General features: G+C 44.3%; 3 protein-coding genes across 3 annotated transcripts; 1 reads left to right on the top strand and 2 right to left on the bottom strand.

The window, feature by feature from the left end:
• Positions 1-18,317: 18,317 nt before the first annotated feature.
• On the bottom strand, positions 18,318-31,864 carry DDX43 (DEAD-box helicase 43; the record flags this gene model as incomplete). The annotated part of the gene is made up of 16 exons (XM_082669241.1): positions 18,318-18,434; positions 18,962-19,049; positions 20,444-20,582; positions 21,270-21,379; positions 21,580-21,707; positions 22,368-22,455; positions 23,534-23,634; positions 24,182-24,323; positions 24,700-24,801; positions 25,402-25,520; positions 25,751-25,907; positions 26,863-26,944; positions 28,325-28,450; positions 29,258-29,384; positions 29,705-29,760; positions 31,615-31,864. The coding sequence occupies 16 exons, from the start codon at positions 31,862-31,864 to the stop codon at positions 18,318-18,320; spliced, it is 1,932 nt and encodes a 643-aa protein (XP_082525367.1).
• A 27,616-nt stretch (positions 31,865-59,480) lies between these two features.
• Positions 59,481-60,432, top strand: OOEP (oocyte expressed protein; the record flags this gene model as incomplete). Its single annotated transcript, XM_082669397.1, has 3 exons — positions 59,481-59,643; positions 59,838-60,017; positions 60,353-60,432. 3 exons carry the CDS (start codon positions 59,481-59,483, stop codon positions 60,430-60,432), a joined length of 423 nt encoding a protein of 140 aa, XP_082525523.1.
• Positions 60,433-69,410: 8,978 nt separating this feature from the next.
• KHDC3L (KH domain containing 3 like, subcortical maternal complex member) lies at positions 69,411-70,871 on the bottom strand (the record flags this gene model as incomplete). Its single annotated transcript, XM_082669162.1, has 3 exons — positions 69,411-70,102; positions 70,372-70,551; positions 70,703-70,871. The coding sequence occupies 3 exons, from the start codon at positions 70,869-70,871 to the stop codon at positions 69,411-69,413; spliced, it is 1,041 nt and encodes a 346-aa protein (XP_082525288.1).
• Between the last annotated feature and the right edge of the window lie 1,218 nt (positions 70,872-72,089).

Below are 72,089 nucleotides of genomic sequence, written 5' to 3'. Positions count from 1 at the left end.
GCCGCGGAGCACAGGCTCCGGACGCGCAGGCCCAGCGGCCATGGCTCACGGGCCCAGCCGCTCCGCGGCGTGTGGGATCTTCCCGGACCAGGGCACGAACCCGTGTCCCCTGCATCGGCAGGCGGACCCCCAACCACTGCGCCACCGGGGAAGCCCCATAATACTTATTTTTAAGTAAGTTATGCAAATGTTACTGAGTCCAAGCTCGCTCTGCTCCCCACAAGACAGGCCAATAAATCGGGAGACGAGGTGTTGACGCAAGGAACAGAGACTTTATTCTGAAAGCCGGCAGACCGAGAAGATGGTGGACTAGGGTCCCCAAAAAAACATCTTACCGGGGTCTGGATGCCAGTTTCCTGTATAGAACAGAGAGGGGGAGGAGGCGAGGAAGTAAAGTAAAAAGGCCTTTAGTTTTGCCTGGCTTGGCCAGCGTCGGGGAGGGGATGTGTTAATTTCTTCTTTTCTGCAGCCATTCACAGGTGGGCAGGGTCAGATTGTCTCCGGGTGAACTGAACAAAGGCACTTTAGTTTAACATTCACGTAGAGGGGCAGGGTTCCCTGAGGCAGGCCATTGTGTACAATTATAATAACAAAAGCAATGAAAAGCAAAGGTTAAAGTCAAAGAAACAGATCTAATGTGGGGTCAGAGTTGGCTCTTCCCTGTTACACAAACACATGGCAGGAGCAATTCTATTGCCTGACAGTCTTACGGACCAGTGAGGGCAGAACAAAAATTGCTTCTCACACATGAGACACTTACATCTTTGCTATATAGTATTTTAATAACCACTACTTTCAGGAATTTTGAACTTTTAAATAAAAATGCCAGGTCAACATTTAGAATGTTTGTTAAAATGTTTAATGTTTGTTAAAAAGGCTTTTTAAAACTGCCTTTATTGTAGATGTAAGAATGCATGATTCTCAGAATCTTTGAGTAGTTTCTCTCTGTATAGTATAGAAGGCTTGAATTGAATGAAAATGTGTGCCCCTAAATATCTTTGAAAGAACACTAATATTATGTCTTTTTCAACTAGAGTGCTTTACTAAACTAGCTTTTGGAGGAATCATTTTGTCATCTCCTTGCTGCAATAAAACTTCATGCAGTTTCCAAAAACTGAAATTCTGTATCTGTCTACATTCCCTGTGACCAGATATGAACTGATACAAAAATAATAATCATCAATAGCGATTACAAGCTTTGAAGTCACTGCACTAAGTTCCTAGGGCAGGCTGCCCAGCCTCTCTTCATGTGATAGCTCCCAGTCTTGGAAAAGGCCGATGCTAAATAAATTGTTCACTGGTTTGCCCAAAGGCTCACAAAATGCCCTTTGTCCTCAACTATAAAAGTCATGGAAAGAAAATGTGAAGACTCAAGGTCTTCATCTAGTTTCCCCCAAACAACCCATCAAGCACAATCTCCCTTCTCTCGAAACTTCTGTTGCACTTACACTCTGTGTCACTCACTCTCACAGTAAACCATACCGTCTTTCCTTTCTCTGTGTTTGTCTTCCTGCCACAGTCTCCTGTGTTATTGCTAGCGGCAGGGACCATAGACTACACTCTCTTTGCTTTCCTTTTCAACTCTTGGTGCGATGTGAACGGGAGGAACATGAATTCATTCAACAAACATCTGCTGCATATCTACCATGCTCCAGGCACTGTAACTGGAGATACAATGGTAAACGAGTAAAGAGATTGCAGAGAACTGAAATCTCGAGGGAGAGAGACAGGCAAGCAAACAGGCAGGTACCATCAAATGTGATGCGTGGTACTTGAAGCCAGCAGTGGGGACATGAGAGCACATTTGGCGGGATTCGAGCTGGTTGTAAAGAGTCCAGGATGAGCTCTGGACGAAGTGACTTCTAACAACCAATCTGGAGGTGCGTAGGACTCAGCACAGTGAACAAGGGTTGAGGGAGCTGAGGAGTTTTCCGCAGTTTAAATTGCATCCCAGAGGTGAGAAAGAGCAGAGCACATTAAAGGGCAAGAAATGCATCAGTAGACTTGGAGTTTACAGTCGTGGTGAGGATTGGAGATGGAAGATGAAGCTCTAAAAATGAGCCGAGACCAAGAGACACAGGAGGATATTTGGTCTTGCATCTTCAGGGTAACGGAGGTCTGGGGAAGGTGCTGAGCGAGCGTGTGACTGGTGGTGGCTGGTCTTCGGGAAGGTCTTTCTGGCTGCGCTGCGGAGAGATGGCGGGAGGGGGGCTGCGGCGGAGATCCAGGTGAGAGCTGGGCTGTGGCGGATCCGGTGAGGGCGGGGCTGCGGCAGGGATCCGGGCGAGGGCGGGGCTGCGCTGGACCGGGGCGGGGGATGCGGAGGGGTTACACTGGCTTCCGATTTGCAGGTGGAGTAAATGGGAAAGACTAGGTGGTGATTGTTCTGGAGGCTGTGGGAGAAGGAGGAAAGGCAGGAGGATACCCATGTTTCCAGGTTAGTCAGCGGCACGTAGGCTAGTGACTCTAGAGCAGGACAGCGGTCCTCAGGATGTGGGCCAGCAGCGTTCGCACCACCCGAGAACTGATGAAAAATGCAAATTCCCCAGCTCCACCCCGGACCCAGTGAGTGAGAAATCTCCGCGGAGGAGACCGGCGACCTGCGTTTTAACCACCTTCCAGGGATTCTGGAGCGTACTTAAGCTTGTAAACCAATGCTTTAGCTCGTGGGTCGTCCAACTGTTTTGCTCAGGACCCTAAAATATGTTTGAAAAAATATGTACAATTCACACGTTTTAAATTTGACATCCAAACATTTTATTTTTACATATAAACAGTTGCAAAGGATGTAAGTTCTAGCATATTAAAAAATACGGTGCCTTTTAAATACAGTCCATGAAATCAAAATACTCTAGCAATTTGGTACCCACCATTGCACATTGAGAAGATAAACAAGCTCTTTTTTTTTAACAGTTTAGCAATTCCAAAATGTCCCTTCATTCCTTGAACATTCACAATATATCTCCTAATAAGATGAGTAGGGCTTTTAAAATTTAATTCACGTGTCTGTGGATAAATATTACATATTAATAAAATAAGACAAGCTTCAGCATCAGTTCTATTCATATTTTTCTTTTTATAATTCAAATTAAAAAAAAAAACAACCAAACACCCTGCTCATATAATAAGTAGAGGGAATGAAAGTTTTATTATAGCAATTCTACCTAATTCTCTGAACTCCTAGGATATATGCCAAAATATTATAGAATCACCCATCATAAAAATGTTTAGTAATCTAGGGACTTCCCTGGTGGTCCAGTGGTTAAGACTCCACACTTCCAATGCAAGGGACGCGGGTTTGATCCCTGGTCGGGGAACTAAGATCCCACGTGCTGCACGGCCAAAAAAAAAAAAAAAAAAAAAACCAAAAATATTTAGTAATCTAGATTGCCCCTGCTATTCTGTTGAAAGTAAAGAAGTAGAAATTACCCAACTTGCAGTGGAATTTACTGCTCAGTCTTCGGAATTATCAGAATTTTTCATGAGATACTGAATACACAGACAATGGCCAGATCATATTTGACAACAGTCTCTGACCCACAACCTCTGCACAATTGGCCCAGAACAGTCAGGACTCGTCAGTGGTCGGTGACGGCAGCTTCCCTCTTCCTGCTCACCTGTTTTGCCTTTCAACCCAGGACTAGCCAGAGGCAAACACAGGCGTACCCTGGAGATACTGTGGATTCCGTTCCAGACCACATGAATAAAGCAAAAAATAAAGCGAGTCACACAAAGTTTTTGGTTTCCCAGTGCATATAAAAGTTATGTTTAGATTATACTGTAGTCTATTAAATGTGCAATAGTATTATGTCTAAAAAAAAGTACATATCTTAATTTTTTTTTTTTTGCGGTACGCGGGCCTCTCACTGCTGTGGCCTCTCCCGTTGCGGAGCACAGGCTCGGAACGCACAGGCTCAGCGGCCATGGCTCACGGGCGCAGCCGCTCCGCGGTATGTGGGATCTTCCCGGACCGGGGCACGAACCCGCATCCCCTGCATTGGCAGGTGGACTCTCAACCACTGCGCCACCAGGGAAGCCCCATGGTAAACATTTTTTAAGTGTACTTTTAAGTCCTCTAAATTGCAACCTTTGAGCCTCCAAAGATGCTATCCAGAAAATAAAGAGCCCACAGAATGGAAGAAAATGTGTCTACATTTTATACCCGGTAAGAGTCTGTTCTTCAAAATATATCCAGAACTTTTACCGCCTACCGACAAAAAGACAAACAACCCAATTTTTTAAATGGAAAAGACTTGCATGCACACATTCTCCAGACAAGACATACAGGTGGTCAACAAGTACATGAAAAGACATCAAACATCAGTAGTCAAGATGGAAATGCAAATTAAAACTACAATGTGATACCCCTTCATACACACTAGAATGCTTACATGAGAAAAAAACTAAAAATAACAGATGTTGGCAACAATGTAAAGAAATTAGAAACCTTCAACATTACTTGTGTAAATGTAAAATGGTGCAATCTATGTGTACAATACCTTGGCATTTTCTCAAAAATATAAACATGCAATTACCGTATGGTTCAACAACTCCACTCCTAGGTAAATACCCACAAAATGGAAAAAAACAAGTGTTCAAACAAAAACTTGTACACCAATATTCATAGCAGCACTGTTCACAATAGCCCAAGGTAGAAACAATTAAAATGTCCATCAGTGAGATAAGCAAAATAGGGTAGACCCATAAGCTGCATTATTCTGCCACATAAAGGAATAAAGCAAGATGGTGCAGCCACTGTGGAAAACAGTAGGGCAGATCCTCAGAAACTTAAACCTAGAATTAATGAATAATCTGTCAGTTCCTTTCCACAGTCTATATCCAAAATATTTCAAAGCAGGGACTGGAAGAGATATTTGTACACTCGTATTCATAGCAGCATTATTCGCAACAGCCAAAAAGTTGAAGCAACACAAGTGTCCTTTGGCAGATGAATAGATAAACAAAATGTGGTACCTACACAATGGAACATGATTCAGCCTTAAAAACTAAGGAAATTCTGACACTGCTACAAAGTGGGTAAACTTTGAAGTCATTATGCGCAGTGAAACAAGCCAGACACAAGAGGACAAACGTTCTATGAGGTGTCCAGATAAGTCAAATTCAAAGACAAAGTAGAATGATTGCCAGGGGTTGAGGGCCGTTCGTGTTTAATGGTTACAGTCTCACTTGGGGAAAATGAAAAGGGTCTGGAGATGGATGGTGAGGATATCGTTACAACAATGTGAATGTAGTTAATGCCATAGCACTGTGTACTTAAAATGGCTTAAATGGTAAATGTCATCTGTTTCTAATCACCATGAAAAAAATGAACTGTTACATGTTACAACACGGATATACATTGAAAACATCCTAAGTGAAAGAAGCCCTACAGAAAAGACCACCCAGATTGGACTCATGCTGTGTGCTTTAAATCCATGAAGGTTTTGAAAATGAGGGAAAGTCTCGGTAACTGTTCCAAACGAAACCAAAACCAAAAACAAAAAACTGGATCAGGATGGAAAAAGTCATTTCCACACAGCTGAGGCAGCTGGTGAAAGTTGAGGTGGGCCTGTGGATTGGATTATGACGTGGAAACCATAATGATTCCTCATTTTGGGGTTATGTGCTGGTTCCCTGGGAGGGTATCCCAGTTTGGGGTGAAACACGCTGCGGTATTTCGTGTGAATGTGGAAAACTTTGTACTGCTGCTGTTTAAAGTTTTTTATACTTTTGAAATTTACTAGAAAATTATTTTTCAAAACAACCATGTCAGTACCACGCCAGAAAAACAGAAAAGACATCAAAGTTTGTCATAGAGGCCAAGCCCTACCCAGATCCAGTTCACCTACAAGTGATGAGACTAATCGCCCTTGGAGGCATCCACATGTTACTAAGAGCCACTATGCCTGGATGTAGTCGAAACAGTGGGATATCTGAATTCTAGTTTTCCACATCCAACCACCAAAAAACTGTTAGAACTAATAAATGAATTCAGTAAAGCTGCAGGATACAAAAATCAACACACAAAAATCAGTTGTGATTCTATACACTAACGAATCATCAAAGAGAGAAATTAGGAAAACGATCCCATTTCCAATTGCATCCAAAAAAATAACTAGGAATAACTTTAACCTCGGATGTGAAGGACCTGCACACTGCAAACTGTAAGATGCTGATGAAAGAAACTGAACAGACACAAATAAATAGAAAGATACCCTGTGCTCATGGGTGAAAAGAATATTGTTAAAACGTCCATTCTACCCAGAGCAATGTACACATTCATGCAGTCACTACCAAGATTCCAATGACACTTTTCACAGAAACAGAACAATCCTAACACTTGCGTGGAGCCACAAGGTACCCCAAATAGCCAAAGCGACCCTGAGGAAGGAGAACAGGCTGGAGGCATCTCGCTCCCTGATTTCACACTATGTTACGAAGCTACAGTCACCAAAAAAGTGTGAAATTGGCACAAAAACAGGCACACAGACCAGAGGAACAGAGCAGAGAGCTCAGGAATCAACCTACAGGTGTGTGGTCAGTTAACTGACAAGAAAGGAGCCGAGAACATACACCAGGGAAAGGACAGTCCTCTCAATATACGGTGCTGGGAAAACCGGACGCCACACGCCAAAGAACAACACTGCACTCTGTCTGCACCACACACAATAGTGAATAAAACCCCACAACTTTCCATATTAAGCCCTTCCTCTCCTGGGTCCTCTGAAGACAGACACCCTCAGCGGTCAGCCACGCACAGGAACCTTCTCCCCACTCTTCTTCACCTTTTCCCTCAGCGGCATCACTTCCCGGCAGGTCCTGAGGAGACCCGGCTCCTCTCAGCATGAACTGGACCCCACAGTGTCCCAAAGCTGAAGCCCCAGCGGTTCCTGATGAGACCCGGCTTCCGTTAGTGTGGACTCGACCCCGGCTTGTGCCGAAGCCCCGGCATTCAGTATGGACTCAGCCCCGCATGTTCCAGAAGCCAAAGCCCCAGTGGGTTCTGAGGAAACGGGGCTCCCATCAGGGGTGAGTGGAGCCAAGTAGGCGGGCAGAACCCGCGTTCCCGGGGCGGGTCAGGGAGGCGGGCTCACGTTCCCTGCCAGCCAATGGGAACGTGCAGACCAAGCTGCCCTCACAGTTCAGTGGAGGCCCCGCCCCTGAGGGCAGTTCTGCTGAATCCATTAAACTGCAGAAATTCAAATTGAAATAGAGCCAAATATTCCATGACTTCTCCTAAATAGTTAAGGAACAATTCATTGGAAACCATATGGAATTAAAAAAAAAAACACCAAAAGATTTATACAATCTGAAGAGAAACCAGAGTATACCATATGGAATAAAATAAACATAGACTCAAACTTTAAAACTTACACCAGGGGCTTCCCTGGTGGTGCAGTGGTTAAGAATCCGCCTGCTAATGCAGGGAACACAGGTTGGAGCCCTGGTCCAGGAAGATCCCACATGCCGCGGAGCAGCTAAGCCCGTGCGCCACAACTACTGCCTGTGCTCTAGAGCCCGCAAGCCACAACTACTGAGGCCACGTGCCACAACTACCAAAGCCCACGCGCCTAGAGCCCGTGCTCCGCAACAAGAGAAGCCATTGCAATGAGAAGCCCACGCACCACAACGAAGAGTAGCCCCCGCTTGCTGCAACTAGAGAAAGCCCGCGCACAGCAACGAAGACCCAACGCGGCCAAAAAATAATAATAATAAATAAATAAAAAGTACACCAAATTCACTCAAATTTATTAACAAACATTTAAAATGCAAAACTCTCAAAATTATAGAGATAAATAGGGAGGAAAATCTACATGACCTTGGGTTAGGTCTATAGATCATGAGCTTTGAGTTTTAGCACACAGCACACAAAGTCAACCCAGAAAAGAAAAAATGTAGTATTGTAGACTTCATAAAATTAAAGATTTCTACTCTGAAAAATCTTATTCAGAAAACCAAAAGACAAGCCACAAACTGGAGGAAAAATATTTGCAAAACACATATCTGATAAAGGATTTGGACTTAAAATATACTCAATACAAAGAACTATAAAACAACTCCATAAAAAATGGGTAAACATTATATACGACGTTTAATAATATCATATATGCTCAACATCATATATGATCAGGGAATTACAAATTAAAATCATGATAAAGACACAGACCTACTAGAGAATGGACTTGAGGATATGGGGAGGGGGAAGGGTAAGCTGTGACAAAGCGAGAGAGTGGCATGGACATATACGCACTACCAAACTTAAAATAGATAGCTAGTGGGAAGCAGCCACATAGCACAGGGAGATGAGCTCGGTGCTTTGTGACCACCTAGAGGGGTGGGATAGGGAGGGTGGGAGGGAGGGAGACACAAGAGGGAAGAGATATGGGAACATATGTATATGTATAAATGATTCACTTTGTTATAAAGCAGAAACTAGCACACCATTGTAAAGCAATTATACTCCAATAAAGATGTAATAAACTAAAATAAAATCATGAGGTATCACACCACACCTATTAGGACTGCGAAACTCCAAATATATCCATTGCTGGAGAATGAGGAACAACAGGGGCTCGCCCTCATTGCTGGTGGGATGCATCTACAGCCACTTTGTGAGACAGTTTGGCAGTTTTTCCCAAAGCTAAACAGGTCTCACCTTGGGATCCAACAATCGTGCTTCCAGGATTTAGGCAACTGCTTTGAAGATCTATGTCCAAGTGCAAACAAGGATGCAATTATACACAGCAGCGCTGCTCATAATGGCTTAAAACTTGAAAAAAATGAAGATGTCCTTCAACAGATGAATGCATAAGCAAATTGGGGTACATCCTTGTCAAGGGGAGCAGAATATGCCACCCCAAAATATGTCCCTTTGGCATAAGGATTATTTTGGTCTGATTAAAATAAAAAAAGAAAAACTGGGACTTCCCTGGTGGTGCAGCGGTTAAGACCCCGAGTCCCCAGTGCAGGGGGCCTGGGTTCAATCCCTGGTCAGGGAACTAGATCATCCCACATGCATGCCACAACTAAGAGTTCACATGCTGCAACTAAGGAGCCCGCGAGCCACAACTAAGGAGCCCGCCGGCCGCAACCAAGAGCCAGCGCAACAAAATAAATAAATAAAATTTTTAAAAAAAGAAAAGAAAAACTGAGTAGAGGTTTCCCTTTTGTGAAGTACATTTATATTTATTAGGGAAATCTCCATGTGTAAGGGTGTGTCCCTCTTTGTACTGGAAACAGAAGGATGATTAAATCTCAAGAGACTCTTACCAGTGGAGAAGTCTTGACTTAAATCCACATAACAACCATACTCTTGTTTACTGTGCTTTGTGTGATAACCTGCCATCACTGGCTTCTCCCCTCCCCCAAGGTCCTTCATTTGTTTTTAGCCGAAGATGGTATGTAAGGTGATGGCTTTGGCCATTTCAGGGAGTGACTCAGTTTTCCTGGGTATCTCTCATATATTCAGGAGGTACGCATGCTATTAAAATTCTTACAGGGGAATCTCAGTCAAGAGCCTATAAGGGTAGAGGGAAAACTGGTTTTCCTCCGATACACAGGCAATGGAATACTACTCAGCAACAGAAAGAAATGAGCCATCAACCCATGGGAAGACATGGATGAATCTTAGGTGCATATTGCTGAGCAGAAGAGTCCAGTCTGAGGAGGCTGCACACAGTATGACCTCATTTGTATGACATTCTGGAAAAGACAAAACTACCTTTACAGGGCTTCAGTGGTGGCGCAGTGGTTGAGAGTCCGCCTGCCGATGCAGGGGACACGGGTTCATGCCCTGGTCTGGGAAGATCCCACATGCCGCGGAGCGGCTGGGCTGGTGAGCCATGGCCGCTGAGCCTGCGCATCCGGAGCCTGTGCTCCACAACGGGAGAGGGCACAACAGTGAGAGGCCCGCGTACCGCAAAAAAAAACAAACAAAAAAAAAAACAAAAAAAAACCCCCTACATTTAACTATAGATGATAAGCAGATCATGGGGTGGGGCGGGTTTGAAGTATTCCACGTGATATTTTAGGAAGGATACCTGTCACTATGCATTTGTCTAAGCCCACAGATGTGTATAGCCCAAGGGTTCAATCATAATCTACTCAAATTTAGTTATTTAGGATGTAGGAGTGCTGCAGGATGGAATACACAATGCGACAGAATCCAACTATATTAGAAATGTATGGAAGGTGCTGACCTAAGTTAACTTTGGAAATGAATGGAATCCGTAGACTAAAGGCAAAATGGACCATACATAAACAGTGGGCTTTGTTTTATGGAGTTCTTTCCGGGGTGTCGTCGTTAACAATTCTGAAACCTCTGCACATAGATAAATGGCACATGGTGGGCGCCAGGCTCCTGGTTTTGGTGAGGCTGGAGATAGACAGCCTCAGGTTAGGCACTTACAACTGGCCTCCTGTTTACATTTCTTGGAGCAGAAAAAAGTGGGCTTCAGGCCGGACGCTTACCACTAGCCTCCTGTTTGCATTTCCTGAGACAGGAGGTAGGTGGGCTCCAGGTTAGGCATTTACAGTCAGCCTCCTGTTTGCTCTCCAAAACGAAGTAACAACAGACACAGGGTAAATAGTCAAGCTTTGTCTCCTGAGGACATTTTAAGACAGCAGTCATGGCATGTGTCCATCTTGGCTGAGAGATGCCTTCGCACCTAGGGGGCGAAGGAACGTGTAGACATTCCTACCCTAAGAAAAGGTCCCACCTTGCCCCCAGCTGGATTCCATCTCAAAGAACGGGGTCAGGGGCTTCCGTGGTGGCTCAGTGGTTAAGAACCCGCCTGCCAATGCAGGGGACACAAGTTCGAGCCCTGGTCGGGGAAGATCCCACATGCCACGGAGCAACTAAGCCCGTGCGCCACAACTACTGAGCCCGTGAGCCGCAACTACTGAAGCCCACGCACCTAGAGCTCACGCTCCACGACAAGAGAAGCCACCCCAATGAGAAGCCCACGCACCGCAACGAAGAGTAGCCCTCGCTCACCGCAACTAGAGAAAGCCCGCGTGCAGCACCGAAGACCCAACACAGCCAAAAAATAAATTAATAAATTAATTAATTTAAAAAATGGGGTTCACTTTACCCCTCCTAACCATAAACTTGGCAACAGTTTGTAATAAAATGAAAGGAACTCAGAGGCACCCGGGCATGACCTTGAGCTCACCTGTGCTTCAGTTCAGCCACCTCGCTCGTTAACAGGGACAGGGCTGCGAATGGCAGGGCCACAGAGCTGTGTCTGTTCAAGTTAGGGTCACCTGAATGACCCGTGTGGAAGGCTGAAGTCTGACCCACAGACCACAGAGCAAGTGTGTTTCGTGAGCATTTAGATTCTAAGACAACATCACATTTCCCACCAGGACTTTGGAACCTTGGTCTTCAATGATAGGCTCCTTCTGTTCTCCCCTCCCATTCATTTTGCAAAACTCAACTGACTGCCTTCCCAGCCGTTACTTGCAACCTGGAGTCCTGCAGGTTGGGTCTCTGTCCCTGAGAGCCAGGCTGGCCTTGGGAACCTCTGCTCAGGGGCAAGGTCTTGAGGATGTGAGGGCAGCCCCCTGCAGGCTAGGCTCCCGCTCTGCGGAAAGTGAACGGGCACCAGGCGGGTCAGGAGGGCGAGAGGCTGGTCCAGATGATGCCACGGTGCTCGGGCAAGTCTTTCCGAATTTCAGTTTCCCCATCTCTAAAAATCAATGACTGGGCAACGGCAACCTTAAAGGACTTTCCAGCTTGAAAATATGGTCCTTCTCTAACACTGAGACATGTGGTCTCCCCAAGTTCCTAAGCTTTGTTTTCTCCATAAAAACAACGTGTGAAGTACTTGCAGGAACATTAAGGTACGAGCCTTCAGGGGCCACGTAACCTTTAAACTCCACACAGATCATATTTTAAAATCTTCTCGCTAAAGCTTTTCTTATGTGAAGTGAGCCTCAGTTTTTGTGATGCAGGTAGAGCACTGAGGCCTCATCTGTCTTGAGGTCTTTCTTAGCAGCCTGATAGCACTCCCTCCTCCATCAGCTTCAGCAACAGCTAGGGAGTATAACCAGGCTGACGGGGTTTCCTCAACATCTCCAACAAGGAACCAAGTGGACCAATACTCAGGGGGAAGGACAGCCAGGACACCAAAGTGTCTATTTGCTAGCTGCTCCTTCTAAAGACCAACACCATGCCCTGGAGCAGTGCCAGCAATTAACCTGGCCCCCACTGGCCAGAGACTAAGACGGAAATTACAGAGAACATAGAAAAGCCAGAGGTTTACAAAGATAGAACAAGGGACTTCCCTGGTGGTGCAGTGGTTAAGAGTCCACCTGCCAATGCAGGGGACGCGGGTTCGTGCCCTGGTCCGGGAAGATCCCACATGCCGCAGAGCAAGTAAGCCTGTGCTCCACAACTACTGAGCCCACATGCCACAACTACTGAAGCCTGCGCACCTAGAGCCCACGCTCCACAACAAGAGAAGCCACCGCGATGAGAAGCCCCTGCTCGCCGCAACTAGAGAAACCCCACGCGCAGCAACGAAGACCCAACACAGCCAAAAATAAATAAATAACATTCTATTGAAAAAAACCAAAAACAAAGATAGAACAGGCTTCCCTAGGAGGCATGTAAGTTCTCTGTCCTCAGAGGTGTTTAAGCCCAGGCTGCTCAAACCCCGGGTGGCAGGTTGCGGGCAGAATGTCTGGACCAGGTGGCTAAAAGGCCCCTTCTCAACTGTTGCATCTTGTCATTGTAATGCCTGAGAGCCTGCAGGTGATTTCCATGCAGCAACAACTCTGGGATCCACGGTCGGGCCCCTGAGTTAGTTCCCTCCCCTACTTCCTCCTTTCTAACAGGCAGGTGCCCTGCAAGAAAGCAGCAAAAATTCCCACAAAATAAACAGCTGAAATGCCAAGGTTAGATGCAGCGTTCTAACTGCAAACAATTATTAACATCTGCTCCCTGGAAGACTCGCTGTGCCTATTTAGCGGAGTCAGGAACATCTAACAACTTGGCAGCTGTACCACATAAGTGAAATTCCTCTTCCTTTTACACCACTGGTCTTGAATCCCTTGGCTGCAATCTTTCAAGGGGTTCAGCTATGATCTTTCTCACATGCTGTTGCCAACCTAAGAGTTTGTTCATTGAAATAAGAAGTCTGTCCGTTTGTTTTTTAAAAAAACCTTAAAACGAAGCCACACGAATGGCAAGATGTGACACCCTTCAGGGCGAATGAAAGAAACACAGCAGGCCGGAACCGAGGCAGGAGCCGTACTCTCTAAGAAGACAACGCCAGTTCTGGACGGCACATGCCAGTTTTGCCCAGAAGCACCAAGCGGAGAGAAGGCCGTGTTGCAACCTTACAGGTGGAGACAAGCGCAAGTCCTTGACAGGTGGTTTAAAAATGCAGACAGCCACGGTGAGGGCTGCTTTCCCCAAGCACCACTGCTCCCCAAAGCCAGACGGGGTTGCTTTAGAGGGTCGGCCACCTCTAAGAGGCAGAAGCCTCCCGCCCCAGATCCAGCTGTGGGAAACTGCAGAAGAGGCTAAGGCACGTGGCTTAGTGGTCTGATGAAAGAACAGATTTCTGCACCCAAGAAAAACATGAGTTCAGAGAGCTCTGTCTCTCCTCTCACCTGACATGCTTTCAGAGGTTGAAAAGACACACACAACCTCCGCTTTCCAAAGGACCTCTCCTTAGAGGAAAAACAGCATGGGACTGCGTGCGCACAGCATCTGGCTGAGGGTGAAAAGCGTCCCAGGCTTCCCGTGGGAATGAAAGCGCTCTTCCAGACACACCTGAACAGATAGAGCCTAACACCACAGCTTCTTGTCCAGAGTCTCTCAACTGGGAACACAGATCTGCTGTTGAAGAGACGGTGACGTGACCTACACATCCACAACTGTGGCTCAAACATCTGACGGCTACATTTTTTTTTCCCTCAATAGTATGTGGATATTTCCAGGGAGCAGGTTACCAATGCCTTAACCCCATCTGCCCCCAAACTCCAGCCTGATAACAAAACACTCCCCTTGACAAAGGGGGTTCGGTGTTTGATTCCTTCAAACCCTTTCTAAACTCAGCTTCTTAGGAAAAACCTCCATAAGCCACATACTTTAGAGCCTTCTTGGCGCCTCCATATCAACAGCCTTCAGCTGTGGGCAGTGAGACGCTTTCTGAATACGCACCGAACCTGCACGACTGCAAACACAGAGAGCACCCCGACGTGCCAACCACGGTCAGGTGTATGAAAATACGACCCCCTCAGAGTCTAGAGGATGCTCTCTGTACATTCAATTATGCATATTTTAAAAGGCTGCAATCTGCTAGACATGCATCGTGAGCACTGGTGAAAGCGTGGCTGCCACGGACACACCACGTTTTATTTAGTGAGAGTGGCGTCCTTGTCCACGGAAAGCACGCTCCATGGAACCGAGAACTTTGGCCCCTCCGCCTCCCCGCTTGCGGGGGGTCTGTTCTGACTTCTCTGGGTGGCGCTCAGGTGAATCCATCCGTGAGACACTAAAACGCTCCACCAGGCCAGGCTGTCCACTGCTGCTTTTATTCTTTGAGGCTTAAGAAAGAACCCAGAATTAAAACTGAGTAAGAAGGTGATACCTTTGAACACAATATATGTCAAGATGGTCAGAAATTAGAATTCAAGTCCTTTCTTCTCTTTCCTTCCTACTTCCTGTTCACACTCTCTGCTCCCCCAACACACTGACTAGAAAATGTTGCAAAAGCTTGCTTTTGGATATAAAGCTTTATTTTCAAAGGATACTTTGGTTCTGATAGAATTAGATATAGGGATCTGAGTTTTTGAACATAAAGAAAAAATCAGGTTAATTGTTAATAGTTAAAAAAGTTGTGTTAGCAATCGTTCCCCCTGAAAGAGAAGCAAGGTGCTCACAAGAACAAGCATCAGATGGTACCGGCCTGTGTTGCTCAAAGCCGTGCTTCGTTGCCGACCCCCCAGTGCAGAAGGTCAAGGCTGGTCAGAACTTCCACCCCAGGGCTGGACTCGGGGGCAGGAACCACACGGTCCTTGGCGGCTTTCTTGTGGCTCTCAATTAAGGATTAGTACTTCTGAAAACATGAGCCCCAAACCACTACATGCATCCATCTGTCAAAGCATTTCTGGCCCAGGAGAACGGCTGAGGTCGTAACACGTAACTCTGCCCGCAGAATGAAGTGTGGATGGGAGGACCAGGGGCCGCGGCTCCCAGGAGGGGCTCTGCATGTGTGGTTCTGGACCCTCCACAATACGGCTGGGCGCATGGGACTGCCTGAAACCTCGCCTGACCTGAAACCTCCTGTTGGTGCATCAGGGTTTCCTCTGCTACGTGTGCTGAGCAACAGAAACGGCAGGGGTCTCGGCGCCTGGAGCTGGGGACCAGATGTGACAAGTCTGGCACTGTAGTGACAGCTCGATCAGCCAGCAGATGCCGCCTGAGTGCCTACTGTGTGCCAGGCACAGGGCCGGCGAGGAATCCGCGTCAAAGGGACTTGCTGACAAGTGACAAAGCTGGCAGCAAAGCGGGGGTCTGTGTCCCCAGCAGACGGGTCTGCTCACGCTGGTCCGCCTCCAGCCGCAGGCTGCTGGCGCAGGGCTACACCTCGTGTGAGGCAGCGTGGGATCACAGTGACTGCCAAGATTGCTGTCACCCACATTTGCAGGAGAACTGACTTCATGCTTCGCTGATGAGGCCATACATTGTTTTCCTTTCATTCTTTTTCTGATCATGCTTTTTCTTTTTTTTTTTTTTAGTCCAGTAGTTGGCTTAAAAGTCTGCATGTAAACATGCTGCATCAGGAGGATGTAATCCTCCTGACCTAAAAGATTTACCGTATTCATCAAGCTTTTTATTTACAGTAAAACTGAACAGCCTTCACGGGCTTAAATGCAGCCGACATCACTGTGCATTAAGCACTGCACTTACCCATTGAAGACGTGCTCCAGCCTCACTGGAGCCGCTTGCCGCCCCTCATTTCTGGTCCGGTTTGTGCGCTGTGGTCACTCTTCACCGGGTAGAAAAGTAAGGAGGGTCTCGTTTTCACTCACAGGTCTGTGCCTGAAGCGTTGGCTTCTGCTCACTGGGGCTTACTGAAGCCTGGCCTGCTCTGCAGTTTGTAGTGTCCTCCGTAACGTCGGACAGTGTTCATCTGAGGCTCCTGTCCACGTGCAGCTGGACCTTCTTCTGCGAGAATGCTCTTCTGGACCCTCTTGCTGAAAGATGTGATGCCCATGGGCCGGAGCAGCAGCGGGGCGGGCCTTGAACCGGCAGCAACCAGCCCACGGGACCCGGTAGCCCCTGGCTGCATCCCGAGCCCCTCAGCCCCGGGGCTGCCCTCCCCACACTCCCCAGCATGTTCTGATTGTGGTCTTTTATAACCAGATGTCCAGTTTTCCCAGCACCACTTACTGAAGAGACTGTCTTTTGTCCCCACTGTGTATTCTTTTTACGTTTCATTCTGCACTTTTAGGGAAAGATGGGCTCCTAGCTGTTAGCCTAGCCCAGCTTCGCTGAAAACCTGTCAGTAGCCCAAATTAATGTTAGTATTTCACTAATTTTAATGCATTTTCACGTAATGAAACTTATTACAAAAATTTATTCTCATTACATAGACCTTTTGGTGGGTGTTTGTGGTTCTTGTATCATGAACGTATTTCCTCACTACTATTCAACTTCCGACAGATGATAACATGGTATAAGTAGTTATCATGCAGGGAACAGAAAACTACACAAAACTATAAGGGAAAGTAGGGGCCATGATTAGTCAAAGAAGCTTTCGGGGAAATGAATTTACCCAGGATTTACTTGATCCTCGAGCACTAGGCTAAAATTTAACAAACAGCTGTTGCATAGTTTGGCCCCATGAAATCTTTTTACTGTTTCATTTCAAAGTAGATAAAGCAGTAAGAAAAGTACCAGCAAATAAAACACTATGTGGTAAACACAAAATTAAAGGGCTATTGGGAAAGACGGATCAGCTTGTCTTTTTATCACAGAAAATAATTTATTGTGTTAACAGCATTTTCACTGCTATGACAACATCTGAACAAGCTTGAAACCCTTTAAAGATTGACCTTAATACAGCAACATTATAGGAGACAAAATTTACATTTATTTCTTTTTTTAAAATAAAGATAGCAAAAAGTGAAATTTTAATGCTACATTCCTTAATATCAATAAAAAATGTTCAACTCAAGTTTAAATACTTTTGATCTTATTCAAGTATAAAATACTGAATTCTACATTTTAAACACTATTATTTTAAGACTCAGTCATCTCTTCATACTGCCAGCGTGCTTCCAATACTTCCACAGTATCTTAAATAAATATATCTCAAAAAAAATCTTGAATTCTGAAAAATAAGCAGGAAAAACCATCAATTGATGTACTGTGCCGTTCTAACGGGGGTGAGGTGATCTTTGAATCCCCTAGTGATTAGTGGAGCTGAGCATCTTTAACTTGTTGGACACTTATATGTCTTTGGAGAAATGTCTATTCAAGTCCTTTAACCATTTTCTAACCAGGTTGTTTTTGCTCAGTGTTAGGAGTTTCCTATGTCATAGGCATTAGGCCCTTATATGATATGATTTTCTCCATAGTTTATTCATATGGCTCCCTACTGGACATTTATGTCCAGAGGAATTGCTGGATCAAAAGGTATACGTGGGCTTCCCTGGTGGCGCAGTGGTTGAGAGTCTGCCTGCCGATGCAGGGGACACGGGTTCGTGCCCCAGTCCGGGAAGATCCCACATGCCGTGGAGCGGCTGGGCCCGTGAGCCATGGCCGCTGAGCCTGCGCGTCTGGAGCCTGTGCTCCGCAACGAGAGAGGCCACAACAGTGAGAGGCCCGTGTACCGAAAAAAAAAAAAAAAAAAAGGTATATGTATTTACAATTGATACATTACCACCTGATTGCTCAGAAGAGGTTATACCAATTTACACCTACACCAATTCTATTGTATTCCATTATACTCTTACGACTGTACAACTTAAAGTTTTTTTCTCATCTCTGAATTAATACTTCTAAGATATATATATATATATTTTAAACATCTTTATTGGAGTATAATTGCTTTACAATGGTGTGTTCGTTTCTGCTTTATAACAAAGTGAATCAGTTCTAAGATATATTAACTAGAATTTAGGTAACAGATAAAGAATAAGATCTCATTTATTGTGTTAGTGACTCTTAGAGATAATGCTGATTGTAATAAACACACTAACAAAGCCTAGTTAAGGAAACCAGGTGTTTGAAAGTTCATGTGTTATTCAAATTTTACCTCTTTTAAGTAGGCTGGTACCACTTTTCAATATAGACGTTAATAATAAAACATCTTGGGTTTTCCTTGGGGTCTTTCCCATTTATTTTCCATTTCTTTTTTCAGTTTATTTGCTTTATATCTCTCAGCCATCACCACAAGATCCTCTGGGACACTCTGAAGCCATTAAACGTGTTATTAGGATTGAGGTGATTCTCATTATATAACAGCTTTTCTACAATCTTCAGAGAATCTCCACAACTGATTACGTGACATCATCCAAACAGAATGGAATGTGTCCCTCTGCATATGCAACACCGAATCTTCAAGGTATAAAAACCAGCCTAGTCTTAAAAAACCCCGTCAGTAAATACGTGGCCCTCCTGCTAGCGTGGCCTTTCAGTTGCTTCCTGGTGCCTTTGCCTGGTGTCACTTTCTCACCTCGAGGCCTGAGTGTGTCCTCTGCTTCCTCTGTTCTCTGCAACCTCCACCCCACTGGGCTCTTCCTCAGCAGGGTTCAGTGACGCTCACCATTAGATCAGGTTCCCCACTTATATATTATAGTGCTCATCTTTGCCATGCTACAGCCCTCATAACACGCTTAATTGCTTGTTTAATATCTGTATTTCCTGACAGGCAGTAAAGCCCCAGTACTTGGAATAAATGAAATTTGAACCTTAGAAAACAGAGCTGCATATTCTCACCTGATTTGCTCTTTCCAGAATATTAATTAATTCACCAGCAATCTTCCAATCATTTCTAGTGATGAGGGTAACACATACCCCAGTCCTCCTTCAAGGGGGAAAAAAGTCAGTTTAATTTGATTTGTAATTTATATTCATGATTCAGCTAGCAAAATAGAACAAAAACAGCAGCAGCAAAACCTCAACTCTTTCACAAGCCCAACTACGTATGATACGTTACGATTTAGCCATTCAGGGACTTCTCTGGTGGCGCAGTGGTTAAGAATCCACCTGCCAATGCAGGGGACACAGGTTCGAGCCCTGGTCCGGGAAGATCCCACATGCCGCGGAGCAACGAAGCCCATGCGCCACAACTACTAAGCCTGTGCTCTGGAGCCTGCGAGCCACAGCTACTGAGACCGCATGCCACAGCTACTGAGCCTGCGCGCCTAGAGCCTGTGCTCCGCAACAAGAGAAGCCACCGCAATGAGAAGCCCGCGCACCACAACGAAGAGTAGCCCCTGCTCGCCACAACTAGAGAAAGCCTGCACGCAGCAACGAAGACCCAACGCAGCCAAAAAATTAATTAATTAAAAGATTTAGCCATTCATATAAGGAAGATGTGGTACATATACACAATGGAATACTACTCAGCCATAAAAAAGAACAAAATAATGCTGTTTGTAGCAACATGGATGCCACCAGAGATTATCATACTAAGTGAAGTAAGCCAGACAGAGAAAGACAAATATCATATGATACCATTTATATGTGGAATCTAAAATATGACACAAGGGACTTCCCTGGCGGTCCAGTGGTTAAGACTTTGCCTTCCAATACAGGGGGTGAGGGTTCCATCCCTGGTTGGGGAGCTAAGATCCCACATGCCTCATGGCCAAAAAACCAAAACAGAAGCAATACTGTAACAAATTCAATAAAGACTTTAAAAATGGTCCACATCAAAAAAAAAAATCTAAAAAATAAAAAGTAAATAAAATATGACACAAATGAACCTATCTATGGAACAGAAACAGAATCACGGACATAGAGAACAGGCCTGTGGTTGCCAACAGGGAAGGGGTTGGGGAAGGGATGGAGTAGGAAGTTGGGGTGAGCAGATGTAAACTTTTATATATAGAATGGAAAGACAACAAGGTCCTCCTGTATAGCACAAGGAACTATATTCAATACCCTTTGAAAAACCATAATGGGAAAGAATATTAAAAAAATAGAATGTATACATATGTGTGTGTGTGTATATATATATATATATATATATATATATATAACTGAATCACTTTGCTGTACAGCAGTAATTAACACAACACTGTAAATCAACTATACTTCGATTAAAAAAAGAGATTTAGCCATTCAAACAGCAATTTGGAACCTAATCTGCAGTTGTTTAAACAGCATGTTATGGGGATTTTATGATAGTGCTCTCAGAGGGGAAAAAGGTCCTTTTTGTGAGAATGGGGAGCCAGGCTGGATGGACCCACTTACCCTGCTCTCCCGGTGCGCCCTACTCTGTGCACATATTCTTCGATGTTCCGGGGAAAATCGTAATTATAGACGTGTGTGACATCATGGACATCGAGACCACGAGATGCTAAATCGGTAGCAATCAGTATTCGCACTTCCCCTAAAGAGTAAAGCCAAAAGAATACAGACACATGCTGGTACAAATCAACCCAAGACATATCTGTCCCCTAATATCTGATCAGGTGAACTATCCTTGCTTTTAATATTAAAACTCTTTTAAGGACAGTGAAGACGGGAAAGGGTTACTTAGCCTTTTTTAACTGCTGGCAAGTTACAACACAATAGATTCCAAAATTCAAAGGGTCCATGAACCATGGCAGAGATATATGCCTCGCAAGTAAATTAAGATAACACCCTCACTGCAAATTACTGCCTTGATATCCAGGTTTTAAACATTAGCTTGAGATAGTTCTGAGAATCTGATGAATATTTAGAACAAGTATAGTTCTGGGATCTGCAAGCTGAGGGCAGATCTTAGACATGGGTTCCATGAAAAGGTGCCAACACTCAAGTAAGTCCAGGCACTGGACACTTTTTTGTTTTGTTTTGTGGTACGCGGGCCTCTCACTGCTGTGGCCTCTCCCGTTGCGGAGCACAGGCTCCAGACGCACAGGCTCAGCGGCCATGGCTCATGGGCCCAGCCGCTCCGCGGCATGTGGGATCTTCCCGGACCGGGGCACGAACCCGTGTCCCCTGCATCGGCAGGCGGGCTCTCAACCACTGTGCCACCAGGGAAGCCCCAGGCACTAGACGCTTTTAAACTGCAATACTAATTGTATAAATGTACCTGTTCTAAAGTTTTTTAATGCTCTCTCTCGATCACTCTGTTCTCTGTTGCCATGCAGAGACTCTACTGATATATGCCGGATACTCAGGTCACTTGCTAAATGATCAGCCCTGAAGCAAAAGATAAAGTCAGGGGTCTAAGTGCTTATTCTCATACCACCATCAATTCATTACTGTTACTTCCACTGGCAAGAGTCTGAAGTAATGTGCATATTGTAAGACACACACCCCCATATGAAATGCGTATACACATAGAAACAAGGCCACAACAAACCATGACTGATGATTTGAATGTAAAAAAACATACTCACACGGCTTTCCGGCTAACAAATATTATGACTTTGTCTTTGGGAGACAGGCTCTCGATGAAAGTTTGGATATGCGATTGTTTCTCGTCTTCTGTGGTGACAATTATATTTTGTTTCACGGTACTTACAGCCTAAAGGACTCAGAGATCATAGTTCATCAATATTAACGGGCAAACCCCATATATTGGCTCGAAATCCATCTTATTTCTATCATTGGTTAAATGTTCTAATAAACTGCTAGCAGGAAAAATGGCAGGTCCTTGCAAAATCACCGGTTCCTACCCAAGGATTTATGGCTCAGTCTTTCACTTTTTACCAGTGAGTCACCTATGCTAAGCTGGGAACTCTTGAATACGTGGTAGTGTGTTGAAAGCAGCTGGTTACTATTGTTGAAAAAGGAATAACCACAGTTTGAGGCCAAGCTTACAAAACTATCGCCATGAATTTGGATATAGCCTTTGCAATAAAGATGTTCAGCTGATGACACAAAGAGTTTCCGTTCAATAAGTATTTTGACAACACAAAACTTCAAAGTATCGCTGGTACCATTTTATTGACCCAGAGATGAAATAGATTCTGAAGCATTTATCCTGTCTTTCGTGAAATCTCATGAAATGAGCCTAGGGCAATGACCCATTATTAATTACCAGTGATTTAAGTAAAACGTCAATTTTCATTAATGATTAGTTGAAAGGCCAAACTCAATTATGAAGTGAAAGGCCAGAGAGCTTTCAATGGCAAAACATTTCCATAATTAATAAGATATAAATAGTAATTAAAAACAAGCTTACAACTAGATCCAAAGTACCAACATACACAATCATGGGCTCTTTCAAATAAGATTGTGCGAGTCTACGGACAGCACATGGCCACGTTGCACTGGAGATAAAACGTAATACACAAACATTAAACATTTATTATAAAGCAAACATTACTAAATTTCCCTAAGAATGCTATGAACAAAATTACTCATGAAAAACAAACTTAGTACTTTTTAATGAGGCCAATTTCACAGAAAACATTTGCTTCACAATGAATTGCTCAACGAAGCTACTAGATTAAACCTTTAAATAAGTTTAATAGGTTTGTAAGCAAAAGGTGAAGAAGAGCTATACCTTTCGAATCTATGAAAAGGTGTTAGTTTTCTCTCAATGAGTTTCTCTCAATTTCATTTTCTCTCAATTTAGTTTCTCTCAATTCATTTCTCTCAATGAATTCAGGTGTTAGTTTTCTCTCGGCCTTTATAAATAAGGCAAAAAACCCCAGTATTTTTCATGCATTGTTAGCAGGCAAAACCAAATGCTCATGCCAAATAAAAACATTTTAACTGTACCGATGATTGGATATGTAAATTCAGTTGTTTCTTCAACCATATATTATGAAAGTAGCCACCTTCTGTACTTTCACACTAATTACAAAGATGGGAAGTTTAGTAAGAAAACAAAATGAATAAATCTAGTCTACTTCCCCAATCACATACTCTTCCGCTGCCTCAGCTGTATCTTTGCCAGAAAGTATTCTGGACAGGTGATTACTTTTTCCAATCTGAGACCCCTCCCGTGAAACAGTCTCCCCTGCATTTTTTTTATAGAAATCTTATTCTTTTTCAAACATTTATTTATTTACTTAGGCTGTGTCAGGTCTTAGTTGCAGCACGTGGGATCTTCTTTGCGGCATGTGGGATCTAGTTCTCTGACTAAGGATCGAACCCGGGCCCCCTGTATTGGGAATGCGGAGTCTTAACTGCTGTACCACCAGGGAAGTCCCTAGAAATCTTATTTTTAATTCAGGAAACCCAATAGTCATTGCTAAACTGTTACACTGAGTTGCTATACTAAGTGATGACATATCTTTCACCAAAGGATCTCAAAATACTTTTAAGAAAGGCTCTAAAATCAAATGGATTTGGTTCCACTGATTTCTACTTTGCAGACTAGCAAATTAAACATATACCTACCTTGTCATAACTGTCTGCCTGTCTGGGCGTACATCTAATAAAATCTTCATGATCTGGGGTTCAAATCCCATATCCAGCATCTTGTCAGCTTCATCTAATACCTGCATTAAAAATGATTAGATTAGGAGAATTCCCTGGTGGTCCAGTGGTTAGGACTCCGCGCTTTCACTGCTGAGGGCCCGGGTTCCATCCCTGGTCAGGGAACTAAGATCCCGCGAGCCGTGCAGTACGGCCAAAAAAAAAAAAAAAAGATGGCTAGATTAGGTATGGAAGGTAGCTAATATGTATGCTCTGCCTTTATGAATACTAAGGTAATTTTTTCACTTCCTCCATTACCTAAGCTATCTGTAGTTGCAACACAGACTGAGTTAAGTTTGCCAACTAACAGTTTCTAAATCTATTTAATGAAAAAAACCAATTTAAGTGTCTAAAATATTCATGTGGAATTCTTTTGTACTTACCTACATTTTCTAATATTTATATAATACTAACATGGAATGATCTTAAAATCTGTATTTTAACAAACTAGAGAGAATGAGAAACATTCCTAGGATTTAAAACCATTATGAAATGGAGAGCCATTCTAAAGGGTTTGATAAAGAGTTCACTTCTTCCTCCCAGGACCCTGAACCCCTGCTCCACGATTACCAGGTAGGTTACGCTCTTCAGGTGCACAAAGTTATTCATTTGTAGATCGTGGAGTCTTCCGGGAGTGGCAATAATGATATCGACACCTTTCGCTAAGTCTTTTATTTGTCCATCTCTATCGCCACCACCATATATACAAACACTTAAAAAAAAAATACGGAGGTTCATGTTCACGTGGGGAATATCCCATCACAATTCAAAATCCCAACCAACCTAAGCATTTGGGGTATAAAATAAAAAGCACATCAATCAGAAGTCTCGGGTAGTACAGTATTGGCCCCTTTCTGAGAACCATCCACACCCACCAATCCACAGGGACGTGTCCTGTGAGAGCCACATTCGCATCCTTGTTATCTGACCCCACCACCCAGGTTACAGTCGATGTGGATCAGGGGTAAGTAAGCCTGACCCACGCTGAGCCAATCAGCTTCTCAGGATGTGTGAAAATAATGGGGAGGATGTCGACAGCTACAAATGGTTAGAAGGCTGATGCAGGAATGGTCAAAGAAAAGACTCACCTTTTAAGACCTTTATATGAATATTTACGGCACTCGGCTTCCACTTGCAGAGCTAGTTCTCGAGTCGGGGTGAGGATTAACATGCCCGGCCCATTCCTGGCTCTTTGGAGAGAAAACGCGTTAGTAAAGTACCCATCTCAGATACATAGGACCTTTATTCAGTGCCTGCAATGAGGGAATTGCCTGGCGGTCCACTGATTAGGACTCCGAGCTTTCATCTGCTGAGGGCCTGGGTTCAATCCCTGGTCAGGGAACTAAGATCCCATAAGCCTCGAGGTACGGCCAAAAAAAAAAAAAAAAAAGAGGCAGCAATGAGTGTCAAAGCCACAAACAAGCACCACACATAAAAAGTGGAGAAATAAAGAAAAACAACCTAACCAAAAAATCCTAGGGTCCAGACACCAGCCTTTTCATTAAACAGGGCCAGAGCTTTCCTGTGTTAGATATTCTCACAGAATTGTACTGGACACGGTAATTTAAACAATTTGTTTCCAGTGTTTCACTGTTAAGACTTTTGGTGGATACTACCTATTGCTTCCTAAAAATGTTCTGTCCATTTATAGCTTACCAGGACAACACAAGTGCATTCGCCCGAGACTAGGCGTTACCTTTCGACCAAGGCAATCGAAGAAACTTTCATTGCATTTTTGGAATCCATATCTGTTAGACCCCTAAAGGGAACCCAGATGTAATCATTCTTACAGAGGTTGTGAGTCAATATGAATAAATCCAGGCACTAAGTACGTCAATGTCTTCCCCGTTCCAGTCTGAGCTACTCCTATAAGATCTACTCCTTGTAGAATGATTGGCCATGCCTGTGACTGAAACAGAACGAGAAATATCAAAATAAAAAGTGCATTTCTCTCTGTCAAGTATTCCTTCCTCCTCTCCCAGCCCCAAACTTCTCAGCATTTTGAGTGCTAGGCAGTGGTGGAGGTGCTGGGGTGGGGGGACACTTATAAGAGACAGATGCTCCCTGGTGTTATAACTTCTAACGACCAGAAATTGAGGGGAGAAAGTCGATGAAATGTTAGAATTAAAGAAAGCATACCTGAATTGGTGTGGGCCTTTGAAAACCTGCCTTTCGAAGGTTTCTCATAACTTCAGGATAACAGTGAAATGCATCCTCAAAATTACCAATAGGGTTGGGAAGAGGACGTTTCTCACCACCTTTCAAGTCATCACACATTATATTATAATTTTCCCTCCTTTAAGGAAAAACAGAACAAGGATTAGTGGATTTGGTCACTTTACTCCCCAAGCAAGAAATTTTTTCCAACATTAGTTCAGGTCATATCTAGAAATTCAACTGCAACTGATTAAAATTAGACTGCTGGTTAAGTTACAGTAAAACGTAATAAGAAACAGAAGCAAGCCCATCTTTTTTTACCAGAATAGTTCCAGAGAAGGAAAAAAATTACACTGTATGCATGAATAGGCCAATGAAAACTTCATGGAAAGGTTAAGAATAGAGCCTGAAAATTATACGCTTCATGAATCAAAGTCAGATTTGGCAAATGCCTGAGGGCCTATAATGTTTCACACACATTTCCTTAATTAATCCTCAACAATACTTTGAAGTGGGAATTATTCTCATTCGACAGGTGATCTTTAGTCACTTGTCCATGCTCAGGGCCCTACCCCAATCCTAGAATAACTGCTCTGTCTGTTATACCATACTACCTTAGTTTTATAACAGATGTTAATAGAAAAAATGTTGCCATTATGACCTGTAATTCCAGATAATAAGGACCAAAGAGTAAGAAATTTTTCTAATATTCAGATATCAGATCAATTTCTCATGATTTTCAACACTTGTAGAAATAATTCTCAAAAACTGCTAATACAGCAGGCACCAACCATGTGTCTCTTTAAATTTAAAATTTCAAATTCAGTTCCTCAATTATATTAGCTACATTTTAAGTGTTTAATAGCCACATATGTATAGTAACTACTCTAGACACAAATATAGCCCATTTCCCTCTTCGCCAAAAGTTTTATTGGACAGCAATGCTCTCATGTATGTGATGTAGAGGGCAACCAAGTTTTCTTTTGAATAGGAAGCTACAGTTTCAAATGCAATCATTTCAGATCTTTTCCTAATGGGTTAATTTACCAGCAAAACTCTACAAATACTCAATAAAAAGTAGTAAAACTATTCACCTCCAATTGTCTGCTTGGTCTTGTGACATTGAACTTGTTGTTTCTGACTCCACGTAAAAGTTTTTCTTAATTGGAGGTAAACCTGGGACAAAAACCAAAATTTTAACTTGGGTGATTAATGAGCACTTACATTTCACTGACATTTATTCAAAGCAACAGAAATCAAACTAAAATATGTATCAGGTTCACCTTGCACAGATAATAGTTCTAGACAGCTGTCCCACACTTTGCCAGCCAAGCTTCTGCCAGCCTCTAAGAGATCTCCATTTTTGCCTTGTCTTTCAATTACATTTTTCACCCAAGAAAGAGATCTTTAATAATTAAATATGAAATAAAAGAAACCATGCTTCACAAGACACACAGCCATCACAAGTGACGAATCTTCTCTCATAGTAAGCTAACTTTCTTTTCTTTGAGGGTCCATCGCATTACTGTTTAGGAATAAAATATTTATCCTTATTCTATCCTCTACTTTGAAGCTACTTTGTTTTCTTTTCTTTTCTTTTCTTTTTTTTTTTTTTGTGGTACGCGGGCCTCTCACTGCTGTGGCCTCTCCCGTTGCGGAGCACAGGCTCCGGATGCGCAGGCTCAGTAGCCATGGCTCACGGACCCAGCCGCTCCGCGGCATGTGGGATCCTCCTGGACCGGGGCACGAACCCGTGTCCCCTGCATTGGCAGGTGACTCTCAACCACTGTGGCACCAGGGAAGCCCTGTTTTCTTTTTTAAACACTTATCATACTTCCACCAAACTTAAATCCTTTTTCTGTTCCCCACCTCCACCCAAATCTCCCAACACATGTTGTTGAGATGGCATGGGATAGGCTGACCACCAGAGTGGAATGAACCCTTGTTAATATTTGTCACATGGTAGTGTTCACTGTTTAACTTTAAATAAATGATGTTGTCTCACTGCCTCATTCTGATCAAATTAATGCCTGAATTTACTCTGAAATTCAGTGAATAATGTGGAACATTATACTCCATATATAATTCCAAGTGAAAATTTAAAAAACCCATTTCTTCAAGAACTGTATGGTCTTATTAAATGTTTTTCCCTTTTTATTTTGCCCTTCTTGGCCAGGACACTCCAAGATCAATTTTTGCTCAGTCATAGCAAAATGTTAACTCCTGGTTGGCATGTTTACTCACTGTACCATCAATTTCCCTTTGCTGTACCATCAATTTCCCTTTTGGCCCAATTTTCTATTTTTAGTAAATTTGTGCAGCGAGTTACCTCAAATAAGACAAGGTATAAATAAGTTTTAACTTTCCATTTGTAACGTAAACTGCAACACAGACATAGAAATATCATGTCCTAGAGACTAATTGCAGCATTTCAAATTCTACTGTCATTTTGCATATAGATTTCGTTACTAAGAGCAACACATTTTTTATAGAGGCTAAAACCTCAGTTACTAGGAACAACAATACCACATATAAGTGTTGGGATCCAGCACTAACCTGCCCACTTTTTTTTGCTCCATTTCAAAATATTTTCTCGGCACTTATCCCAATCAACCAATTTCTGATTTCCTGAAACATCTTTCCTTGCATCTTTTCCATCCGAAGGTTGGACAACAGCAACATCTGTTAAAAATATTCCAAATTAGTTTCCAAACAAATCCTACCAGTATAAAATCCAAAACAATTTTATTATTTTCTGTTTTAATAATCCAACAATAATAATGCTTGAAACATTAAATTTAGGAATTTAGTACAACAGTGCCATGACAGTTCTGGTCACGGTTTGCCAGTTATTTACTTCAGATTTCGGAAATGCAAAAAAAAAATTACTGGAGCAGCTAAAAAGCATGAGAGACTAGTGTCTGATAATAAATAACACATCACTTATCATTACAATAATTCTGTGTGGCAGATGTTACCCCAGGTAAACAGAAGAAAGTGTCTTAGAGGCTTTTTAGAGGTTCTTTCCCAAGAAACACTAAGAGGAAATGCTGCCATCTGAACCCAAGACTCTTCTCCTTGTTGCTTCTGGAAATAGCTCAATAATGGCTTTTTCTCTAGTCCAAGTAGATCTGAGATTTTTTAAAATATCCAAATAATTAGGCAGTTTTCAAAATCAGTCACATTCCAGGGAAGGGACCATAGACAGGAGGCCAGGACTAACCTTGCTGTACCATCAATAGTGAAGTGTATTAAAAGGTTATTTTGTTTTTACTCAAAAGTAAAACTGCTAGGCTTAACAGCAGATATTAAGTGTCTTAGTTTGAGGAAAAGTATCCTGGATTTCATAGAAGAAAATTCTGTAACAGACTAGATTTAATGATGGCAAGCCAAAGCTTTGTTATCAGGAAAAGCAGTTATAATATGGCTTATCACACTGAATAAAACATTTAAAATTTTACAGGGCTTTAGTGGGCAAAAATTACTTACCAACTTTGGGTTCCGTTTTGTAGTCTTCTTGTTCTTGAACAAGATTATCTATCACTGTTTTCGCTTTGCTCTGCATTGCCTTGGTGCCAAAAATTCTTACTTCCGCTTCAGGGTACCCTTTTATTATCTAGATACAAGGGGGGAAATAGGTGAGATAAGTCCCTTCACCGTCCCCCCTCCCCCCCGCCCCCTCCCCCCCCCCCCCCCCCCCCCCCCGCCCTCAACCTCAAATAGAATACAAGTGTAAAGGAAATACAGGACTGCTATCAATCAGCATCTAAGATATAATGAATGGACTACAGCTTAGGTGAGTTCTTAAAAAGAAGTATGAAGCGCTTTGGCAACTTACCTAAGTTACAACAGTATGTTAATAATTGAAGAGAAATTAGAGTTAGGAATGAACCACAGTTCATCCTCTTTAAGGATTTAAGAACCCGAATAATTTACCTGTATTTTGGTGTATGTTGAGCTCTGGATCTCTTTTATTTTTGACCCACCACGCCCTGTTTTTAAAAATAAAGGAATTAAAAAAAAATTGAAATCAATTATGGGGAACCTACTACCGACTTTGCTCAAAGCCTTCTCTAGTTCTTCCCAAATCATCTAAACAAAGGCTCCTAGGGTTCAGTAATCACTTTCAGTTTGGAAAAAGGGAAGCAGGCGCTTTCTATTCCAAATTGTGGTGGGTGGTAGGAGGTTCCTTTCCCAGAGGTAGATACTAAGGATTCACCACCAGACCAAGGAGAGACTAATTGGATCCAAAGTGTTGGCAAGGATGTGAAGAAACTGGAACCCTTACACACAACTCAACCAAAAAAGTCCAATTAAAAAATGGCCAAAGGTCTTGAATAGACCTTTCTTCGAAGACATGTTTATGACCAACAGGTGTATATGAAAAGATGATGAAATCATCAGAGATATGCAAATCAAAACCACAATGAGATATCACCTGTTAGAATGGCTCTCATCAAAAAGACAAGGGATATGGGGCTTCCCTAGTGGTGCAGTGGTTAAGAATCCGCCTGCCAATGCAGAGAACACGGGTTCGAGCCCTGGTCCGGGAAGATCCCACATGCCGCAGGGCAACTAAGCCCGTGCACCACAACTACTGAGCCTGTGCTCTAGAGCCCGCACACGACAATGAGAAGCCCACGCACTGCAACAAAGAGTAGTACCCACTCACCACAATTAGAGAAAGCCCGGGCACAGCAACGAAGACCCAATACAGCCAAAAATAAAAACAAATAAATAAATAAATTTATTTAAAAAAAAAGACAAGGGATAACAAGTTGGCGAGGATGTGGAGAAAGGGAACCCTTATGCACTGTGAGCGGGAATGTAAATTGGTGCAGTCACTATGGAAACAGTATGCAGCGTCCTTTAAAAACTAAAAATAGAACTACCATGTGATCCAGCAATCCCACTTCTGGGAACTTACACACAGAATTGAAACTAGGATCTCAGAAAGATATCTGCATTCCCATATTCATCATTATTCACAATAGCTAAGAGGTGGAAATCACCTAAATATCTGTCAACAGATGGCTGGATGAAAAAAATATGGCATATGCATACAGTGCAAGTTTTCAGCCTTAAAAGGAAATTCTGCCATTTGTGACAACACATATAAACCCTGAGGACATTACACTGAGATAAGCCAATCACAAAAAACTGCAGATTCCACTTCTATGAGGTGTCTGTTGGCTGCCAGGGATGGGGGAATGGGGAAATGAGTTGTTGAGAGGTAGATTCAGTCGTGCAATATGAAAACCTTCTGCAGATCTACCACACAACGTTGTTCTTAGGGTCAACAACCCTGTAAATGTATGTTGTTTACCACAATTTTAAAAGGGGGGCAAACCTTACTTCCAATCATTTCCAAAATGATTTTCAAAAACGAATTTGTAAGACTCACGCTATACTAAGAAAAAGAACACTTTTTTCGGCAGATTAATCATATTCAAGTAACAGAAACTAAGTGCAAGGTATGGTTAATGTTCCGAGCAGCCCTTTAATACCCTACGCCTTCTTATCTTGGGTTAATGGCTCTCCCCGGTGCTCAAACGGACTGACTCCTTTGTTGTTCATTTTGGGGTAAGCTGCCAAAGCTCTAACCTTTCATCCCAAAGATTTGTTAAGTCTAAGAGCTCGCTCTCCCAAAACATCGTCTCTGTAAACTATACAGAGATGCATTAAACACCATCACTCTAGCACCAAAGCGTATCAGAAAGGTCCGGTGGGGACCCGAGCCGCCCCAGTGGCCGCTGATTGGAGGCGAGGCGGGCGGGGCGGGGATGCCACAGGCCCCGCCCCGCCTCGCCCACCCCGGCCCGCCCGCGCAGGCTCTCCGCTCTCACCGATCACCGCGCCCACCCAGTCGTTCTTCAGGCTGAAGGAGAGCGGCGGTTCCTGGAAACCAGCGCCCACGGGCTGCTGGACGCCGGAGTGGCCCCTCCAGCCGCCACCTCCGCCGGCCTTCTGGCCTCCGCGACCGCCTTGGCTCGGCTCCTTCTCCGGGCTCCTTTCCGGAGCCCGAAGCAGCGCCGCGCCCCGCCGAGAAGCAACGACCCAGGAGGAGGCGTTGGCGCCGGCTTCCGGCCGAGACATGGCTCCACGAACAGGATCCGGCACCTCCGACGTCTTCCGGCAGGCCCTGCACACACGAGACGCCGTCGAAGGCTGGTCCACGAGGGCGGCCACGCAGCCGCTGCTCAAGGCGCCCGCGCGCCGACGCCCCGCCCAGGCCGCTGCCCATTGGCGGACGCGGCGCTGTGAGAGGGGCTGGTCCAATGGGCTGCCTCCATCCTGCACTCCCTGCATCCTGCCCGCGCGCTTGAGTGAGTCCTTGCGCGGGCCTTGTCCTTCTCTGCTGTGGGCTGTCCGGGCCTCTCTGTGCTTTCCGGCTACACACCCGCTCCTGGGACCCGCATCTCAGGGGCGCAGAAAGCGCAGTCACGTTTAACAGCCGGACCCGATACAGTCGTTAAAAATTTGAAACAAAAGGTTGACAGTAGCATTCACCATTGCTGTGTGAGCAACACTTTGATATACTTAAGCATATGTTAGGTTTTAAAATGGTGGTTGTCATAACTGGAAAAGATACATGTACCCCAACATTCATAGCAGCACTATTGTAATAGCCAAGACATGGAAGCAACCTAGGTGTTCATCCACAGATGAATGGTTAAAGAAGATGTGATATATATACACAATGGAATACTACTAAGACATAAAAAAAGAATGAAATAATGCCATTTGCAGCAACATGATTTGACCTAGAGATTATCATACTAAGTGAAGTAAGCCAGACAAAGATAAATATCATACGATATTGCTTATATGTGGAATCTAAAAAAAAAAGAAAAGATACCAATGAACTTATTTCCAAAACAAAATAGGCTCACAGACATAGAAAAGAAACTTATAGTTACGAAAGGGGAAGCAGAGGGAGGAATAAATTAGGAGTTTGGGACTAAACTATATACACTGCCATTTGTAAAATAGATAACAACAAACTACTGTATAGCACAGGGACCTATACTCAACACTTGACCCAAATGCTTGCTGTAATTCAAGGGCTAATGAAATAAATTGAATAAATGCCCGAAGCACTCCCATTTTTGCAGGCTGGCTCTGTGGCTGGACATATTATTCCAAGGATGCAATCCAGATGGGAGTGCCCCTACTTTGATTAGGATCTTCAAATTCTCTGAAGAGATCTCTGTTTGATCATGTGTTAATCAAACATAGTACACATCTATTATAATGCTGGGTACTGTGGTCTGTGCCCAGTATTGAAAAAAAAAAAAGTACTACTCACATTCCATCCTGGGTTGAATGGGTTAACATGAAATTAACTATAACTCTTAATGCAATAAACCCTGGACTTAATCGGATTACAATGTTATTGCAGCACCCAGGAAACACATAAAAAGATTAATGTTTTATGTATTTAGTTTCCTTTCTCTAATCCTTACTCTGAAGTGGGTTGTATTAATGATCTTTAAAAAGAAGTTTTGATGGATTAGACTTGCTAATATTTTGTTGAGGGCATTTGCATCTGTGTTCATGAGAAATAGCTCTGTGCCTTTCTGGCAATGTCTTTGTCTGGTTTTGGTATTAGGGCCATGCTGGCCTCACAGAATGAGTTAGGAAGTTTTCCCTCTTCTTCTATTTTCTGGAAGATTTTGTACAAAGTTAGTATAATTTCTTTCTTAACTGTGTGTTAGAAGTCATCAGTGAACACATCTGGACCTGGTGCTTTCTGTTTCACAAGCTATTAATTATTGATTTAATTTATTTAATAAATGTAGGCCTATTCAATTTGTCTTTTTCTTCTTTTTTTTTGAATTTTTGAACTTTATTTTATTTATTTTTTATACAGCAGGTTCTCATTAGTCATCCATTTTATCCATATTAGTGTATACACGTCAATCCCAATCTCCCAGTTTATCCCACCACCACCCCCACCCCGCCACTTACCCCTCTTGGTGTCCATACGTTTGTTCTCTACATCTGTGTCTCTATTTCTGCCCTGCAAACCGGTTCATCTGTACCATTTTTCTAGGTTCCTCATATATACATTAATACACAATATTTGTTTTTCTCTTTCTGACTTACTTCACTCTGTATGACAGTCTCTAGATCCATCCACGTCTCTACAGATGACCCAATTTCATTCCTTTTTATGGCTGAGTAATATTCCATTGTATATATGTACCACAACTTCTTTATCCATTCATCTGTCTATGGGCATTTAGGTTGTTTCCATGACCTGGCTACTGTAAATAGTGCTGCAATGAACATTAGGGTGCATGTGTTTTTTGAATTATGGTTTTATCTGGGTATATACCCAGTAGTGGGATTGCTGGGTCATATGGTAGTTCTATTTTTAGTTTTTTAAGAAACCTCCATACTGTTCTCCATAGTGACTGTATCAATTTACATTCCCACCAACAGTGCAAGAGGATTCCCTTTTCTCTACACACTCTCCAACATTTGTTGTTTGTAGATTTTCTGATGATGCCCATTCTAACTGGTGTGAGGTGATACCTCATTGTAGTTTTGATTTGCATTTCTCTAATAATTAGTGATTTTGAGCAGCTTTTCATGTGCTTCTTGGCCATCTGTATGTCTTCTTTGGAGAAACGTCTATTTAGGTCTTTGCACATTTTTTGATTGGGTTGTTTTTTTTTAAATATTGAGCTGCATGAGCTGTTTATATATTTTGGAAATTAATCATTTGTCTGTTGATTCGTTTGCAAGTATTTTCTCCCATTCTGAGGGTTGTCTTTTCATCTTGCTTAGAGTTTCCTTTGCTTTGCAAAAGCTTTTAAGTTTCATTACGTCCCATTGTTTATTTATTTTATTATTTTTTTTTAATAAAGTTATTTTATTTTATTTTTGGCTGCGTTGGGTCTTCGTTGCTGCATGTGGGCTTTTGTCTGGTTGCAGTGAGCGGGGGCTACTCTTCGTTGTGGTGTGCAGGCTTCTCATTGTGGTGGCTTCTCTTGTTGGGAGCACTAGCTCTAGGCATGCAGGCTTCAGTAGTTGTGGCACACAGGCTCAGTAGTTGTGGTGCGCAGGCTTAGTTGTTCTGCAGCATGTGGAATCTTCCCGGACCAGGGCTCAAACCCATGTCTCCTGCATTGGGAGGCAGATTCTTAACCACTGCGCCACCAGGGAAGCCCTTATTTTTGTTTTTATTTCCATTACTCTAGGAGGTGAGTCAAATAAGATCTTGCTGTGATTTATGTCAAAGAGTGTTCTTCCTATGTTTTCCTCTAAGAGTTTTATAGTGTCCAGACTTGCATTTAGGTCTCTAATCCATTTTGAGTGTATTTTTGTGTATGGTGTTAGGGAGTGTTCTAATTTCATTCTTTTACATGTAGCTGTCCAGTTTCCCCAGCAGCACTTATTGAAGAAGTTGTCTTTTCTCCATTGTATATCCTTGCCTCCTTTGTCATAGATTAGTTGACCATAGGTGTGTGGGTTTATCTCTGGGCGTTCTACCCTGTTCCATTGATCTATATTTCTGTTTTTGTGCCAGTACCATACTGTCTTGATTGCTGTAGCTTTGTAGTATAGTCTGAACTCAGGAAGTCTGATTCCTCCAGCTCCATTGTTTTCCCTCAAGATTGCTCTGGCTATTTGGGGTCTTTTGTGTCTCCATAAACATTTTAAGATTTTTTTGTTCTAGTTCTATAAAAAATGCCACTGGTAATTTGATAGGGATTGCATTGAATCTGTAGATTGCTTTGGGTAGTAGAGTCATTTTCACAATACTGATTCTTCCAATCCAAGAACATGGTATATCTCTCCATCTGTTTGTGTCATCTTTGATTTCTTTCATCAGTGTCTTATAGTTTTCTGCATACAGGTCTTTTGTCTCCCTAGGTAGGTTTATTCCTAGGTATTTTATTCTTTTTGTTGCCATCATGAATGGGATTGTTTCCTTAATTTCTCTTTCTGGTCTTTCGTTGTTAGTGTATAGGAATGCAAGAGATTTCTGTGCATTAATTTTGCATCCTGCAACTTTGCCAAATTCATTGTTTAGCTCTAGTAGTTTTCTGGTAGCATCTTTGGGATTCTCTATTTATAGTATCATGTTATCTGCAAACAGTGACAGTTTTACTTCTTCTTTTCCAATTTGTATTCCTTTTACCTCTTTTTCCTCTCTGATTGCCGTGGCTAGGACTTCCAAAACTATGTTGAATAATAGTGGCGAGAGTGGACATCCTTGTCTTGTTCCTGATCTTAGAGGAAATGCTTACAGTTTTTCACCATTGAGAATGATGTTTGCAGTGGGTTTGTCGTATATGGCCTTTATTATGTTGAGGTAAGTTCCCTTTATGCCCACTTTCTGGAGAGTTTTGTCATAAATGGGTGTTGAATTTTGTCAAAAGCTTTTTCTGCATCTATTGAGATGATCATATGGTTTTTATTCTTCAGTTTGTTAATATGGTGTATCACATTGATTGATTTGCATATATTGAAGAATCCTTGCATCCCTGGGATAAATCCCACTTGATCATGGTGCATGATCCTTTTAATGTGTTGCTGGATTCTGTTTGCTAGTATTTTGGTGAGGATTTTTGCATCTATATTCATGAGTGATATTGGTCTGTAATTTTCTTTTTTTGTAGTATCTTTGTCTGGTTTTAGTATCAGGGTGATTGTGGCCTCATAACATGAGTTTGGGAGTGTTCCTTCCTCTGCAGTTTTTTGGAAGAGTTTGAGAAGGATGGGTGTTAGCTCTTCTCTAAATGTTTGATAGAATTCACCTGTGAAGCCATCTGGTCCTAGACTTTAGTTTGTTGGAAGATTTTTAATCACAGTTTCAATTTCATTACTTGTGATTGGTCTGTTCATATTTTCTGTTTCTTCCTGGCTCAGTCTTGGAAGGTTATACCTTTCTAAGAATTTGTCCATTTCTTCCAGGTTGTCCATTTTATTGGCATAGAGTTGCTTGTAGCAGTCTCTTAGGATGCTTTGTATTTCTGTGGTGTCCATTGTAACTTCTCCTCATTTCTCCTCTTTCATTTCTAATTTTATTGATTTGAGTCCTCTCCCTCTTTTTCTTGATGAGTCTGACTAAAAGTTTAACAATTTTGTTTATCTTCTGAAAGAACCAGCTTTTACTTTTATTGATCTTAGCTATTTTTTTGTTTCTATTTCATTTATTTCTGCTCTGATCTTTATGATTTCTTTCCTTCTACTAACTTTGGGTTTTGTTTGTTCTTCATTCTCTAGTTCCTTTAGGTGTAAGGTTAGATTGTTTATTTGAGATTTTTCTTGTTTCTTGAGGTAGGTTTGTATTGCTATAAACTTCCCTCTTAGAAGTGCTTTTGCTGTGTCCCATAGGTTTAGGATCATCGTGTTTTCGTTGTAATTTGTCTCTAGGTATTTTTTGATTTCCTCTTTGATTTCTTTGGTGATCTCTTGGTTATTTAGTAATGTATTGTTTAGCCTCCATGTGTTTGTGTCTTTTTACATTTTTTCCCTGTAATTGATTTCTAATCTCATAGTGTTGTGGTCAGAAAAGGTGCTTGTTATGATTTCAATTTTTTTTAATTTACTGAGGCTTGATTTGTGACCCAAGATGTGATCTATCCTGGAGAATGTTCCATGCGCACTTGAGAAGAAACTGTAATCTGCTGTTTTTGGATGGAATGTCCTATAAATATCAGTTAAATCTATCTGGTCTGTTGTGTTATTTAAAGCTTCTGTTTCCTCATTAATTTTCTGTTTGGATGATCTGTCCATTGGTGTAAGTGAGGTGTTAAAGTCCCCCACTATTATTGTGTTACTGTCGGTTTCCTCTTTTATAGCTGTTAGCAGTTGCCTTATGTATTGAGTTGCTCCTCTGTTGGCTGCATATATATTTATAATTGTTATATCTTCTTCTTGGATTGATCCCTTGATCATTATGTAGTGTCCTTCCTTGTCTCTTGGAACATTCTTTATTTTAAAGTCTATTTTATCTGATATGAGTATTGCTACTCCAGCTTTCTTTTGATTTCCACTTGCATCGAATATCTATTTCCATCCCCTTACTTTCAGTCTGTATGTGTCCCTAGGTCTGAAGTGGGTCTCTTGTAGACAGCATATATATGGGTATTGTTTTTGAATCCATTCAGCGAGCCTTTGTCTTTTGGTTGGAGCATCTACTCCATTCACGTTTAAAGCAATTATCGAGATGTATGTTCCTGTTACCATTTTCTTAATTGTTTTGGGTTTGTTTTTGTAGGTCCTTTCCTTCTCTTGTGTTTCTCACTTAGAGATGTTCCTTTAGCATTTGTTGTAGAGCTGGTTTGGTGGTGCTGAATTCTCTTAGCTTTTGCTTGTCTGTAAAGCTTTTGATTTCTCTGTCGAATCTGAATGAGATCCTTGCTGGGTAGAGTAATCTTGGTTGTAGGTACTTCCCTTTCATCACTTTAAATATATCGTGCCACTCCCTTCTGGCTTGTAGGGTTTCTGCTGAGAAATCAGCTGTTAACCTTATGGGAGTTCCGTTGTAAGTTATTTGTCGTTTTTCCCTTGTTGCTTTCAATAATTTTTCTTTGTCTTTAATTTTTGTCAGTTTGATTACTATGTGTCTCTGCGTGTTTCTCCTTGGGTTTATCCTGCCTGGGACTCTCTGTGCATCCTGGACTTGGGTAGCTATTTCCTTTCCCCTGTTAGGGAAGTTTTCAACTATAATCTCTTCAAATATTTTTCTCGGGTCATTTCCCTCTCTCTTCTTCTTCTGGGACCCCTATAATGCGAATGCTGTTGCGTTTAATGTTTTCCCAGAGGTCTCTTAGGCTGTCTTCGTTTCCTTTCATTCTTTTTTCTTTATTCTGTTCTGCAGCAGTGAATTCCACCATTCTGTCTTCCAGGTCACTTATCCATTTTTCTGCCTCAGTTATTCTGCTATTGATTCCTTCTAGTGTATTTTTCATTTCAGTTATTGTATTGTTCATCTCTGTTTGTTTGTTCTTTAATTCTCCTAGGTCTTTGTTAAACATTTCTTGCATCTTCTCGATCTTTGCCTCCTTTCTTTTTCCGAGGTCCTGGATCATCTTCACTCTCATTATTCTGAATTTTTTTTCTGGAAGATTGCCTAGCTCCACTTTATTTAGTTGTTTTTCTGGGGTTTTATCTTGTTCCTTCATCTGGTACAAATTCCTCTACCTTTTCATTTTGTCTATCTTTCTGTGAATGTGGTTTTCCTTCCACAGGCTGCAGAATTGTAGTTCTTCTTGCTTCTGCAGTCTGCCCTCTGTCTATTTATTTTTATGTGAGTTTTGCCAGATTGTGTCTTTCAAGGAATTGGTCCATTTCACCTAAATTTTCAAACTTGTGGACATAGACTTATTCATAGTATTCCTTTATTGTCTTTTTAAAATCCATGGGATCTGTAGTGATGTCCCGTCTTTCATTTCTGATATTAGTAATTTGTATCTTCTCTCTTTTTTTTCCTAGTTACCTTGACTAGAGGTTTATTGATTTTATTGTTTTTTTCCCAAAGAACCAGCTTTTGGTTTCATTGATTTTCTCTATTGATTTCTTGTTTTCAATTTCATTGATTTCTGCTCTAATGTTTATTATTTCTTTTCTTTTGCTTACTGTGGATTTAAGTTGCTCCTCTTTTTCTAATTTCCTAAGGTGGAGACTTAGATGACTGATTCTAGGTCTTTCTTCTTTTCTAATATATGCATTCAAGGCTCTATATCAATACTTCCCTCTAAGCAGTTTCCACTGTATTCCACAAATATTAGGTTGTGTTTTCATTTTCATTTAGTTCAAACTATTGTTATGAAACCAAACTTGGGCCCACTCTCCTGCCACACAGCAAAGCCAATCTGTTTACACCAGGTTATGGTGGAGGAAATTACAGTGTTTTTTTGTGGGGCACCAAGTAAGGAGAACAGGCAGCTCATGCTCAAAAGACCTGAACTCCCTGATGACTTTCAGGGCAGAGTTTTTAAAGGCAATATTTGGGGTGAGGGCTGCAACTTGTGACATTTCTGGTTGGTGGTGAGGTAACAGGGTGTTTTGGGAATCTTAGTCATAACCTTGTTCCAACCAGTCCAGGATCTATATGTGTTCAGCATATCATCACCATCCTCCACCTGGGTGGGGGTCTTGGTTTCTGCATAACAACCCAAAGATACGTTTCAGACTGTTATGTATATCCCTTGAGGAGGAAATAGGACTGTTTTATGGCTGAACAATTGTTCAGGCTATTTTGCTTAACTTCCGGTTCGGGTCTTGCTTAACCAAGGTCCTGGTTCCTCCTCAAGGAACATAACAATACACCTTTGAGTTCTTCTGGAGGGACTAAGGCCCCCACCCAGGTGGAGGATGGTAACTTCAGGATGAGCACTAGATTCCTGGAGCACCACCCTGATAACTTACCACCAACAAATCAGAAGAAAGTCACACACCCTGCAATCCTCACTCCAAATTTTGCCTTTAAAACCTTTCCCCAAAACCATGGGAGGAGTTTGGGTGTTTTGAGCACAAGCCACCCATTCTTCTTGCTTGGCCGTTGCAATAAAGCTTTCTTTGCTCCAAACTGACATCTTGGTTTGTTTGGCCTTTCTGTGCGTTGGGCACACAAACTTGGATTTGGCAACTTACGTATGCCTTTAAATTTAAAATAGGCTTCTTGTAGACAATATATTGTTGGGTCTTGTTTCTTGATCCACTCTGACAATCTCTCACTTTTAAATGGTATACTTTGACCATTAACATTAAAGTGATTACGGAAATAGTTGGTTAATATATTCCGTATTTGTTACTGTTTTCTATTTGTTGCCCCTGTTCTTTACTCCTGCTTTTGTCTTTCACTCTTTTCAACCTTTTGTGGTTTTAATTGTACAAATTGATTCTATTTCCTCTCCTATCTTAGTATAACAATTATCTTGCTTATTTTTTTAAATATTTATTTATTTATTTGATTGCACCAGGCCTTAGTTGCGGCAGGCAGGCTCCTTAGTTGTGGCACACAGGTTCCTTAGTTGTGGCACACAGGCTCCTTAGTTGTGGCATGTGAACTCTTAGTTGTGGCAGGCATGTGGGATCTAGTTCCCTGACCAGGGATCGAACCTGGGCCCCCTTCATTGGGAACCTGGAGTCTTATCCACTGCGCCACCAGGGAAGTCCCTATTTTGCTTATTTCTTAATTGGTTATTTTATTATTCAGTTTTAAGCATTCATTGTATATTTGTATACAAATCCTTTATTAGAAGTGTGTTTTGCAAATAGTTTCTTCAAGTCTGTGGCTTGTCTTTTTATTCTTTTAACAGTGTCTTTCACAAAGCAGAAGTTTTTAATTTTTTTTTTTTTTTTTTTTTTGCCGTTCCACGCAGCTTGCAGGATCTTAGTTCCCCAGGGATCGAACCTGGGCCCCAGTGGTGAAAGCGCCAAGGCCTAACCACTGGACTGCCAGGGAATTCCCAGAAGCTTTTAATTTTGATTAATGATTGTTCTACTTTCTGAAGGATTTCTTTCCTTTACTTTATTCTGGCATATAAAGATGAATTCTACCAAACATTTAAAAAAGAAATTGTATCAATGCTCTAACATCTCTTCCAGAAAATAGAAGAAGGGGGAATACTTCCTAACTTTTTCTGTGAGGCCAAAATTACCCTTACACCAATATAGTGAACACTAAGATAAACTATGGACTTTGAGTGGTAATGATGTGCAGATGTGTGTTCATCGTAATAACAAACGCAGCAGTATGGTGAGGGATATTGATGGTGAGGGAGGTCCTGTGTTGGGGGTGGATGGTAGGGGATAATGAGGAGTATATAGGAAGCCTCTGCACTTGCTGCTCAATTTTGCTGTTCACGTAAAAAAAAAAAAAAAAGAGACATTATAGAGCAGTTTTAAGTGGAGAGGTGATGAAGAAAGACACATCTAACATGCTAATTCCAGGTAATATGAATCCTTGTCTTCTTCTTGTACTTGTATTTTAAATTATTCATAAAATAGAGCAAAATGCATCCCTGCCCCATCTGTGACACTAACACTTTTGCAATAACCAACCAACTTCTCTGTTTATAATTTGTCTTTTGACTTCATATTTTAGAGATGGGGCATAGGGGAATTTTTTTCCCAATTAAAGAAGTTTTAATTCTAATTTAGTAAAAACTATTACTGTTCTTTTATAGTGACAGCTTTTGGAGCCATGATCTGGAAGTTTCTCTTTACCCTCAAATTATATAAACATTGATCTATATATTCTTCCAACACTGCTTTTTAAAAAAAAATTTATTTTAAATTGGAGTAAGTTGATGTACAATGTTGTGTTAGTTTCAGGTGCACAGCAAAGTGATTCAGATACATATATATAAATATTCTTTTTCAGATTCTTTTCCCATATAGGTTTTCACAGAGTTCTCTGTCCTTGTTGATTATCTATTCTATATATAGCAGTGTGTATATGTTAATACCAACTTCCTAATTTATCCCTCCCCCCCACCCCTGCACCTTTCCCCTTTGGTAACCATAAGCTTTTTTCTAAGTCTGTGAGTCTGTTTCTGTTTTGTAAATAAGTATATACATACTTATACATACTTTCTCTGGGCATATATCTGCAGAAAACCATACTTCAAAAAGATACATGCACCCCAATGTTCACTGCAGCACTATTTACAATAGCCAAGACATGGAAGCAACCTAAATGGCCATCGACAGAGGAATGGATAAAGAAGATGTGGTACATATATACAATGGAATGTTACTCAGCCATAAAAAAGAATGAAATAATGCCATTTGTAGCAACATGGATGGACCTAGAGATTATCATACAAAGTGAAGTCAGACAGAGAAAGACAAATATCATGTGATGTCACTTATTTGTGGAATCTAAAAAATTATACAAATGAACGTATTTACAAAACAGAAACAGACTCCTGCACTGCTTTTCCAAAGAGGCAAAATGTTTACACTCTTTCTGGAAAAAACCTTATGTGTATATCAGATAGGCATCCACATTTATTTTCAAAATGTCCCAGCACTGTTTTTGAAATAACAGTTTCATTATATGCCATATACACACACATACATGTTTCTGTATTTCTGTGCTTCCTATTCTGTTCCACAAGGGCAAGGACACTGACATGAACTGTATTTTCAAAGGATGACTTTGGCTGCTATATGGAGAATATACTTTAAGGGGGAAAAGTTTTTTTTAATATGTATATTTATTTATTTATTTGGCTGCGCTGGGTCTTAGTTGCGGCACACGGGATCTTCAGTTGCAGCATGCAGGCTCTAGTTTCCTGACCAGGATTCGAACCCAGGCCCCCTGCATTGGGAGGCAGAGTGTGAACCACTGGACCACCAGGGCAGTCCCTAAGGGAGAAAAGATTTTGATCTGATGGGAAAGTTGTAACTTAAGCTTCTGTAAGGCTACAAGGAAGCTCTTACAGAGGCAAAGGATGGTGATAGCACAGACTGGTTTCTTAGCAATGGAGGTCGTGAGAAGCAGTCCTATTTGAGGTTTATTTTGAAAGCAGAGCTGACAGGATTTGTTTATAGGTGTGAAATGTGACAGAAAGGGAGGATTCAACCCGGTGAAAGATAGTGGCCTTTACTGGAAGGGAGAAAACTAGGGAAGGGCAGGTGTTGGGAGCAGGTTAAATGAGAAATACCTGTTATAGTGCAGGTGCCAGGTAGAGAGTTGGATTTAGTAAATGTTTGACTTCCCTATGATTCTCTGTAGTTTGATACAAATAAAGCTGCAAAAGAAAAAAAGCAGTCTCTAAAGAGAATAGAATGTGTTTGTGATCGTTGAACTAGTGATTCCACATCTGGGGTTCTTCCATTTCTAACGGAAATGTTCATAACATGCACAGACGCTGACCTGTGGGCTGAGAGGACACCAGTAGCTGGAAAGCCGCCCGGCGCTGGAAGAGCGCTGCCTGCCCTCCGAGAGGCCTTCGGTACCTCGCGCCGCCCGCAGCAGGAGTGCCCCTCCGCGAGTCCCGGCCGCCTGGGCCTGGGTCTGACCCGATACTGGGCTTCGGGGTTGGGCCACCCCGCAGCGCGGCTCAAGCCCTGGACCAAAAAACCCAGGGGCTGCCCGAGGGCTTCCCGGGCTTCGACGGGCTGTGGCGTCCAGCTTCTACCAGGACACTGAGGGGGCCTCGCCCCGGGAGGAGAAAGAGGGGAGGATTTGTCTGTATTCCCGCGACGGGCACTCATCGACCTGCGCATCCTTCTCTACTGGTTCCAGGGGGAGCACCTGCAAACCCGTAGAGCATGTGGAAAAGATCCTAGGTGAGTGCTTGGCGGGGGCGCGCTCCACCCGCCGGCTCGGGTGAGCTCCTTCTCCCGCGCGCGTGCGCGCGCGGCCGGGGTACAGTCTTGCCCCTGCGCCCGGAGCAGCCCGGCCTGCCCCTCCGGCTCCCCTTTCCCGCCGCGCTCACAACCCAGGCACCAAATCGTGCACTTCGAGCAACTGACCAAGATCCTGCTGCAAGTGCAAACTCTCGACCCGAAAGGCCTGCCCAGGATCTTGGTTTTCCGGCCCCTAGAGAAGAACAGGCTCAGTCCATCGTCCTTTGCATTAGGCGGCAACTGCTCGTCCGCGAGTCGCCGGAGAGTGGGAATGCCCGCTGCGTGCTCCGGGCCGCCGGGCGGGTCCGAGGATGACAGCGGGTGGGGTGGAGACAGACCGGGGCTGCGGCCTGGGTTGGAGAGCGTTGTTTGCCTCTCCGCAAGGTCTCGGGAGCTTTCCGGAGCCCGCGAATGCAGCCTGCTCTGCCGGGCGAGACCACCTCCACAAGGGCCCTGAAGACCTAGCAGCGAGGTGAGAGGGAAGGGGAGAGATCGGTGTGTCCCTCTAACCCCCTCCCACCCTCTTTATACGAGATTGTGGAGATTTAAGGGAACGACTTGTCTGTCTTGTTCCTCTGTGAGCCTGGTGTCCCAGTTGCTCCTGGACCCCCTCCTCCGGGCGGCGAGGGCAGAGGGCTCAACCTGTCTCGCGGCTGGAAGGAGGCGGGGGAAGAGCGCTGGCCCTGCCCGATCCTCCCATCCGTCTGCGGTCGGTGTGTTTTCCAAACTTCCGGTTCGCGTCCAGGAGTTTTCCGGCTATGCAGACAGAATCCGGTGCCTGTGAGGCCTCCGGGTTTCAAGAGAGGCCCGGACCACTTCGGGCAAGGCCGGGTTCTGGGGCCGTGGCGGGTCGCCAGGGCCCGCAGAGCCGAGGTTACAACTTGCACTTCCAGCTACAGGGCATCTGGAGAAATTCCCCATCGTGGTCTGGGAGCGGCCCCAGTCCAGCCGAAGTAGTCCCGAGCCTCCGAAGGGTCTCAACACAGAGGATATCTGCCCATGGTCGTGTGCCCCAGTGATGCCTCAGGGCCGCTGCGGGATGCTGGGGGGGGGGAGGTGTGAACACGGCGTCGATCTAGGGCCAGGAGTGGCATCCCCACCACTCCGCCACTTGGAGCCGGTGTGTAAAATGAGGAACCCATTAAACCCGGGTCGTGGTGACTGGGCAAGTCTACCATCTCTCTCCACCCTGCCCACAACCTCTAGGGAAACGGCTTTCCCTCCAGCCCATCAACACGTTAAGTGCGCTTCTTTGTTTTAGCTCTCCAGATTAGTGGGGATCCGTGGAGTAAATCGATTTGTATCAAGAAACAAGGAAAGCCAAAGCAAGGAGGGGGCCTGCGAACACTTCTCTCCAACTTACTGGGCCTGAACAGTTCGACCTTGGACTTGCAGCCCCTAGCCCAGTTTCACCTGGCAAGGGGCCGGCGGTTTTGCCAGTGCGTCAGCAACTGGATTCAGTTCGTCCCAGCGCCAGTCTCGAGGGCTTTCCTGGCCTCAGGTCTAAGCTACCCGCACAGGAGAGAAAAGCCGCCAAATTAGAATCAGAAGCGTGTGACAAGGATTTTAAAATAGGCACGTGACCACCGCGGCCCTCAAGCTGGCGAGGCCCGGCTCCCCCCACCTGCGGAACTCAGTCCACACTCTGGATGTACTGACGCTGAATGATCGTCCCAAAGATTTAGAGGCTCAGGAGTCAGGTTTAGGGGCTTTCCCGAAGGGACGGGAAGGGGATGGACAAACCTCCCTTCCCACACAAACATACTTGCGCAGAGGGCCCCGCCCGCCCAAGCCTCTCTCTTGGGTCCTGGCGGCATCGGTGCCACTCGACCAACACCTGGATAAATCCACTGTGTCCTTCCCTCGAGTAGCATCGTCCGTAGACTGTGATCTCCAAGGTCTTCAAAGCACCTTGGATCTCCTCGGGTCAGTGTTGAACCAGCGTTCTGTTTGGGGGAGGAGATCCACACGCCGGCCTGCATGGGGAGAGGGTGCTCAGGTCCGGAGAGCTGGGTCCCCGTGCCTGCGAGGCCGGGAGGCTGTTTTGCCGAAAGCCTTACTTTCGGTTGCAAGGTTCGTAGGACTCGCTGGCAAAATAACCCCTCTACACTCAGTTAAACAAGAATCTAGCCAGAGTTTGTTGGATTAACAATGATTACAGTATACTAATTAAGAAGAGAACAGTATAACTAACAGAAAGAATAGTAAAGACAGAGGTTTATACGTCACCGAATTGGGGAAGCACCTACATCCAGATCCAAGCAGCGCTGGGAAGTCCCTGGAACGGCGACCTGGAGTCCCGATTGGAAGGTCTCGGGCGGTGCGTCCACCCCACGGCTGAGACTAAAGAGTACTGCTCAAAGGAGTCCTGCTTTTAATGCCAAGCCGCAAGCCGACAGTAACCAGCTTACGCGCAAATGTGCAGCTCTGGCTATTATCAGAAATGCTTTGCTCTCTAGTCGTTAAGTCTCAGGATATTCGCTGATCCCTGGGAAGCGGCCAGATTCCCAAGGCTCAGGAAGCTTCCTGACTTATTCCCTTCCTTATCTGTTGGTTCTCAGGCTTGCTATCGCTGTTTCTGCTGACCTACATAGTACAAGACTATTACCTTCCCCAGCAGAGGCAGGAGCCAGCGGCGCTCGGAGGAGGCCCCAGCCGCGGGAGGGGCTGCGGCCCGGAGGGAGCATGCTGCCAGCCTGGAGTGCTCGCGCCCTGGGCACGCACGCGGCTCACTCACCAAGTACCGCATCCACCAGCTCAGCCTCTTGGCTCAGACGTGGACCGGAAACTTGGTCTTAAGTCTTCCGGCTCGAAAGAGCTCTGCGGCGTATCTCTCTGCTCCCTCTGCGCTCCCGCCGCACGACCCCTGCGACCCGGAGAAGCAACCGGACGGGAGGCCAGGTGTTCGGCGGCGCCCAGCCTCCACCTCCAGGCTCGGCAGAAACTGCCCACCCTCCCGAGGCCGCGGGTCCCTCCGAGTCACCGCCCCGCAAAAGCTGCCAGCGTTTGGGGAGGCGGGAAACGAAGACACAGCGGGCCTCCCGCAGACCTGGGAGGCAATCAAGGCCTCTCCAAGCATGATTCCGGTCCCTCACGGCCCAGGGGCGGTCCCGTCGGGAGAACAGCGGCCGAGGGCAGCAGCGAGCGGAGCAGGTGGCCTGCGCGGGAGACGGCTGCGGGTCCAGCGCGCGCAGATTACCTGGGGCCTCGTCGCTGAGGACTGCCCATGCAACAGCTCACCAGGACACTGAATGGGGAGAAGTTAGTCAACAGAGAGCTGCCTGTCGTTGAGACCACACCCACGAGAAGAATTCAGTGGAAGTGTGTAACTCTTGCCAGGGCAGAGAGTTGACAGAGCTTCTCTGAAACCCCAGTCCCAGGTGACCCTGGAGGACTTGGCAACATGCTTTCCACTATTCGGGGCTTTTTCCTACCTCATGTTTAATTCTCTTGCCCAATATTCATTTTATTTTACTTTTCCTTAGTCATCAGCTCTTGGTGTAATACAAATGTTCGACTATTTAACGTTTAATTTACAGAAATTATTTATGCCCTATTTTACCTTGTCTTGGAGTTGGGAGTTGCTCTTTTCCTAACAGCATGTGTTCACTTCATGGTTCCTTTATTTCCTCCAATTTTTAAAGACTGAAAGCATTTAACATAGAACTCTAGAGTGCAAGATATACCATTGGATATAGGTCATTAGCTTTTTTAAAAAAAAACAGAATTAGTGTGATTTATGTTTTATTTACTTTTATTTATTTTAAAAATATTTATTTATTTATTTATTTTGGCTGCATTGGGTCTTAGTTGTTGCATGACGTGGCGTCTTCAGTTGAGGTGCCGGGGATCTTTCGTTGTGGTGCTGGCTTGTCTCTAGTTGTGGTGTGTGGGTTTTCTCTCTCTAGTTGTGGCGCTTGGGCTCCAGAGTGCATGGACTCTGTAGATTGCAGCACGAAGGCTCTCTTGCCAGCTCAGTAATTGTGGGGCGTGGGCTTAGTTTCCCCACCAGGGATCGAACCTGCGTCCCCTGCATTGGAAGGCAGATTCTTTACCACTGGACCACCAGGAAAGTCCCTCGTTAGCTTTATATGTAAAATATAATTTAAATATTATTTAAACTTTAAATTCTATACCCAAACTATTCATCAACTATAAGGGAAAGTTAAAAATATTAAACATGGGGCTTCCCCGGTGGCGCAGTGGTTGGGGGTCCGCCTGCCGATGCAGGGGACACGGGTTCATGCCCCGGTCCGGGAAGATCCCATATGCCACGGAGCGGCTAGGCCTGTGAGCCATGGCCGCTGAGCCTGCGTGTCCAGAGTCTGTGCTCCGCAACGGGAGAGGCCACAACAGTGAGAGGCCCGCGTACCGCAAAAAAAAAAAAAAAAAAAAAAAAAATTAAACATGAAAAACTTTAAAAACATGGCAGATTTAAACATACGGCATTCATCAAACACCCTGCCAAAATCCCTCTAAAAAAGAGATTATTAAAAGACATAAATGCACAAGGGTAAAGGATGGGTGTGTACACACACACACACACACACACACACACACACACACACTGACACATACTGCAAGCTAGAAAGCAGATGAGAATGTGATATTTGGTTTAGACCAGAGAAAATGGAAAACTAAGCCTTGAAGAAGGCTGATTTGTTCTGTAGAATCCCAATCTGCTTCAGAAATGAGAGGCATCAAGTTCCTCTGAAAGTGGGGATGAGGGTTCAAGAATCGTGTGAATGAAAAATATTGCTGCCCTACCAGTAAACAAAGGATATTGCAGTCATCAGTCCATCACATTACAGCTGCCTGGACCGCCTGGATGGTGAGCCCTGAGGGGACTCAGGATGGAAACAGGATGCCCACCATCAAACTCGTAGCCACTGCAGCCACATCCAGTGGTGCACCCTGAAGGACTCAGGGTGGGAAAACACAGGATACTGGCCCCAGATAGCTGAGGTGCGTATCAAAGGAACGATTTCAGCAAGCCCAGACTCTTGCATCTTCCCGTACACAGAAAAGCGCTAAATTCCTTAACTTGAGATGTCTGGTTTTCTTTAATTAACAGTAATCTTTTGATGCTCTGACTACTTAGTCTTTGTTGCAAAAATTCCTATATATCCTGGCTCCTCCCTAACCTCTTCAGAGCAGTCCCTCAGAGCCATCTGAGATGCTGCCTCCCAGGCTTGAAGTCCTCAGAAAGTCTGCCAGATAAAACGTAATTCTCAACTTTTAGAGGGTGCATTTTTTTCAGTCGACATCAGCAACCCTTAGGAACAAGGTCCTGCTCTATGTTAAGTCTATGTCTTAACTTGCCCTCCAGGTAATTTTGTTGTAGCTCAAGTTTACAAACTATTGAGATATGTTATTTTACAATGAAACCCTTGAATCAACAAGACTAACCCTCTCCTTACAAAACTGCTAATCAAGAGCTTGAGATCAACTCTTAAACAGGAACAGGCATATATAATGAGCAGATTCTCCAAGGAAACCTCTAACAGAGAAGAGACAAAAGAGAAGAAAAAAAATCTGTGAAAGCAGATACAATGTAGTAAACAGAAGAAGAATTCAAAAGGCTAATTCGGGGGACTTCCTTGGTGGTGCAGTGGTTAAGAATCCATCTGCCAATGTGGGGGACACAGGTTCAATCCCTGGTCTGGGAAGATTCCACATGCCATGGAGCAACTAAGCCCACGTGCCACAACTACTGAGTCCGCATGCTGCAACTACTGAAGCCCACACGCCTAGAGCCTGTGCTCTGCAACAAGAGATGCCACCGCAATGAGAAGCCCGCGCACTGCAACCAAGAGTAGCCCCTGCTCACTGCAACTAGAGAAAGACCGCGTGCAAAAATGAAGGCCCAGTGTAGCCAAAAAAAAAAAAGGCTAATTCACATATCTTCTGGAAGATATTAAATTCATGAAATAAGAACAGATTATATTAAAAAACTAAAAGTTTCATAAAATAGGAAAGACAAATATAAGAACAGTCTAGAAGATCCATCATAGCAACTAACAGAGATTTCAGAAAATAAAAGCAGAGAAAATGTTGGGGAGGGAATTAAGAAATAGTTTGAGAAATTTCTCACAATTGAAATGGCCTGTGTTTTCAGATAGAGAAGGCACACTGACTAACAGAAAATTACACCAGCACATCATCAGGACACTAAAGGACACACAGAAGATCCAAAACACATGATTTTGGGGGGCCATTGGGGTGGGGTGGCTTGAAGCAGGACCTCGGTCCTCGTCTTCTTTGAAGAAAGAATTCAACAGAGAGACCGATTGTAAAGCAGATAGAGTGTTTATTAGAAAGCGAAGTACTGTGCGAGGTTAATGTGCAGGCTCAGAGTGGGATGCGCCCCAAAGGGGGAGCTTCAGTCACTTACAAGGCGGCAGTTTTCCGGGTTCCCTGGCCAGTTGCCATACTTGTGTCCATGTTTGGTGTGACTCAGGGCCCTCCCCACGTGGATGTGCATCTTTCAGACAAGATGGATTTCATGCGAGGGTTTCTGGGAGGTTGACAGGACATATTATGTGCTGGCGCCCCTTCCCTTCTTTGACCCCTGAAGAGACTTCCATGCATGTGTGTGGTCTGGTAGGCCTCCTTGACCACAAGAATGAGAAAGATGTGTCTGCCTTATCTCTTGCTCAGGCAGGGGCCAGCTCCTCTCTGTTCCTGCCTTTATCCTTGTCTCAGAGTGTCAGCAGAAGACAAGTTCTAGCTGCTCAGCCTGGGGCCCAGCTATTTCCTGCCTCTCACCTACAGACAGAGACAGAAGAAAATGACACAGAAAAGGAATGGGATGACCCTGTAACAGTGGATATTACACATTTGCTAAAATCCATAGAATGGTCAACATCAAGAGTGAAGGGTAATGTATTAAGTATGGACTTTGGGTGACAATGATGAGTCAGGGTAGGTTCACTGATTGTGTACAAATGCCCCACTCTGGTGGGATGTGGACAGCAGGGGGGGCTGTGATGTGTGAGGGGGAAGACGGTGTGAGATAGGAACTCAGAGCTCAGTTTTGCTGTGATCCTAAAACTGCTCTAAAAAAGTCTATTTATTATTATTTTTTAAAATAAATTTATTTATTTTATTTATTTATTTTTGGCTGCGTTGGGTCCTTATTGCTGTGCATGGGCTTTCTCTAGCTGCGGCCAGCGGGTCTACTCTTCATTGCAGTGCACAGGCTTCTCATTGTGGTGGCTTCTCCTGTTGCAGAGCACGGGCTCTAGGTGCGTGGGCCTCAGTAGCTGTGGCTTGCGGGCTCCAGAGCACAGGCTCAGTGGTTGTGGCACACGGGCTTAGTTGCTCCACGGCATGTGGGATCTTCCCGGACCAGGGCTTGAACCCACGTCCCTTGCGTTGGCAGGTGGATTCTCAACCACTGCGCCACCATGGAAGTCCTAAAAAATAAAGTCTTAAAAAAAAAAAGGAATAGGAATCAGAATGGCATCTCGGTTCTCTAGCAATGTTAGAGGCCAGAAGACAGTGGAGAATTGCTGTAAAGATTCTGAAGGAAAATTACTTAAGACGAGGATAACGTAACCCAGCCAAATTATGGACAGATGGAGAATTTAAAACATTTTCAGACATCCAAGTGTCAACATCAAGGCACTTCTCAGCCAAGAACAGGAGAATGTATCCTACCCAAAGCAGTCAATTGATGACAGACTCCATTCAGAGGACACGCAAGCAAAGCACCTAGTCTCTGCAGGGAGCATTGAGGCTGAGCCCCCAGCCCCCATGTCAAGCGCTTTTGAATATTTACATTCCTAGGTCTCTGTCAGAGGCCTTGGGGAAGAGCTCTTCTCCAGGAGCTCAGGAGCCCCTGCGGAGGCATCCTCATGGGGTGGGGAGAAGGGGGAACCGGGAAGACACCTCCCCACTCTGGCTCAGTATCTGGTACTTTTCCACTCCGAGACCTTCCTCTTTCCCTCCTCCTCTGCCCCCCACTCATCCCAGGATCGTAAAACTGCCAGAGCCTTTTGTTTTCCCTCGATTGTGAGACACCTCTGTGCTGATCTACCCAACCTTGTTCCGTGAGGGAAGATGGAACAGGGGGCAACACCTCCTCAGGTTTAGCCTCTTAGCTTGTTGCTTTAATCAGCTACCCTGACTCTTGGCAGCCCCATTCTCTGTCCCAGCTCAGCTGAGCCCGACAGCCTCCTTTCCGCGACATCCCTAACTGCAAAAGCCATTTCATGTAATTTTGCATGAGTGATCTAGACAAGCTCTTGGGTTTTTTTTGTTTTGTTTTGTTTTTTTTGCGGTACGCGGGCCTCTCACTGTTGTGGCCTCTCCCGTTGCGGGGCACAGGCTCCGGACGCGCAGGCTTAGCGGCCATGGCTCACGGGCCCAGCCGCTCCGCGGCATGTGGGATCTTCCCAGACCGGGGCACGAACCCGCGTCCCCTGCATCGGCAGGCAGACTCTCAACCACTGAGCCACCAGGGAAGCCCCAAACAAACCATTTTAACCAAAGTTATGATCCTATCTAAGCCTCCAAACGATAAATTATTAACGTAAAAGAATGTTATAAAATATCAACATTTAGCCCCCAATTTTGAAAAGGGAGAACGGGAAAAGCTGGTTGTACCCTCTGCTCAGGTAATCTCTGGCCCTCTCAACACGGCACCTGGTGGCTCCAGATGATTTCAAATGGCTATTTGCTAAATTTCTCCATGAAACTACCCATCATGGAAAAGACAAATTGGTTATTATCGTAAATCAACATTGATGGAGAAACTTTAGAAAGAAAACTAAGGCTGTTTTCAGATTACGTGCCACCTGTCAACACCATAAGACTGAAAAAAACATAAAGGTGGGACATTGCCAGGAAGCAAAGCCTCAAGGGCCCTATGAAGACCTTCAGATGGGCTATCCAGCTTTCACCCTTCATGGGACTTGAGTATGTTTAGTTATTGTATGTCTATTTCCAGAATGAGTTGAAGCATTTTCTTGCTGAAAAGCTACACCCTTTCTAGTCACTAGAAAGCTGCTTGATTTTGTGTTTCCAACCCGGGGCATCCCAACCTTTATATCAAGTGATTGAGGCACACACTTTACAGAAACCTTTATAAAAGAACTTTGTAAGGTGTCATCTCTTATTCAAAAACTACAGTTTCTGGAAAGGTCAAAAGGAGGAATTAACATCCTTAAATTAAAATTAGCACAACCTTCACAAACTCTTCGAGTTCACTTGGCCAGAGGTACTCCCACTAGCCCTTATGGCCATGCTGTCCTCTCCCTCAGGCACGTACCGCTTATCCTCCAATGAGCTGGTACCTGGGAGGCACGTATTTAGAGACTGCATTTCTGACACTAGACTCTGCCGACTGCACGCAGACAGGGCAAAATGCGGCAAGGGACTCACGTACTGTGCCCAGTCCTATCGCAAGAGGTCAATCAAGACCACCCTCCCACGGAGCCTTCCTAAACAGCCTCTTCATGATCCTCAGCCAGGAGATTCCAGTAACAGGAAGAGATCTCAGAGGAAAACCGCTCTTGAATCTCGCTGGAAGGGCCTTTATCAGGTACTGTTAACACCAGGGAAACAGTGAAACCCCAGGCAGTCAATATTCGGGTTCATGCCTCTCAACTAAAAAGGCAATTCACCATTGCACACAATTGGAAAACTACTCCAATATGGGACCTCAAACTCAGTACTCTCGGAGATCTTCCAGAAGCCAATCTCGGGAAGCAGACAGCTAGCCCAGACCTCTGGAACAAATAGAGGGCCACAGATAGATCTTGGTCTGCTGTCAGACTAAGAGACCTATCTAATTGCTGTTTTCTGTTTTGTCTGCTTGTTTATAATCATTCTTCTCATTTTCTAAAGACCCCTTGTTGTCATCCACCCGTAATGGACGCTTTTCTCTTTTCCCTCCTTATTGTAACTGTTAGGTCAGAACACACTCATTCTAATGCTATCCTCAGATTATCCTGAACAGTAACCGCTGCCCTCAGTCTTACTGACTGCTGGATATGCTGTCCATCACCGACCCCCATGATAAAGACATCAGAATTACAGCTGACGGTGTTTCCATTTGCGCCTATGTGGACAACTGACCTTAAATCAATCTGTGACTCTGCTAGTGTCCCTCTCTCCCAGAAGAAGAACCAATTATTACAAGCTACTGATTGACCCAAGGTAATTCTAAATTTAGATTCAATGATCTTCACAGCACGATGGGCCAAATATCACTTGGAAGAGACTAAGAGAGATCCAGATATGTCACCCAGCTAATGTAAGGCCCTGGCTCCAACTTCACGTCATGAACTCCCTTTTTTCCTGGATTTCCACATCCCTACTGGATACTGCTTCCTTTGTGGCCATATTGCCTGGTCCTGTTTGCCTCAGACTAACATTTCATGCACTTCAGGAATAGTATTATGAGACTTGTCTGTATACAGAGACCCTAATTCTATAAATCACCAAGGCTGGAAATCCTGACCCAGACATGGGTGCCAAAATGAGGCCATTCTTGATTATTCAGGCACACAACCTAGGGGAATTACTGACTGATTATTTATGAGAACAGTCAAAGCAGTGTCCCCATCGGTAGGAACCATACAAATAAAAAAGATGGGAAGAAACCTATCACAAACTTTGGCAGAAGTTATTAATGATACCAGATGGAACAGAGATCAGTCTCAACACATTGGCATGAGTAACAATGGACAATTGCATTGCTGTAGATTCCTTATTGGCTAGCCATGGTGCTGTCTGTGTCATTGCTTATACTTCTTGTTGTACTTGGATCAATGAAACAGGCAAAGTGGAACAAGCTATGTATCACCTTAAGGAAAAGGCACATGACTCTCATGTTCTATTGGATTTGTTCTCTTGGCCTAGGTGGAGCAGTTAGGATAACTGGTTCCAAAGCATTTTACAGGGATTATTAATTCTTGTTTTTGTCATAGTTAAAGAGAAACCAAAATGGAAACCACAGTTTGAATACAGACCTAGACCAAACACTTAAGAGTCATCTAATCAAAACTTAAAGCTGTCCTGATTTCCCTGAAATGATGACTCTGACCTTAAACAAAACTTAAGCTTTCTTCATGTCAGCATAACCTAGCAAATCAGCTACAGTAAAAAAGTAAGCTTACGTAATACTACCGCTCTAAAAGGAACGTAAGTTTCTGGCAGCCAATTAGAATCACAATACAAAACAATGTACCTCCTCATGCTTTATAAGCTGAGCTGTAAGTGCTCAGAGTGGAGCTTTAAGCCACTTTTGGTTTGGAAGTCTCCCTGTTTGTGAACGGTTTGTTTCTCACTTAATAAAATATTCATCTCAAGTAAAGCTCTCTGAATTTTCTTTTGACACATTCTATCCAGAGTCTTAAATGCTTCTACATTCGTTCTCTCAGCAGTTATCTCCATGATGATACAACAAAAAGGGCAAGAAGATCTTGCAATGCAGTTGGCCATGCAGACAGCTAAGCCATCTCCAAGCAGTGAAGACCTGGATCTTTGGCCTTCCCTGAATTCGTCAACCTCCAGCAAATGAGAGAACTGTCAAAAACAGGGGCCAAGAAACTGAATATACAGACAATGGCCAGACTAAACATAAAAATAGAACTCTGAGCCACCATCTTCAGCATGCAGTCCAGGAAGCCAAACAACCCCTATGGCAGCAACACAAGATGTCCAGGACTTGATTAATAACTGACAGCTTTGCTAATTTTTGCCTTTGATGTCAACTGAGGACCAACTGGGAAAGCCAGATACGCACCCCCTAACTAATCACATACGATGCCCCGCTTCTAGTAAGCCCACCTACAGTTTCCCCAGGGCGACACGTACCCCTTCAGGCACACCTTTTTTCCACTTTATAGAAAGTTTTCCCACTCCTCTGCCTGCTTCTGACACTCCGCCAAACACAAGTGATGGTGGCTGACTCCCTTTTACTATAGCAAGCTCTGAATAAAGAGCCTTCGCTTGTCCCCACTTGGGTGATCTTTGTTTATTTCCACACAAGATAATCCATGAGTTGATACTTTTTGAAGTTGTATATAGGATGAGTATATTGGTCATTCATTTATACTATCTTCTCTACCTTTGTATGTTTGAAATTTTCCACAATAAAAAAATTTAAAATATTTCAAAAATGTCAATGTCATTAAACAATAATAACAGCAACAGAGAATGACTCTATATTAGCTATACATTATTGGAAAAATTGGGGAAAATGAAATTGGATCATATATTAGACAACCGTATTAGACCAACGTTAAATTTCCTGAGTGAATAATTTCGTATGGTTATAGAGGAGAATGTCCTTGTTTTTAGGAGATAATGTTGAAATACTTGAGATAAAGTGTCATGATGCCTGCAACTTACAAACAGTTCATGAAAAAGGATGTGTAGGTAGAGAAAATAAACGAAGCAAAACGTTAACAACTGGTGAAACTAAACGAAAGGTACTGAGTATAAATTTAATGTTCTTACAATTTTTCCATTGGTTTAGAGTTTTTCAAAATAAAAAAGTTGGTGCAAAAAGAGCACAATAAAATATCTATAATATTACAAAAAAAAATAAAAGCAAAAACTCCCAGATCCTTATCTATACATTTTTTTTAATGGAAGGATAACTGAAAAAAACTAATAATAGTTAACTATATCAGGGAGGAGCAGACAGGATGGATGAGAGGGGATTGAAAACTAGATTCTTCAGAATGTACACTGTCCATGTTTTAAAAAGGTACTTTGTAAATTACTGTTATATTCCAAATAGCCTGTCAGTGATGATTTTCATTTCTTGCTTTACTTGAGTATTATTTAGTAGTGTGGTATAATATCTCCTTATTTATTAGTTTACCCATCCATCCATCCACCCAGGGGAATTGGTATACAGTTACTGTTTGTAAATGCACCTAAACATTACAAGATTGTCCTCTATTGTTCAGAATACAGCTTTTATTGTATTCTTTTTCTGCATAATTGCTCCTCGTCTGACAGTGATTTAATATCTCCTTACTAGTTTATTTTCCTCATTTTGACCACTTTTCTCTAACTATCTGTGACGTACTCTTTGATGTTATTCTTTGGTACAAAACAACTGGGTTCATTATACTTTGTAACATTTTTCATTGTATAGAGATGTCGTCTTAGGAACTGAAGATTACAAGAAGTGAAGTGATGAAGAACAAAGATTCTCAATGAGAAATTACAAAACCAGTTCACTCATATACTATTGACTGAACCCAAATACCCTCAGACTGGTTCTTCGAGGGCTAAGCAGATAAAATGAAAGCAAGCGATCCCCTGGAAGTCTTCTTGCTAGTATTTTAAAATTTTTTATGGGGTGCAGAAATAACTTGCATTCGGTCACACACTTGAGATAAAGTGTCATGATGCCTGCAACTTACAAACAGTTCATGAAAAAGGATGTGTAGGTAGAGAAAATAAACGAAGCAAAACGTTAACAACTGGTGAAACTAAACAAAAGGTACTAGAAAATGCTGGAGCCAGTATTCAGATCATGCCTCTGTCCCACCAATCAGAGTCAAAGCAGGAAGCCTTGGAGGTACAGAGTGACAAAAGTGATTCATCTTGGCAGATTCTGCTAAAGCCTAAAAACCTTACAATTCTGTTTTGAAGCTGGCATGGGTCAGCTAATACAACTCAAGGCTTGCCAAGTGTAGGAAACTTAACATGGGGGTCTCTGCATAAGACCCCAAATGACTACACTTCCAAAACAAAACTGAATTGGAAATAAACTTTGCCATCCAGATGAGAATGCCAAAGGAAATTTTCTTGACCTTCCCTTTCTCACATATGTCTTGATCTAATGATGAACTACCACAAACCAGCCTTGTGGCCAACTCATGCTACATGCAGGAGTCTGAAATTTTTCAAGGATGTAATTTGAAGAGGCCTCAAGTTGGATGTATCCCGAAGAGAATGGCTCAAGGAAAAAATTATCAGTTTATAAAAGGATGAAATCATATCCCTACATTATGCCCGATTTAAAAAATTAACCCCAGGTGGTTCAAGAATTCAAACGTTATGATGGAAACTTCAAAAGTATAGTGAATGTCTTTAGACCTCAGGGCGGGAAAGGATTTCTTAAGCAAGACACAGAATGTACTTACCCTAAAGACTGATAAATCTGACTATACTAAAATTAAGAATTGTATTCATCAAAAGAAACCTTAAAGAAGGCGAAAAGACAATTTAAACTAAAAAGATATTCACAGTATACACCATTGAAAAAGAATTAGTAAGAGATTAAGGGAGAATATATGAGAGAACTTTCATACACTACCTTATATCCTCAAGACTTTTTTTTTTACAATATGCATGTATTATTATGTTGACTTTTTAAATTAAATTGAATAAAAATATCCACAAGTTAGATTCAATATCTCCTCTCAGACAACTGCTGAGGCCTAGATGATGCAGATGAGGGAATTCAGTACATTAGTACCATCCCCCTTATGTAAATAATCGACACTTTCCGTGAAAAATATTTAAAAAACAAACACTTCGTAACTAATTGTAAGAACAAAGTCGTTTGTACAGCAGACGCTGTCTATTCTAAAACAACTACCAAACTTGTAGAAATGCACTAGGAGAAGTATAAGAACACGCACGGGTGACACACCGATTTCAGGACATGATTTCCTGCGGCGAGGGAAGGAAAGGTCTTCACCGACATCTGTTTGAAAGGTGAGAGAGCGGGGCAAATGTGGGAAATATTAACATCTTGTTAAATGGGGGGTAGGGGGGTACATGAGTGTTTGTTATACAACTTTTTTAAATGTGTGAAATCTTTCACAATTTAAACTTTTAACTAAAATTAAGAACATTGGGAAGAAATGTGCATCAACACTCGTCGTCTCTTAATTTTGGAAATAAACGAGATTTGTCTCCACTTGCTACGTTTCTAGAATGCCCACGTCTGACGTCTGTATTTTAAACACGACGCACTTGTTTGAATGATTCTGAAGCGGTAACGAACCAGAGGCAGGAGATGAAAGAGAAGATGCACATTCCACGAGCCCGCCCTCGGCCTTACCCTCCTCGGGCGCAACCTTTGAACCTGGACCGGGCCTGGATGGGACCCCGCTCCAGCCAACCACACCGTCCATCAACCCCGGCGCCTCGGGGCCGGGCGTTACCTGACCGGGCGGCGTCTCCGAGAGCCGCCGGGGTTCCGGGCGGAGGAGAAAGCGGGGCGACGCCACGGGTGGCGGTACGAAGAGCCCCCGGAGCCCTCGCCCACAGGGCCGCCCGGGAGCAGGGCGCAGGTGCACCGGAGGGGGCGGAGCCGGCCGCAAGCCGTAAAGGGCCCAACTTCGCGCCTCCACAAATCCCGCGAGAGCTGCTTGCCCCTTACCCGCTGGCTGCCGGTTCGAGCATGGTCGACGACGCGGGCGCCGCCGAGGCCCGGGGGGACGGGCTGCTGGGGTTCCCATTTACGCCGCCACGGATTCGCTCCCGGCCGTGGTGGTTTCCTGTGCAGGAGCTGAGGAACCCGCTGGTGTTTTCTTTGGAGGCGTGGCTGGCCGACTCGATCTTCGGTGCGCGACCCGGGGCGTGGTGGTGGCCCCACAGTCGGGAGAGGCCGCCGAGCCGCGCTCCGCAGCCCTTTCCGGACGCGCGGGCCGCGTGTGATGCGCTGTGCCTGGCTTCCTGCCCTGCCCGTCCCGTCCCCTTCGGGCCAGCTCCTCCTGCCCTTCGCCGTGCCCCGCTCAGTCTCTCCTTTCGCGTTCAGGCCCGGACCGAGCCGTGGTTCCGGAAATGGAGTGGATGAGCCAGGCCCTGCTGACGGTGGACGCAGTTCACGCCGGGAAGTTGGTGGAAATCACCGTCTTCGGGCGGCCAGCTGTCCAGCGCCGGGTGAAGAGCGTGCTCCTGAGCCTGGCGTCGAGTCACCGGGAGCAGCGCGCCCGAGGTGAGGGGCATGGAAAACGTGCGTGGGGACGGAGCCACGGGGGAGCCACCTGGCCATACCTGGTCTGCTCGCAGCCTCCGTCTTGCCAAAACTCCCAGTATGCTACACGTGGTCCCTGGGCATCCCTTGTGAGTGGAGTCCAAGCAGGACCCTGGGAAGGTAGGCTGAGATGGGATGCATTCAGGCCCCTCACTGCCCGTGCCAGCCTCCGCTTGGTCGCGCCGCTGTTTCCAGGTCCTAGGTTCAGAGCTTCCACCCCGAAAAATGATGCTGCCAGCACACATCCACCCCCGTGAAGGAGTAGTTTGAAGCAGTGAGCATTTTTCCTTCTCCAGCTGAGAAGATGGAACAACTCGAGGAGTTCTTGAAGGCCCAGGCACCAGGTCCCCAGGTCCCCCAGAGTCCTGTTGCATAAGTGCTCTCCGGGGCACGAGAACAGTCCTCCTTCTGCTACTAAAGTTCAGGAGAAGCAAATATCCTTAAATCTGTGCATTTATTTTTTTCCTGTATCTTGATGGACAGTGGTTTGATTCTTTTGCTGCAAACGTGAGTTTGTAGTGCCATTCTAGTAAATAAATGAATTTCCTTTTTCCAATGGCATAAAGATCTTGGCTCACTCAAAATTAAGCAAATTTATAAAAGATTTACTCTGTTCATTCATATCTTGATGTGAGAGGCTGATAGGTGGAGGGTTGATTTTTGTTTTTTTCTTAGTTTCTATCGTTTTGAAACTACTAACCCTTTTATGATTTTATGGTCAGAGTCAGGCCCTCATGCACAGGGGGCAGAAATGCAGGGTCAGTCTGCTTTGGGTTTCTTTTGCATCATTTGTTCTCAAACTTTAATGTGTGTAAGGATCACCTCGAGAGCTTGCTAAAACACAGTTTCTTAGCCCCTTTTCCACTGATTCTGATTCAGTACGTTGAGCCCATGAATATGCATTTCTAACAAGCTGTTAGGTAATGCCAGCGCTTCTTCTCTCAGCCTCTCATTTTTAAGCAGGTGTTTGGTTCCTGAGTAGCAACCAGTGGGCCTGTGTGTTTCCTTGGAGTGGAGTCTCTGACCGTGCACGTGGGTGGGCATTCCAACATGCAAGCTGAGGCGATCAGCATTCATTCTGCTGGTGCTGTGATTTACCAGAAGGAGCCATGGTAATGGGCAGCTTGTGCATTGGCAGGTGGCCTTCCAGCCGGCTGTCTCCTCTGCCCCCCTCCCCAAGCAGGTGTCCTGCATGGGCTGGGTTGTTTTTCCATTACCCTTTACAATGCTATGACCAATCTGTGCAAAACAGTTCCAATCCCATGGTGCTTCCACTTTCAGGAAGCAGAATTCTTGGAGGAATGATTGCCAAGAGCTCTGTGGCGTTAGACACAAAGTTGGAGTTGATTTAACTCATACAGTTTCTTCACCCCTTAGCAGTAATGGATTCTAGCCGTTTGCAAGGATTTTAAACACACAGATACACAAATCTTTGATTACAAGGGATATTGAACGTTATTCTACTTCACATTTCTGTTAAACGCTTTTATACCTTTTTCTTTATTCATTTCTGTCATTACTTCTTTCAACTCTGAAGATAAGGATTTTTATTATCTGTAAAAGCTTTTGTAACAAATAATGGTCCGTTACACCCAATACTGTCTACCCCTTTGCTTCTCAAATTTTTTGCATACAAAAAATTTTTATTGTATGTAGTTAAACCAATTTCTGTTTTCTGTGTGATTTTTTTCCCCTCATCTTCCGTTTTACATTTAAGCTTAGAGTGCCTACTTTTTCTCCTTTTGTAGAAATTTGATGAATATTACTACAGGTTTTTCCTGGTGGGATTTTTACAAAATCATGAAATATTTTTGACTGTTCAACATTTGGAGGAAGAGGATTATGCTTAATAGTTGTCCAGTTTTCCAAAAATTATTCAAAACTAAGTTAGTAAATGATCCTGTTCTCTATCCTTTATACACGTTAACATATTGAAGTCTTAACCCCAAGTACCTCAGAATGTGACTGTATTTGGAAATAGGGTCTTTAAAGAGGTAATTAAGGTAAAATGAGGTCATGTGGGTGGGCCAGTATGACTTTTTTTAATAAGAAGAGGAAATACAGACACAGGTATGTGCATACACAGAGGAAAGACCAGGTGAGGACACAGCAAGAATACGGCTATCTCTGCAAGCCAAAGAGAGAGGCCTCAGAAGAAACCAAACCTGCTGACACCTTGATCTTGGACTTCTAGCCTCCAGAACTTTTAGAAAATAAATATCTGTTGTTTAAGCCACCCAGTTAGTTATTTTGTTACAGTAGCCCTAGCAAACTAATGCAACATTTAATATCTAAAAAGGGTAGTTGCTCTGTCATTCTAACTTTCAGAATTTGGGAGTAATATTAGCTATATATTTATTGATAAGAGCTTGTATCACATACCAGGCCCTTGAGCTAAGCACCAAAGTAGGATTCTTAGAGCCTAAGTAAATTGCTGACATCACAGAGCTAGGACTTGGGGGTGGGTGAGAACCAAAACGTTGAGTCTAGGATCTTACCTCTATAATATACTTTCCCACGTGCTTTTATTTTTCTCCACAGCTGAATTTCAGCTCATTCTCTTTGTGTGTGTGTGTGTGTGTGTGTGTGTGTAAGTGTGTGTAAGAGGAATTAGAATACACTTAATTTGTTAAGACTCCACAGTATTTGTTATTCTATTGAGGGACAAGACAATGTTTTTTTTTCCTAACAAGTTGCTAAGGTAGAAGTATCTACTAGTACCACACTGAAAAATAGCATTGTTGATTTTTCTGATGATAAACATACTTACATCCTCAATATTTTTAAATAAGGCAAGATAAAAAGTATTAAAGTAATTACTCAAAAAATCTCACTGCTCATATGGTCCTTTCAAGTAACTTTCCATTACTCCAAATATTTCTCTATAATTTTAGTAAACATCTTATTTATGTATAGCATTCCATTCATACCAAAACCATGTACATCCGCAGTGTGAAAAGATTCATCAAACAATACAAAGGGGACACATGCATGTAGCCAGCAGCCAGAGAAGAAAAGATATTACCAGGACTCCAGAAGCCCCCATTTTTGCATCGTCCCCAAGGATAACTACTGTTGTGACTTAACTATAAATGGACTCAATCTAAGATTTGTCCATGTTGCCAGCAGGTGTCGTTCCATTGTATGAATAAACCTTAATTTAGTTTTCCATCCTGTTGATGTGCATTTTGGTTGTTTCCGATTTGGACTTATAATGAATAGGGGTACTATGAAAATTGTTGTACATGACTTGGTGCATGCATGTGTGCATTTCTCTTGAGTATATGTCTGGGATTGGAATTGCTGGATTATAGGACGTGCATAAGTTCAGGTTGCTAAGGTGATTGAACCAGTTGACTTTCAGCAGTGTATGGGACGTCAAGTTGCTCTACATCTGTCAACAGTCGATTTTTATTTTGGAGAATTTAAGTATTAGTGCTATTGCACTGCAGTTTTAAAAAATCTAATCACTTAATTGGTTCCATAATATAAAATTGTGAGTGTACAGTTTGCTTTCTTTTTTAGTAAACTTACGAGTTGTGCCACCATCAGCAGAGACCAGTTTGGGAACATTTCCATCACTTCACAAAGTTCCCTTATGCCTGTTTGCAGACAGTCTGCTGGCTGTCTCCACAAAGTTGCCTTTTCTGAACATTTGAGATAGGTAGAATAATATTCAATGTAGTCTTCTACCTCTGACCTCTCTATCTAGTTGGACTGTCTCTGCTTTTTGATTGGGGGATTTAATGCATTCTAATTTAATGTAATCATCAGTATGATTGGATTTCTGTCTGCCATTTTGCTTTGTTTCCCATCATGTCTTTTTTTTTCCTCCATTTTATGTTAGATAAATTTTTATACACTTTTTTTTTAAGATTTAATGTTATTTGTTTTTGACTGCATTGGGTCTTTGTTGCTGCGCATGGGCTTTCTCTAGTTATGGCGAGCGGGGGCTACTCTTAGTTGCAGAGCGTGGGCTTCTCATTGCGGGGGCTTCTCTTGTGGAGCATGGGCTGTAGAGCACAGGCTTAATAGTTGTGGCACAGGGGCTTAGTTGCTCCGTGGCATGTGGGATCTTCCCGGACCAGGGCTCGAGCCCATGTCCCCTGTGTTGGTGGGCAGATTCTTATCCACTGCGTCACCAGGGAAGTCCCTGTGTACACTTTTAAAGTGATTTTTTTTCGCCTTTGTTTTGCCTTAGGGATTAATAAAAAACTCATTACATTCTGCTTCAGATTAGTGAAAAGGAGGGAAGGAGGAAGGAAAAACAGTTGAATAAGTGGAGACACTATGTTCTTAGATAGCAAAGTCAAGTGTTGCATGTTTGTGGTCTGTTCTTCCCAGAACTCAGTGCAATTCCAATTATAGTCACAACCAGTTTTTAGGGGCTGAGGCTGTAGGATGAGAGTCCTTAAAGTCTGATTTTACATGTGATTCAGAGGGACCCAAAAAGGCTATAATAAGGGTTTTTTGGGGTTTTTTTAAAAATAAATTTATTTATTTTTGGCTGCGTTGGGTCTTTGTTGCTGTGTGCGGGCTTTCTCCAGTTGCAGCAAGCAGGGTCTACTGTTTATTGCGGTGCACGGGCTTCTCATTTCAGTGACTTCTCTTGTTGTGGAGCACAGGCTCTAGGCACGCGGGCTCAGTAGTTGTGGCTCGTGGGCTCTAGGAGCGCAAGCTCCAGTAGTTGTGGAGCATGGGCTTCGTTGCTCGGTGGCATGTGGGATCTTCCTGGACAGGGCTCGAGCCCGTGTCCCCAGCATTGGCAGGCGGATTCTAAACCACTGCGCCACCAGGGAAGTTCTATAATAAGGTTTTAACTAGGGTCTAGTAAAATATTCTGATTAGGTAAATAGGGCAGATGTGTATTAACTAAACCGAAGTACGCAGGTGGACATAACAGAAATAGCCTGTCACTTATGCGCCACAGCTATGTTCCCAAGATTTCCAGAGAACCCATAAACAGCTGAAATTGTATTCTTTGATACCTTTAGTGAGCACACTCAAAGACACTGTCCACACTAAATTATTTGCTACCAACCAGTTTACCCTGCCCCCAAAACGTGTAGACAGGATTCACTCTTCTCAAACTGCCTGCGGTCTTCTTTCTTGCTTACAAATCCTGCTCTTATTTTTTGATGTTTCCTCATGGTTAGATCTAGGTTATATATTTTTGGCAAAAATACTGGGTAAATCATATTGTGTCTTTCTCAGAGCATCACATCAGGAGGCACATGGTTTGTTTTGTTTTTTCCCCACTCTTAGTGATATTTTAAAAGGCCATGTTTTGGTTAGAAGTGTGGAGTTGAGAAATTCTGATGAGGGAAATAGTGCCAACCTGGTGTAACTACAGTGGAGTGGCAGGAGGACCTGGGGCAGACTGTCAGCGTGTGCTCCACAGCTGAGCCCAGACGTTTTCCACACAGTCTGTCAACAGTGAACCTTTTTCTTTGGTGCCTCTAGTCAGCCTATTCAAAAACTGTTCAGACTGGGGCTTCCCTGGTGGCGCAGTAGTTAAGAATCCGCCTGCCAATGCAGGGGACACGGGTTCGAGCCCTGGTCCGGGAAGATCCCACATGCCACAGAGCAACTAAGTGCGTGCGCGGCAACTACTGAGCCTGCACTCTAGAGCCCGTGAGACACAACTACTGAAGCCCACATGCCGCGAGTACCGAAGCCTGTGCACCTAGAGCCCATGCTCCTCAACAAGAGAAGCCACCGCAATGAGAAGCCCGCACACCGCAACGAAGAGTAGCCCCTGCTCGCACAACTAGAGAAAGCCCTTGCGCAGCAACAAAGACCCAACACAGCCAAAAATAAATAAATTAATTAAAAAAAAAAAACTGTTCAGACTGACCTCTTTACTAGCCCTCATACATTTTACCTGCAAAAATGTACAAATAAGAGTCACTGTTTCCAGAATTCTTTAGTTTTTTTAACTTTAAATAATTGAAGTATAGTTATTTATAATATTATTATTAGTTTCAGGTGTACAACATAGTGATTCAATATTTTTATAGCTTATACTCCATTTAAAGTTATTACAAAATAATGGCTATATTTCTCTGTGCTGCACAAGAGATCCTTATTGCTTATCAATTTTTTAAAAATATATTTATTTATTTTTGGCTGTGTTGGGTTTTTGTTGCTGTGCGTGGGCTTTCTCTAGTTGTGGTGAGTGGGGGCTACTCTTCATTGCAGTGCCCGGGTTTCTCATTGTCGTGGCTTCTCTTGTTGTGGAGCACGGGCTCTAGGCGCACGGGCTTCAGTAGCTGTGGCACGTGGGCTCAGTAGTTGTGGCTCACGGGCTCTAGAGCTCAGGCTCAGTAGTTGTGGAGCACGAGCTTAGTTGCTCCACATCAGGTGGGATCTTCCCGGACCAGGGCTCAAACCTGTGTTCCCTGCATTGGCAGGTGGGTTCTTAACCACTGCGCCTCCAGGGAAGCCCAGGAAGCTCGCTTACCAGTTTTATACATAGTAGTTTGTATCCCTTAATCCCATCCCCCATCTTGCCCCTCCCACTGCCTTGTCCCAACTGGTAACCACTAGTTTGTTCTCTGTATCTGTGAGTCTGTTTCTGTTTTGTTACATACATTCGTTTGTTTTATCTTTTAGATTCTACATATAAGTGATAACAGTATTTGTTTTTCTCTGACCTATTTCACTAAGCGTAATACTCTCTAGGTCCATCCACATTGTTGCAAATGGCAGAATTTCATTCTTATGGCCAAGTAATATATCATTGTGTGTGTATACATATATATATATACACATATATATACATATATATATATATATATATACACACCACATCTTCTTTATCCATTTTTCTGTTGATGGACACTTAAGGTTGCTTCCATATCTTGGCTATTGTAAATAATGCTGGTATGAGAATTGGGATGCATGTATCTTTTCCATAGGAGACTTCTGTAGTTTCTGCCTTCGTTCCTTGACAACTTCCATGAACGGCCTTGGGCCTCAGTTCCCAAACAGAATCTTCCTATCTAATCTCCATCTTCTTTTAATGGGTAAAATACATTCTTCTGTGTATATAGTATCCATGTCGTTTAAGGAATAAAATGAGCACTACAGCATACCTTAATAGAATAAGATCAATATTTTGGGAAGCCATCTGTATACACCTTTTCCCTCAACTAATTTTGTATGCATTTTAATAAATTGCAAGACTGCCAATTGAACAGTGAGTAGGTTAGCCCTCTCAGATATTAAAACACTGTATAAAGATACATAGTTAAAACAGTGGGGTAGATAGAAAAAATGACACACATGGACGTAAAATAGACTGGTAATCTTGAGTTTGGGTGAGTAAAGCCAAAGTAGCTTTCGTACCATGTAGTATGAAGATAATCGGCATGGCTATTTTGTAGGGCAGTTTGGCAATATAAAATCTGAAAGGGGCTTATTCTTTAACCAGCAGTTCCACTTCTAGGAAGTTCTCTTAGGGAAATATTCCAACGTGGACTCAAGGATGCACGTAGAAATTCAAGACAGCAGTTTGTAATTGAGTAATTGGAGAAACAAACTAATCAACCACTAAGGGAAGGGCTAAATCAAACGGTACCCATCCTGAGAAAAATCAAGCTGCTAGAAGAAGGGGAAAAAAGGTGTGTACAATTACGTAAAAGTGCAAGTTAAACTGTTACTTCCGTAAGACAGTAAGCTTGAAACGGCAGATAGGAAGGTCTGGGGACTTTGATCTGGGTGAAAACTTGGATGTCACTGGTCCATGCCCTGCTTGGAGAGGAAACCAGTAAGGTTTTTTTGTTTTGTTTTGTTTTTTAAATCAACACTTTATAGGCATAAGGAATTTTACCTAAGTGTCATCACATCTAAATGCTTTTATTTAAAGTTCAGTCTCCTTTTCTTGGCTCATCTCCAACCAAGGATGTTTACTGTATCTTACCATTTTCTTTCATAAAATCATCTCAGACATGTCTATGTGTGTATATATAGGGTATATTAAACCTAGTTTCGGGATAGTCACAGACTCCTAAATGTTCCATTGGTTTGCTACCTGCTGTTCAGTAATCTTTCTTGTAAAGGACAGAATTTGATGCTCTGGTCATGTGGGTACTACCCAGAGGGGGGAAAAAATCAAGATTGAGTCTTAATTCTACTCTGATGTAGCCTCAGTTGAAACTTTGAGTCTGCATTGATTTTGAGTCTAAATGTTTAAGGTTCACTCAGCCTTGCCTCTTCTGAAAATAGTTAATAGCCTATTTGTAAATTCAGCTTTGCATCTTTATTTCCCTTGTTATAAACTAAAGGCTTATTCAAAATTGGAGTCGTCATTACTGGTGACCAAAGGGTCTACAATAGACATACCACTCCCTGCTCTTTAAAATTAGGTTTCCTTGGATTTTTAAAATGAAAATTTTCATAGCACTAAATTGACTTGTGCTATTTAAAAAAAAAATCCTAACACCCAGCTGTCAACAGTTTACTTCTAGCCAGGGCACCAGCATCCCAGCCAGCAGCCAGGAACAGGAAGCCAAACTGATAGAGATGCTACTTCTCTCTGCGGTGGTACTCATAGTACAACATGTGAGTGTATAAAGTTAACATGTTGTACATCTTAATTTACACTGTATTATATGTCAAATATATTTCAATTTTAAAAAGTGACAAGGAGGGCTCCCCACTGCTGCGGTTACTAGTTAGCAGGGAAGAGTCACCAGCACTGCTTGTGTCTCGCTGGCTCCAAACATCACTGGAGGTCGAGTGACCCGGGCAGGACTTGAAGATGACAGCTGCGCTGTCCTGGCCATTTCAGTTTTCCCCTAGTCGCCAGCAGTTGCCCGAGCTGGGAAGTCTCTGCTTGCAGCGCTATGATGTGCCCACCCGTGAGGCCCGTTGAAACCAAGTTTTCGCATCCCTTGTCTCTGAGTAGAAATATCTCAGGCTTGGAAAGGTTTCCCATGAGGACAGACTCCACGGCCGGAGAGGTCCCTCACCTTGCAAAGCCAGATGCGCGTGGTGAAGGAGCACAGGGGAAGCACCTGCCCGAGGCGCGAGAGACTGCGGCCCCGGGCGGCTAGAAAGCTCTCACCTGCCTCTGGGTAGAAAGCCACCTGGAGCAGATAGTGGTTGCTGGAGCGACGTGCCTGTCTCTCCCCTTCCCCCTGCCAATTAACAGACGTTAGGGAAATTCGATGCTTTATTAGAACTCTTTAGATTCGTGTTTGCAAACATTTAACAGGGAGTGGCGGGGAGCGGGGAAGCCAAGAACAACCCACACCATTCTTTTCTCAGCTTCTGCAGCAGGATAGGGTTCCAGGAGGGGCTTCCACTTTGACCTTGCCTGGCTCTCTTGCTCCTGGGCCCGAAACGCGTTCAGAACCTGGTAACCGGACCCTGGATAGCTTCGGGGAAGCTCTGAGTGGCCGCCTCCCGGGCTGCGCCGGGGGACCGCTGGGTGGCCGCCTCCCGGGCAGCGCCGGGGGACCGCTGGGTGGCCGCCTCCCGGGCCGCGCCGGGGGACCGCTGGGTGGCCGCCTCCCGGGCAGCGCCGGGGGACCGCTGGGTGGCCGCCTCCCGGGCCGCGCCGGGGGACCGCTGGGTGGCCGCCTCCCGGGCAGCGCCGGGGGACCGCTGGGTGGCCGCCTCCCGGGCCGCGCCGGGGGACCGCTGGGTGGCCGCCTCCCGGGCAGCGCCGGGGGACCGCTGGGTGGCCGCCTCCCGGGCAGCGCCGGGGGACCGCTGGGTGGCCGCCTCCCGGGCAGCGCCGGGGGACCGCTGGGTGGCCGCCTCCCGGGCCGCGCCCGGGGACCGCTGGGTGGCCGCCTCCCGGGCCGCGCCGGGGGACCGCTGGGTGGCCGCCTCCCGGGCCGCGCCGGGGGACCGCTGGGTGGCCGCCTCCCGGGCCGCGCCGGGGGACCGCTGGGTGGCCGCCTGCCGGACCGCGCAGGGGGACCGCTGAGTCCCGCCCTCCCGGGCTTCGCCGGGGCACAGATGGGTCGCCGCCTGTCGGACTGCACTGGGGGACCGCTGGGTGGCCGCCTCCCGGGCAGGAGGCTTCTCAGAGCCTGGAAGAAGAGCAAAGAGAGGAGGTCGCACCTGTGTCCCACATACTCTCCACATAAGGAGTTACCCCTTCGGGCTGCAGGGCTGGGAGCCCAGAATCTGAGAGAACGAGGTCAATTTGCTCCTCTGGATCCCTTGCAAAGAGGAAACCTTCTTCCAGTCGAATTAAGAGGATGAGACCGCTGCCCCGGCACAGCCAGGACGCACCAGAATCCCTCCCAAGGAACCCGGGGCCTGCCTAGGGTACCTTTCATTGTTCCCGGCCCCGTACTTTGCGCCCGGAGTTGGCGGTGATAGTCAGCCAAGTTCATGATCATCGTGTATACATCCTTCTGGTAATAAGGCCGTCCAAATATCAAGATCTCAGCCTCGCCGTCCGGGTCCCACTGATTAACGTGAAGCAGGGTCTGCGACACACACTCGACATGCGGGATGTGCTCTCCGCCCAGGCCTGCGCAGGAAGCAACGAGGTGCTGAGCAGTGGGGCCTGGGAGGGGAGGCAGCGGGGGCCCGGATGCGAGCCAGAGCCGCGAAGAGGCTGCCTGGGCGCGGCCAGCCTGCGGTGAGGGGCGGCCTAGGCCTCACCGCTCGGGCCCGCTCACCGAAGATTGCTTCCACCAGCCAGGCCTCCAGGTGAATTGCCCTCGGACTCTTCAGGTACTCGGAGTGAAACCAGTAGGGCCGCTTGGTGAGGTTACCGAGCACCTCGAAGAGCGTCCCTTCTCGCTGTTCCAGCTGAACGAGCGTCGGAAACCTCTTGGGGGCGGCCATGCCACGGCGAGCCTTGCAGGGGGCTGTGGGTCCGCTGCCAATCGCCGGCCGCGCGTGAGACACGGCGCCGCAAGGGCCCACCGGCCTTATATCCAGGGCTTTCGGCAAGCCCCTCCCCCACCCGCGCCCTCCTCATTGGACTCTAGGCCTCGCCTCCGAAGCCCGCAGCCGGGGCTTCTTCCCTGGAAGGCGCAGCTGCGCTGGGGCGCGCGCCCAGGGCGCTCTCGCTGGGTGGTAGCATCTGGATCCTGCCGCTTCCCCGAGCGCCAGGCTGGAGGCCACAACCGGGAAGCTGCGGAAGCCTTAACTGTGGACGCTGGGCGGCCAGGACAGCCGCGGAGACGTAGGGAAGATCCAACGTCGGGCCGACAGCTTTCAGAGGAGCGAATCGTTATTTGCAGATAGCCGGGTGCCTTTCAGACAGTTCTAATGGGACCAGTTTAGCGTTCCCGAGGCGTTGGAATAAATTTTAATGGAAAACCTAATGAAGTACGTCGGAAAAACAAACGCTCAAGGAGCAGAAAAAGGTATTCGGAGGCCAAAGTAAGCCCCTCCCCACTTCCTCCTGAACCCTGACCACTGAGCACCCTCCCCAGATGCCACTGCATTTCACGCTTCGGCCTTAACCTGTTAAGAGACGGCTGCGCACACCCAACAGCGCCTGGTCCGTGTGGTTTGCACCCCAGAGGGAAATCCCTTGAAAGTAACACGATTATAGCTCCATTTCTTGATTTTTCTGTCCAGCTGAAAGCATTGCCTATTAACTGCTGCCCAGGAGGATGAAGGTACATAGCTCTCCCACCAGTGGTTGGCGTATCATGCCCAGATCCAGCGTCCAGAGAGCCTCGGAATTCAGTCAGGCTCCTTGTTTGCTCTGTGGCCAAAGAAGTGCATGAGAAATTTGCAGGCGTCTGACAGGGTTAAAAGTCTTCAGACCTAAGCAGAATATGAATTAGGAGCCAAAGAAGGGCTCCATTCAAAGGATCCATTCAAAGCCTCACGGATGGGATAGACTTATAAACGTCCGTGGGTAGACAGAACCATTAGGAGAGTGTATAACTGAAACCCAAGGATCTGGGCTCCGTCACCACCTCCCCTGTAGGTTCTGGGGGCCACTAACATAGCAACTAGAAATTGACATGTGAGGCCCCATCAGTGTCACCAACGAGAATCCAATTCAGGAAGCATCCCCATGAAAATCTGTTTCTTATATCAAAA

The sequence above is a fragment of the Grampus griseus genome (genome assembly GCF_964374135.1).
Source record: "Grampus griseus genome assembly, chromosome: 13".
Lineage (NCBI taxonomy): Eukaryota > Metazoa > Chordata > Mammalia > Artiodactyla > Delphinidae > Grampus > Grampus griseus.
This window is presented reverse-complemented; position numbering and strand designations above follow the sequence as displayed.